At 34.4% G+C, this 54,910-nt stretch overlaps 1 protein-coding gene across 1 annotated transcript; it reads right to left on the bottom strand.

Moving 5' to 3' along the window:
* Nucleotides 1–976: 976 nt before the first annotated feature.
* Nucleotides 977–54,168, bottom strand: LOC149081737 (uncharacterized). Its single transcript, XM_089235749.1, has 28 exons — nucleotides 53,983–54,168; nucleotides 52,186–52,279; nucleotides 50,683–50,735; nucleotides 47,862–47,958; nucleotides 47,624–47,740; nucleotides 47,417–47,505; nucleotides 47,164–47,309; nucleotides 46,851–46,966; nucleotides 45,821–45,980; nucleotides 45,518–45,684; nucleotides 45,331–45,413; nucleotides 43,807–43,947; nucleotides 42,490–42,652; nucleotides 38,516–38,590; nucleotides 37,107–37,207; nucleotides 34,269–34,362; nucleotides 33,129–33,181; nucleotides 31,421–31,517; nucleotides 29,554–29,670; nucleotides 29,166–29,254; nucleotides 26,783–26,928; nucleotides 26,532–26,647; nucleotides 26,237–26,408; nucleotides 22,047–22,213; nucleotides 21,710–21,792; nucleotides 18,320–18,463; nucleotides 18,009–18,171; nucleotides 977–1,229 (listed from the first exon to the last, which is right to left on the bottom strand). Exons 1-28 carry the CDS (start codon nucleotides 54,045–54,047, stop codon nucleotides 1,143–1,145), a joined length of 3,195 nt encoding a protein of 1,064 aa, XP_089091875.1. The 5' UTR covers nucleotides 54,048–54,168; the 3' UTR covers nucleotides 977–1,142.
* Between the last annotated feature and the right edge of the window lie 742 nt (nucleotides 54,169–54,910).

The raw sequence follows: 54,910 nt of genomic DNA, 5'->3' as shown, positions 1-54,910 counted from the left end.
TAATCGGAAAAAACAGTGGAATTGATACCCTCAGAAAAGTTTCTACTGTCTTGACAGGAAAGTCAGGTAATTTCGAGATTGAAGAGAAACTAACTCAGTGAATTAGTTTTATTTATTTATTTTATTTTAAATATGCTCCTATACATCTCTGTTTATGTTGAGAGAAGTTTCAATCGGTATAAGACAACAGAAGATCTTTCAATTTTTAAAACATGAAAAAAACATCTATATTGCAAAATGTAGATGCATTTTGAATTAATCAATCCTTTAAAAAGGTGAGAAGTTTGAATATACATACATATTATTTTTTATTCATTGAGTGGATAAATACATCTTTGCTGTAGATATTTGTATATTTTCGCGTTTCAGATTGCATAACCCATTCAAAAATTACAAATTTTCTATTAGGAAAATTCTATTGGTAATTTTTGATGAAATGTAATGTTGAGAGGGGGCGGCGAAAAAAACGAAAGAAACGAAATCTTATTTTTATAATATTTTTTTATGATATATTTTTTCTTGAATCATTTTTCTTAGACTTTTGAACATAACTGATTTTCAAAAACTTCGTATTTCTTGTTATTCGGATGAATTTTTTGTCATTTTTACGAAATTCTTTTCGAGTTTTCGGGGCATTTTTTATGGTCATTTTTAAAATTTTTTTAGATCAACAACATGCCTGTCTTGGAAAATTGGTGAATCTGTGTACCTCCCCTCTCCTCCTCTATTTTCCCTTAAGGCACCGAAATGAAATTTACTTTTGATTACAACGAACTTGGAGGTGGCTGGAAGAAAAAATAGATAAATAAATAACAGAACATAAACGTTGATAGAATTGAGAGTTCGTAAAATAGAGCGGATCTTAACGCAAACTCTATGACTGCTGTTCGGGACAGAGGACCAGTTCGTAAAAAAGAACGTGATCTGTACGTAAATTTGAAGTTCGCAGACCACAGCTTGGGAAACACTGAAATTACATATGATGAAGGTATAATTTATTACTTATTATACAAATGAATTTCTATACAGTCATATAATTTCTGGTTTCAGTTCTTTTTCTTTCTTTCTTCCATTTCAATCATTCATATCTCACAGGTGGAATATATATCGTGATTTTGTGAAATATCTCCAAGAAATAAATCTCAAATCGCTAAATTTCGTTTCTGAACACGAAGAAAAATTTCAGGCGCTATCAGCTGCAGCTGAAGACCGGAAAATTTCAGAGGAACCTGGAAAAATAAAAAGTAAAAATCTTGAAATTAAATTATAGTTGAAAAGTTTCATTGATTGAATAAGTAGTGGTGTTTTGGGTCGTTCTGGCTGCACCGCACCAAAAATTGTCCCGTTCTGGCTGCACCCTCACAAAAATTGTCCCGTTCTGGCTTCAAATAAAACACGAAAATCCCCACACCCAAAAATCACAAGTCCGATTACTTAAAATCTCTCCCTCTCAAGGTTGTTTTTCCGTATCTCATTATAATATACCTGCTTTGTTGTTAACCTGAATAAAAGAAAACTTTTCTTTAAGATAACGCAATTGTAAGCTTGTCACACGGCATTCAAGGTTGCTATTTAAAACGATGCTCTCTTTTCAAAACCGGCATACAAGATTTATTTCTTTTTATGTAATAAGCATTATTTGCCTGCTATTTTTTTTCCTCTTGATATTGTTTACCACTAATCATGATAAAGAAGCTTTAACGCCCAATCTCACTAATTCATCTTGTTTTGAATCGGTTTATCTTGGAAGAAGTTACTTTTTTCATGTTTGCTTAAAGGATAATAAAAGTGTTTTTGATATCAGACATTTCTTTAAAAACAATCAAGGGAAGCTAGCTCCATATTTTGTCGGTGTGCAGTTGAATAGAGATGAATTCTCAAAACTTTGCCAGTCAAGATGTAGTGATGAATGATCTTTATCATTTTCGTTTCCCATCCACTACACTAGTTGTTGGACCCACATTAAGTGGCAAAACAACTTTAGTCAGAAAGTTATTAAAGTGTAATCTTTATGGGAGAGATATTAACAATATCTTATGGTGTTATTCAATGTTCCAGCCATGGTTTATAGAAGAATCAAAAATAGATTTTTACCAAGGCATACCTGAAGCATTTGATGATTTTTATGATGTCGTGGTTCTTGATGATTTATTAGAATCTTTAAATGATGAAGTATCACGTTTATTTACAGTAACATCTCATCACGGCAATAAAAGTGTTATACTTTTAACTCAAAATCTGTTTCCTAAAAATAAAATTTTTCGAAATATTTCCCTTAATACTCATTATCTTATTTTATTTGGGAACAACAGGGATTGCAGTCAAATTCAGTGTTTGGCTCGTCAGATGTTCCCGGGTCAGTCGAAATACTTCATCGATGCTTATAAAAAAAGCACTGAGAAACCGTATGCTTATTTGCTGGTTGATTGTCATCCGTTAAGCAACAAAGCGCTTCGTTTGAGAGATTCGTGTTTCTCGGACGCAGAAGGTGTCTACTGTGTTTTTGTTCCAACAAAATGAAGTCAATACGTAAAAATTACCATATGCTTGCTTTCTTACAAAAAGCAACCCCACTTCAACGTCGTGCTGTTCTGAAAAATGTTAGTCCATCCCAATTGCATTCTATATGTGAAGTATGCTATAATGCCCTACATAACAAGGACCTGAACTGTAATGTTTCTAAACTTAAGAAATATAAGACAGTGATTAGAAAGCTTGCTGACAAGAAGGTCTCAAACCACGTCAAGAAACGGATATTATCTAATCAAACAGGTGGAGCGTTTCTACCATATCTTATTCCTTCTGTGATCAGCGCAATAGGCAGTCTTTTCCAGCGTTAAAAATGGCTAAAAAAATGGCCTTAGTTCCAGAAGAATATTTGTTACCTCGGCGAATGAGAATATCTGAGGAGTCACAAACCGAAAATGAGATCGGAAATCTTTTGAATACCAACAACATGTCTGATGACGTCAAAGTGAAAATACTTAATAATCTCGTTTCTAAATACAAAAAACTGGTTCATACTCCGTACGACCCTGTCAGAGTTTCAATCCAAAAACCTGAGGAATCGATTGATGTAACTGAAACAGTTATCGAATCACCTAAAAAAGTGGACGAAGATCCGATAATTAAGCAGATATATCTTTCAATTCCACAAACAACAAGGAAGTATGTTCTTCCACTTATAGATAAAATGATGCAAGCTAACCTATCCTGGAATGAACAAGGACAATTATTAATAGACGGGAAATCTTTGCCAGGTACGCATATCATCGATATATTCAGTTTTATACTCAGAAATAGAAGATCAGCTGAAATCCCCAGTGCTTTTCCATTGTTTTTTATGAAATTGATTAAAACTGGAATACCATTCGAATGGATACAAAATGATATGGTTAAAAGAACTTTTGCACAAGACTCTCCTTCACTGGCCCAGGAAAGTCTGCTAACACCAAAGAAGAAAAGTTCTCCGGATGAACGCAATATAAGTTCGGTGAATTTACCTGAAGGCTACTTCACTCCAGTGCGAGTACCATTTAAAAAAAAAGAACCTAAGAGAAGTGCACGTAAACGAAGTAGAACGCACGAACCTGGTGCTCAATGGCTGAATTATTAGGGGATATTTACTACGATTTGGAAAATCCTGCTTCTTTTGGTGGTGTGAAGAAGTTAGCAAAAAAAGCGAATATTTCTGAGCGGTTAGCGAAAGATTGGCTAATGCGTCAGGACACTTATACGCTTCATAAACCTGTCAGATACAAATTTCCAACTCGACCCACAATAGCTTTAGGGCCTAATGAGTTGTGGCAAGCCGATTTGATGGACATGAAGAAATATTCACGATACAATAAAGGGGTAAAATATTTGTTAGTTGTTGTTGATGTGTTTCGAAGGAAACTTTTCGTTCACCCCCTCAAAAACAAATCACAGGACCAAGTTTTGCATGCTTTCAAAGCGCTTTTCAAACAAGAAAAGTGTAAAAAACTCCATACCGATCGCGGTTCCGAGTTTTTCAACAGAAAACTACAGACTTTCTTTCGGGATAATAATATCGAACATTACTCAACACAATCAGTTTTTAAAGCTGCGCTAGCTGAACGAAAAATCCGTCAAATTAAAGACAAGATATATAGGCTATTCACTCACACCTCGAAATATAAATACATTCACTTTTTACCTGCGCTAGTTAGATCAATCAACGATTCGGTTAACCGTAGTACTGGTTTTGCCCCATCAAAAATTAAGAAAATTCACCATTCAGAAATTTTTGAAAGACTATACGGCTCTAGCCACAATGTCAGATTCAAGTTCAAAATAAACGACCAAGTAAGAATTTCAAAAACCAGGAAAGTCTTCCATAAATCTTATCTACCTAATTGGACACAAGAAATTTTTCTCATCAAAGCACGGTATAAAACTCAACCACCAACTTATGATTTGATTGATTTGAAAAAAGAACCGCTTATTGGACGCTTTAACGAATTCGAATTACAAAAGGTTATAAAACCGCTTGATAGTGCATATTGGAAGATTGAAAAGATATTGAAAACCCGTAAAGTTGGTAAAAACAAAGAATTCTACGTGAAATTTTTAGGGTACAGCTCGAAATTTAATGAATGGATACGGGAACCGGATTTAAAAACATGAAGAATCAGTTTTTCGTAACGCTCGCGAGTAACGCTAATAATGATTTGTTTCCAGAAAATACGCAGAGTCATTTCATCACAAAATTATTCAATCCGTTGCTTCTTGAGGGAAATTGGAAATGCGCATTAACAGACATTATAATTCCTAAAACATGGTATAACATTACTGATGATAACTCCAAATATCAAGTAACATTTTTTGAACAGATTGATGATACAGGCATTAGAGAATATAAAATATTTTTATCCGGAGATGACACTGCTACACTTAGTGAGAATATTAATAAAAATATATTACACACCGCTAATACTAATATGATATCATTTAATGTGAAAAAGAAAAAAAAAGAAGTAACAATTATTATTCCTACTGAATACGAAATTAAATTTGATAGAAACGCATCTGAGTTGATGGCTATTTTGGGTTTACCTCAGGAGGATAAAGTTCTAACTTCGACAACACACAATACGTTTTCATGGTCACCTAGTAAAAGGGACTTAAGTAAACAATACTTTACACTAGTAGATAAACGAAGTTTTGATATCCCGAACTATATGATTCCAGTTAAACCAGTCAAAGATGAGTTTTCTCATTTATCATTTTTTTCGGGTTTAAATGAGAATATCAAGTTGATTACAGGTACAAATGCAGTTGAATTTTCACTCGATAAAACTGAGAAATACGTTCAAATTAGAGTCTCTGAAGGTTTTGAATTGATTATCAATAAAAAGGATGCTGCATCTTTTTCAGCTATGATGAATCTGAAAAGAGAAGTTACAAAATTTTCTCACGGTGTCACAGCAAGTGTTTATGATAAAAACTCTGTAAATGTCAATGATTCAGATTTTTTTGAAATAGCTGAAGTGGCATTCAAACGTAAAATAGATGTTCAAAAAACCGAAAATTTTTCTCTGCCTCCTGGTTTGTATGCGAAAGGTGAACAACTAACACCTCATTTTGAAAAAATTAATTTTCAAATGCTAAAAAAAGGTATGTCGAGAATAATTGTACCACAGAACCATGAGTTAAATCTTTCTAAGGAACTAGCAGATATTCTGGGGTATGAAAAACTAAACTATCCACATGGTATATATCATTCAAAACATGAAATCGAGTTGTTTGCTGGGGTTTCAGAAATATTTATCTATACAGACATCATTTCCAGTCAGTTAATTGGTAATACCATGGCCCCACTACTTAAAATTATACCTGTCTTAAAAGAAAAAGATAATGAACAGGTTATACTAAGCTTTCCAAGTCCATTATATTGCTCCGTATCGAGGAATTTTATCGAATCGATTGAGGTTGTTTTGCGTGATTCATCTGGTTCGAAAATTCGTTTCCACTCAGGAAAAGTTTTTTTAGTCTTATCTTTCATGGAGATATAAAAGAGACTACCTTTTTCTTCAGATTCTTATTATAGTGACAAGCATCTAGTATTGTCACTATGTTGTGCGCGCGAGCGTGTTGCAATTACTATATCAATCAGCAAACAGGAGGAGGCTTACCATATTTTCAAGGCAGGTTAATTCAACGAGGAAATGGTTTTTTTTCTAATATATTTAGATATGTTACTCCATTTCTAGCCAAAGGTGGTCGATATTTGGGTCGACAGATTTTGAAAACATCTGCTAACGTTGCAAATGATGTAATAAGTGGTCAGGATTTTAAAACAGCTGCTAAATCCAGATTGACGCAAATGCGTGATTCAATAACCAGTGATGTTATTGATAAGATCCAAAAAGGTTCAGGTCGAAAACGACGCAGAATCACAAAAAAAAAATTAACCAAGAAAAAGCGAAAAGATTTATTTTCTTAAGTTATAAAAATAGATGATTAAAACAAAATATCATCACATTTATTTCCAATATGGAACAAAAAGGTTGTCCGTGTTTGAAATCAGAATTAGATATTTTTGAAAAACCCTTCATTCAAGTGGCTGTGGATGATTCTACTTTTGTAGAAGTAAAACCAATCGCAAGTATCTCACAAAAAGGTCCAATCGAGTTTTTAGTTAGTGGGAGTAACACTGAGAAATACATAGACCCTTCGAATATTTATTTGCATTTGAAAGCTAAAATCGTGAAACAAGATGGGACAGATTTACCCGAAACTTCTAAATCTACACCAATAAATTATATTTTGAATACGTGTTTTTCTTCGTTGCAAGTATTTTTGAATGATAAACCAATAAGCAACTACGCTAATTATGCATACAAGGCATATATTGAATCACTTTTGTTCACCTCGAGTGCAGCACAAAAAACTCATTTGACTAGTTCGCTGTTTTACATTGACACTGCTGGCAAAATGGATGACCATGCCCCTCTGAACTCTTTAAACTCCGGTCTAAAACAACGTCATGAACGTTGCAAAGCCTCACGAGAGATGGATTTAATAGGTCCATTACATTTTGATTTAGCCAACCAATCAAAACTTTTATTGAATGGAGTTGACCTTACCATAAAGCTAGAACGCGCTAAAAATTCGTTTGTTCTAATGAGTGATGTAACAGACACACAGCTGCTAATCACAGAGGCTAGTTTGTACGTTCGAAAAGTACAAATAGCTCCATCTGTTCTTCTAGGACATGCTAAAGCATTGGAATTAGGGAATATACAGCTTCAGATTAAACACAGTGAGATTCGAAGCTTTACCCTTTCTGCAGGTTTGCAAAGCCATGTTATATCAAATGCTTTCTTGAGTGAAATTCCCAGTAGACTGATTCTCGGTCTAGTACCAAACAAAAATTTCAGTGGTGATGAAAGAAAAAATCCATTCAATTTCAGGCATTCGAACATAAATTATATATGTCTAAGAAAAGATGGCATGACGTATCCATCAAACCCATACACTCCTTCTGCAACATCCTACGTTAGAAATTATATGTCATTATTCACAGACCTGAACAAATTTTCCAGTTCTACTGATATCCCAATAAGCTACGAAGATTATCCTAACGGTTTTTACTTGATAGCATGGGATTTAACTCCAGACTTTTCAAGCGAAGGTGATTGGATTTCCACTCCTGAAACCTCCAATCTATCTATCGAAATTAAATTTTCAGAAGCTTTAACAGAGACGATGACATTGATTGTTTATTCTCAAGTCCCAAAAACGATACAAATCGATAAATCTAGAAGCATTTACACCGATTTCTAAATATGAATTCTAACGATCTATTTCAAATCGCTCACGGTGATAGTTTACTATCACCAGTGTTTGCAGGGGTTTTTGCTTGCGATCAACTTCCGCTAAAAAGGAAAAGGAAGCATAAAGCGTATATTGTAAATATAGACCCCAAAAATAAGCCCGGTTCTCATTGGATCGCTATTTTTTTTGATAAAGAAAAATGTTATTACTTTGATAGTTACGGAATGAAATGCAGAAACGTGTATATCTTACGATTTATTCGTAGAAATTCAAAAGTTACTGAATATAATGAAACTGTGTACCAATCACCGTTCTCAAAATCATGTGGCATTTTCTGTTTGTATTTCCTTACACATATCGTGCGAGGCAAGAGACTGAATGAATTGACGAACAATAAAGAAAAGAACGAGAAGTTAATGTGTTCTTTTGCTGCTAAACAAATGCTACAGTTTTCCCGTATCCCCCAAAATGATGTCATACAGTACTGCGTGAGCTTGCTTTAATACACCAATTAAAATTTTGTAAATGTGATTATATAAACGCTAGAACATCTCAATTTTCATCATTCTACGCTCTGAAGATGGACCAGAAATATGGTTACGTTTATGTTCGCTCGAACGAAAAACCATCTCACCCTACACCTTTATTATTCTCGGATATGATTCAAGCCATAAAAAGTGCGATGAGTGTATCCCTTGATTACCCCGATAGCTGTCCATTGGAACTAAAATATTTCAAAGTAATGAATAACAAGAAAATTCTGGCCAAACTTCACGATGAGTGCATTCCAACATCGTTGATGGATGATGAACTATATGGTTTTTGCATTTTAAAACTAGAAGCTGGACTATGGGTTCCACATATATTTTGCGATAATTTCTACAACAGCATTTCGGAATGCGTTAACTGTGTTTTAGAAACTGACTTTGATCTACCGTTGATAACTAATTCTGTTAAAATAGCATACTTTAAACTGTTATCGGTGGATTCCGTGGTGACAGAAATTCACAGTGTTTTTGTGAAAAAACAAAATCTTTTCATTAATTAAACAATCTGCTAGTATTCGTGTTTTACAACTCTCGAGTATATCTTTGTAAAAAAAAAATTACATATTGTCATTATAACATTGATATGTAAGATTATATTGATTGTGTATGCAGTGTGTATATGTTACAATGATATTGTATCTAACTTGTAAGAATAATAAAAAAAATATTTTAATTTAAGAATAAATATCTCGAGTTTTTGTTTGTTGGTTTTTTTTATTCATGGATATAAAAAATTCAAGGCTGTTAAACAAATTACACTGTAATTACCTTAACCTCGCGAAACGCTAAATAATAAATTAGAAACGTAAAAACCATCCCGGAAATAAAAAAAAGTTTTACAAATGTTAATACATTATAATGGTCACTTTTCATTTCTTGAAGGTCAAATCGTGAATGAAAATCAGAAACAATATGATTGTTTCCGTAACACATATTCGGTAATCATCTTCCTTTTTTCTTGAAGGTTACGATCAAATTATAATTCTTGGCTTAGCTATGAATAATTGCTTCCTCTACTCCCTTATCTTAAAACCGAAGTTAAATTATGGGGAAAACCATAACATTCCACCACCCCCTCTCTTCAGGTCTTTCACGCATCACAATGTCATATAAACCATGTTTATTTTTGTGGTATGCTATATCGTGTTTTAACAGGAATGATTAATCGCGTGAGTTGACCTTGAATCTAAAATAAAAACCAGTGCATCGCTTACCATTTCACATTACACAAACGAAAAGCTCGGAAGACGAGATGGCTACTCCTGGTAAGTTTTTACAAAGAAATTTTTTTTATTCTCGTGTAAAGAACAACTTAGCTCTTATTTTATTCGCGCTATGATTTTAAATAATAAAATTCAAGAACATTGATTTCTTAATAAGATTTTTATATCGCGTTTTTTTATATATTCACAGGGGGCGATTTCTTTTTTTTTGTTTTGTAGATAAAAAATTTAGAAATGAAGACTCATTAAAAACAAAAAAACGTAAAAGTGCAAACATTTCATCTGACGACGACGAGGACAATAATAGCCAATCAGAAACAGAACGTCGGATTAGCAAAACCAAAAAAAAATATGATCTCGTATTGGAGGATGATCACATAAAGAAGAGCAAAACCAGGACTTATTCTATTTATGTAGGTAATGGCATAGTTATTGAAAACAAAATATATAGGAACAACACTTACATAAACATATCGAGATCAATAGACGGCGAGATAAAAAATAGATTTAATGTTCCTGTAACGCAATTAGACTCTTTGCGAAAGGCTCTTGATTGCATGGCTGAGCATTTAAAGTAAAAATAATCTTCCTGTGTTGTTAGCCAAGATTCATATTTTTTAAATGAAGCGTTTTTTAGCTTCTAGAATAAAAAGACAATAAAAATATATAAAAAAACTATGAAATATATATATGAAATGTTAAAAAAAATATAAACTATCTATATAAAAATGTAAAAAAATTATAAAATATATACAAAAAAAAATGTTAAAAAATTATAAAATATATACAAAAAAAAATTTTAAAAAATTATAAAATATATACAAAAAAAATGTTAAAAAATTATAAAATATATACAAAAAAAATGTGAAAAAAAGGAAAAAAAAAGTATTTTATCGTATAAATATAAAAAAAGGGTGTATTAAATGTATATATAAGTATGTATGAAATAGGTTTTATCGTGGTGGTGGTGGTTTTTTAAAAAAGAAAGAATTAAAATTTTATATTGAATGATTGATTAGCAGATTTTACCCCCGTTGCCAAGAGATTAGATTTTTATACTTCTAAATAGTATTTTGGTATCAGAAATTCTATCATTTTTTTTAGCTTTTATGTGTCCAAACTCATTATAAAAAAAAATAAAAGAATACTAAATTTTTATATTATTAAATAATATTTTGCGTATAATATAATACTAATATTTAAAAAAAAATTATGTGGTCAAAATGTTTGCATTAAAACAAACAGCTTTCAATAACTTTATCAAAACATATCGAGCGGTAACAACCATACGTGATCCTTATAAATTATTATCAAAAACAAAGGGCCAGATTAAAAATTTGATTTTAAAATTTCATAAAACATATATTAAGATCATAATTTGCTTGGAAATATCCTTTTTTAAATACGATGAATATCGTAATATATCAAGAACCAAATTTTACTTCGCATCAAAAGTTCTTAAAATAATATGTTCAAATAATTTAGATGATATTTTGAATGATGCCTTAGTTAATATTCTCGATAGAATAGATAATTTTGTTAGAAATGGTAGTGGGTGGGTTATAGAAAACATTAATTTTATAGATCTAAGTTTAGGTCGATATAAACCTCTGACGGGTGGATGTGAATTTGTATCGTTACCAAAATATTTAAAAAATAAAAAATGTTTACTTGAAATTAAAAATATTAATGACCAGAAATGTTTTCTGTTTGCTGTATTAGCAGCTCTCTTCCCCCCCAAAAAAAATGTAAGAAGTAAAAAAACTTCTTATTTTAAATTTTTCAAATACTTGAAATTTAATGAACAAGATTTCCCTATGGATATTAATAATATACACATTTTCGAAAAATCAAACAATCTAATAATTAATGTTTTTAAATATAAAAAAAAATCTGTAACACCTCTTTACATAGGAAAAACAACAAGGGAACAAAAAAAAATAAATTTACTTTTATTTAAGGGTCATTATTTTTTAATCACAAATATCAACAGACTCATAAACAGTAACGGTAAACATCACTATTGCAGTTCATGCCTACTTGGCTTCAAAAGAAGAGAATCTCTCATAAGACACGAACAACTTTGCTATGACATTGTCCCCGTGAGTTTGCCTAAAAATTTAATGACAAGTTTCGAAGATTATATAAAAACAGTCAAACACCCTATCTGTATGTATGCGGATTTTGAAGCTATAACAAGAAAAAAAACTATAATTATAAGTGACAATTCTGTTGTTATAGAAAAACATGTACCGATTAGTTATGCTATCGCTGTTGTTAAAAAGAAACAAATAATATTTTTAAATTATTATTGCGGGTTAGATGCTGTTGAGGTTTTTTTAAAAACAATTAAAACATTAAAAAAACAGCTTATTAACGAGCTTCATGAAATAGAACCACTTGATAAACATAGTATAAATAATATTAACAAAGAGTTCTGCCACATTTGCAGACAGTGTTTCGGTGATAATGATACAGTCGTCAAGGATCATTGTCATGCAACAGGTGAGTTCATGGGTTTTGCCCACAACTCCTGCAATTTAAACAGAAAAAAAAAATTCTTTTTACCTTTATTTATCCACAATTTCACAGGATATGATTCTAATTTAATAATCAATGCTCTAACCAAGGAGTTTTTTAAAAATATAAGAATTATACCCAGTAGTTCGGAGCGATTCACGTCCATTCAGTTAGATGAGATTCTGATACTGGATTCGTATAAATTTCTTCAGAGCTCATTAGAACAACTAGCTGATATCAATACTGAATTTCCTCTCTTCAATTCAATTTTCACATCCAAAAATAAATTTTTACTAAGAAAAAAAGGAGTTTTTCCCTATTCTTTCTTCGATGATGAAAAAAAATTAAAATACTCGCGTTTACCCGATAAAAAATTTTTTTTCAATTTACTAACAAACTCTGAAATAAGTGACGATGAATATAGTCATGCTAAATTAATTTGGAATAATTTTAAATGTTCGACATTCAGTGATTACCTTAAGCTCTATCAAATCACGGATGTGCTACTTTTGAGTGATGTATTTGAGCATTTTAGAACGATTATATATCGATTTTACGGTCTAGAAGTAACGAAGTTCTTATCAACACCTCACCTCACATGGGTAGCTGGACTGAAATACACGATGGCTCGTATTGAACTTTTACCAGAAATACAGATGTACACTTTCATAGAAGATGCCATGAGAGGTGGGATGTGTTTTAATAACCATCGCCATGTAAAAGCTAATAACCCAGAAATATATGGTTTTGACCCGAGTAAGAAACAGAGATACATACTTTCTCTAGACGTAAATAATCTCTATGGTTACTGTCAAACTCAATGTTTACCAATAGGTAATTTCCGTTGGTTGAGTGATGAAGAAATTAACAAATTCAATATTTTAAATGTACCTGATAATAGTGAAACTGGATATATTTTACAAGTAGATTTGAAATATAGTAGAAAATTACATGATAAACACAATTCGTTCCCCCTAGCTCCTGAACATCTAGTTATTAACGAGGAAATGTTATCACCTTACCAAAAAGACTTACTGGCTAATCTAAATATAAAATACAATTCCAACGTAAAAAAATTAATAAACACTTTATATGATAAGCATCTATATACCTGTCATTATAGACTACTAAAATTTTATCTCAAAATGGGGCTTCAACTGATAAAAATACATAAAATACTGAGTTTTCGTCAGGAACCTTTTTTAGAACCCTATGTGCTTTTTAATAATTCACAAAGAAAATCAGCAACAAATGATTTTGATCGATTATTCTATAAACTAATGAATAATGCATTCTTTGGCAAAACTTGCCAAAACGTACGAAATAAAACGGACATTAAATGTGCTCTAACTAAAAGTCAAACCCAAAAACATTTAGCGAACCCAACTATGGAATATTTTGAAATTCTCAACGAAAACTTAGTTTTATTTAAAAATAGAAAAAAAAAAGTTGTTTTAAATAAACCAATTTTCATAGGTTTCACTATACTAGAATTAGCTAAAGAAAAAATGTTTGATCTTTATTATAATTTTCAATCATATTTCGGGGAGAACAAATGCACGCTTATTTACACAGACACTGATAACCTAGTCTTAAATATCCAAGCGTCGAATGTTTACGAAAAATTAAAAAAAGATTTCAGTCATGTTCTCGATTTCAGTAATTATTCTTCTGATAGCCGTTTCTACAATATCGATAATAAAAACAGATTAGGGTATCTAAAAGATGAAACATGTGGGGAGCCTATTAAAGAATTTTGCTCATTGAAGCCAAAACTTTATGCTTACACATTTGGGATGTCTTCTAAACTAGCCGGGAAAGGAATTAAAAAAAGTGTTCTCAACACTTATGATTTAACTACGTATAAAGAAGTTTTATACGATGAAAAACTATTAAAACATACACAACACTTTATTAAATCCAAGAAACATATTTTATACACACTGAAAGAAAATAAGATAACATTAAACCCATTTACTGATAAATCTTACTTTTTTAATAACTTAGAAAATTTTGCATTTGGACACATAAAAATAAAAAAATGAATTTTATTCTGTTTAGCGTGCTGATAACACTTCAAGCTAGTTTTTAGAGGAGGGTTTTTCTAGCTTCATAGCGTGTTATTAAGTGAACCCCTCCTAAATCTTAAATTAATGACAACAAAATTTAAAAAAAAACTTAAAATTTTAGGTATATTTTACCTTGTTTTCAAAAACCTGGTTGGTTAGGGTGCGGCTATTCGGGGAGGTTGGAGGCCGCAAAAAAAAAATATATATATAAATAGACAAAACACGAAAACCTAACGAAAATCAATTCAATGTGATTTTCACTGGATTGCTCAGCTACATATTATAAACATACTTGATAACTTGGAAAAAAGATGCTTAAACATTTAGGCGGTCCTTTAAACCAGTTAGGAAAGGAATTTAAAAAAATTATTCTCAAAACTTATGATTTAAACACATATAAAAAAGTTTTATACAATGAATAATTATTTAAACGTACACAGCACTTTATTAAAACCAAGAAGCATATTTTATACACACTGAAAGAAAATAAGATAACATATTATACCCATTCACTGATAAATCTTACTTTTTTTTAATATCTTAGAAAATTTTGCATTTGGACACATAAAAATAAAAAAATGAATTTTATTCTGTTTAGCGTGCTGATAACACTTCAAGCTAGTTTTTAGAGGAGGGTTTTTCTAGCTTCATAGCGTGTTATTAAGTGAACCCCTCCTAAATCTTAAATTAATGACAACAAAATTTAAAAAAAAACTTAAAATTTTAGGTATATTTTACCTTGTTTTCAAAAACCTGGTTGGTTAGGGTGCGGCTATTCGGGGAGGTTGGAGGCCGCAAAAAAAAAATATATATATAAATAGACAAAACACGAAAACCTAACGAAAATCAATTCAATGTGATTTTCACTGGATTGCTCAGCTACATATTATAAACTTGGAAAAAAGATGCTTAAACATTTAGGCGGTCCTTTAAACCAGTTAGGAAAGGAATTTAAAAAAATTATTCTCAAAACTTATGATTTAAACACATATAAAAAAGTTTTATACAATGAATAATTATTTAAACGTACACAGCACTTTATTAAAACCAAGAAGCATATTTTATACACACTGAAAGAAAATAAGATAACATATTATACCCATTCACTGATAAATCTTACTTTTTTTTAATATCTTAGAAAATTTTGCATTTGGACACATAAAAATAAAAAAATGAATTTTATTCTGTTTAGTGAACTGATAACACTTCAAGCTAGTTTTTAGAGGAGGGTTTTTCTAGCTCCGTAGAGTGTTATCAAGTGAACCCCTCCTAAATCTTAAATTAATGACAACAAAATTTTAAAAAATACAAAATTTTAGGTATATTTTACCTTGTTTTCAAAAACCTGGTTGGTTAGGGTGCGGCTATTCGGGGAGGTTGGAGGCCGCAAAAAAAAAAAATATATATATATATATAAATAGACAAAACACGAAAACCTAACGAAAATCAATTCAATGTGATTTTCACTGGATTGCTCAGCTACATATTATAAACTTGGAAAAAAGATGCTTAAACATTTAGGCGGTCCTTTAAACCAGTTAGGAAAGGAATTTAAAAAAAGTATTCTCAAAACTTATGATTTAAACACATATAAAAAAGTTTTATACAATGAATAATTATTTAAACGTACACAGCACTTTATTAAAACCAAGAAGCATATTTTATACACACTGAAAGAAAATAAGATAACATATTATACCCATTCACTGATAAATCTTACTTTTTTTTAATATCTTAGAAAATTTTGCATTTGGACACATAAAAATAAAAAAATGAATTTTATTCTGTTTAGTGAACTGATAACACTTCAAGCTAGTTTTTAGAGGAGGGTTTTTCTAGCTCCGTAGAGTGTTATCAAGTGAACCCCTCCTAAATCTTAAATTAATGACAACAAAATTTTAAAAAATACAAAATTTTAGGTATATTTTACCTTGTTTTCAAAAACCTGGTTGGTTAGGGTGCGGCTATTCGGGGAGGTTGGAGGCCGCAAAAAAAAAAAAAACCAGATTTAAAAAACGTAAGATCTAAAAACATGACAAAATTTGTTGAAATGAATTAATCGGCGTTTTTAAATCTAACAAAGCATTTAATTTTTCGGACAGTTTAGATTGAACAATTAGATTAAATAAAAATAATTTTTATGTAATCAATAGTTTGTGTTTTATAGCAACTTTTTCAGTACCTGGTATTTTTATTAGAAAAGCTAAAGAATAAATAAAGAAGATAAAATTATCACTTTTCATGTTAGTGCGCGCATAAAAAAGACATTGAATATTTTTATGCTCGTACTAGCATACATAGTGATAAAAATAAAATCACCTGAAAAAAGAAAACAATGGATAATAGAAACAATGAACAGTAAGTTTTTTTTTGTCTTTATACAATTTTTAGTCTTTAGAAATATTAAAATATTATTATCTAACAAATTTCATTATCTAATAATTTATAAAAATGCAAGCCTACTCGTTTACATATATAAAAAAATCAATGTTTTCTATCTTTAAAACTTGTAAAGTTGTGTTTAGTTGTGGTTTTCGTGTTTTATTTGAAGCCAGAACGGGACAATTTTTGTGAGGGTGCAGCCAGAACGGGACAATTTTTGTGAGGGTGCAGCCAGAACGGGACAATTTTTGGTGCGGTGCAGCCAGAACGACCCAAAACACCACTACTTGAATATTGATTAATTCATCGATTTTCAAAACATACTTTTATACAAAATGACATTTCAGTTCTTCATTGAGGTAACGCGCAGTTATATACAAGTAGTATATTTACAAGTAGTATATTCACTACAGTGTGAAAATTGAGGTCAGAGACCCCTGACACTACAGTACCCGTCGCTAATAAAACCAACTGCTTTAACAAATCACTAAAACGAAATCAAATCAATACCAATCACATTATAAAATTCCCGCTTAATAAAATAAAGCCGCTCCCACCGCTTTAAAAAATTAAAATTAAAATTAATTTTATTTGCTCAGAGAGAAACTGAGTGAAACCCGAAAGGAACTTGAAACTAGTAAATTAATTGGTCTCATTTAAAAGAGACTGATCCAAGGCTTCACGAAAATGTAAGCCATAATTTTCTTTAGAATCTTTTGTGTAAAACATTTTTACTGTCGAACCCCGTTATATCGCACTGACCCCTTTCCCCTAACGCAAAAAATTGTTCTGGATTATGTCTCACAAGTCTTTGAAATGAGCAGAGGATAAACAATTTGCAAGACATCACAGAAAACAGCTATTTACAAGCAGCGATCTTGATAAAACACGCTAACAGAGAGCGAACTACGAAAAAAGTTCTCGCATTGATGATAAAGTCCAAAAACTGACCACCTCTCTTTGTCCGTGGCATCGTTTTATGGACACTGCGAATTTTCGAGAAATAGAAAGTTCCAGCAAATTCTATTTCACAACTCATAGTACTGAATTTGTGGCACCACTTTCTGGTCAGAGAAGCCCGACAGAACGTTCCAGACCAATCGCGTGATTTCTCCTCTTTTCCTCTTGGCTTCGTTAACTTAAGGAGTTCTCACCAAATTGCGCTAAACATAATTTTCGTAACAATATTGTGAAATGATACATCATATGTGGGGGAAATAAGTCGCTAGTAATTGCATAGAAATAAAAGAAAGGTAAAGGTTTCCTAGGGTTACAACAAAGCCTTGCGGTGATGAGGAGAGAGAAAAGAAAACAGAGAGAGCTTGTTTAAGTTTATTCCACAGGCTTTCAGACGCAATATTACGTCCTTGATCGGAAAGTGGTTAACAAAATCAAAGTCGTCTGGATAAATGTGATTTTAATAAGCGACGAGCACTGTACATCAAATATATTCAATGTTGGTTTACCTGCGTTTTCTCGGACCTATGAAACGTAAAGCTGCGTAAGACATTAGCCAGACACAATTTAACTTCCATCAGAGCAAATCTCATGGCAATGCAGTTTCTCGGACCAGCACCAAATGGTAAATACACGTAAGGGTTCCTTGAGGATTTCTCTTCGGGAAGGAACCTGAAGGGGAACACGAGAAAAGATTGAAAAAAAGTTAATTATAAAATATTGCTTTAATACAGCGTCACATAAAGTGCCATTGTACATAGGTATGTTATTTATTGTCATTAGGTATATTATGCATATAGGTAAGTTATTACAACATTACCTGGAAGGAATAAATTTATCTGGATCTGGATAATATTCTGGATCATGATGCAGCGCATATACAGGTACACCTACCATGGTACCCTTAGGGATCTTGAAATTCGTGCCACCCAACATGTAGTCGCTTGTTGCCATTCGTGTAGTGCTGAAAATAAAATTGAATTGATTCTTCTTTTATTAAAAATAGTTTCAGTTTCACATTATGGTTCAAAATATAGATGGCAGCATTCTATAACAAGCACTACACAGAAACAAATTTCACTTTAGGCTCACGACACATACACGCACAGGTTCCAGCATGGGCCCTGGTCTTTTTCGACCATCTGCTTATATCTCTTGATTGAGACAGAGCAGCGGCCATGATCTGGTTGGGAGAAGGAATTTTAAATTATGTAGTACGGACTTTGTACACCACACACAAAAGGAGTCTTCAACGCATGGCTCGCAGGCCACATGTGACCCTAGAATCTTTTTACAGTAGCCCGCCGACGAAAAAAGCTAATATATTTACAGAATTTATAGACACGCTGAGAAAATCTCAATGAAAAACTATGTTAAAGGATTGGTGTGAAATAATGAATTTCAAATTTGCTTCATTCTTAAATGAGAAATAATTTAAGAATCAATGAGAAATAATTTCTTACTTATTGAAAGAAATCATTTCAAAATAAGTCGGAAATAATTTCACATGTCATGAAAATTCATAAGTTTAATGAAAGATATTTTAAAAAATTTGAAATGGATACATAGGCATATATTTTCAGAATTAATGAAAATGAATTATGAAATGTTTCTAGAATTAATGAAATATTTTAAACATAAAATGAAATATTTGCAGAACTAATTTAAGAAATGTTTCCGGAATGAATGATAATTAATGAAAAATATTTCCAAAATAAATGGGCAAGTTTTTTTTCCAGAATTTATTAGAAGAAATATTTCCAGAGGAAAAAAAATCCTAGAAAATATATATAATATATAAATAAAATTTTCACATAATATAGGTCCCTCTGTTGAACAGGAACCTTGTTCTCAAGTCCCAGGTTCGAACCGAGGGAAGAATATAGGTAACAAAATATTATCCCTAACGAGCTAGAGGCGACCCCCGATAGATGGCACCTTTATTTCAAACCCAACTCGTGAATGGCAATAAATTGCAATGTAGCGGTCGTACCGGAGTTGGTATTTGGTTATCCTTCTGAAATGATGGCTTTGTGACAAGAGGGAAAAAAATTAATAGTTTCTTCAAACTGAATAAAAATTCTGATCGATAGGTATATTCAAAACAGAGAACTTACACAGGTGCTTTGCCTAAGTCTTCTCTTTAAATTGGTTTTTCTCGTCTTACTCTTAAAAGTAAATTTAACGTCTTAAGTGCTATTTTTTTAATTATTTTCGGATAGTTCGAGTTTTTGGTGGTATGGTGCTTCCTCGGTCCACCTCGGATTATTGAGACTTACCTGTAAATTTTGTGATATTTGGTCAGAACATGATATCTCCAAAAAATGACTTTTTGATCTAAAAGTAAGTCTTGCTTATTATAACTAATTAGAAGTGAGATAAATGCACAAATACAGTACGTGCCTAGTGCTAAACAACATGCTTATGATATTTTCATTAGTATTTGGGACCAAACACCACCAAATTTACGGATGAAGAAATTTTAAGAATCACAAATCCAATTAACCCCTTTATGTGCTTTGTGAACAAATTTGGATGCTCTCTATTTAACGTATCAGCGATAAAATTGATAATCTTGTTCGTACATCAGGGAAAAAAGGAAGAAGGAGAAAGAAAAAAATAAATTAGAAGAGGAAAAACAGTATAGTAGATGAGAGAGAAAGAGATTACAGTTAACTCTTTCACACTCACACTAATTTTGCTCTTTCGCTTTTAAATGAAAAAAGAAAGATACATTAATATGTGGGAGGGAATTATTAACACGAGTATAGAAAGAACGGAGGAAAAAAACCAACTTCAGTTCATAGGATTACAATGAAGCTTCGTGATAATGAGGAGAAAGGAAAGAAAACAAAGAACTGGGTTGAATTTCTTTCACTGGCGTTTGGACGAAATATTTCGTCCGTAATCGTAAAGCGGTAAAATTTACCTCACGAAAACTGAACTTGGTCAGTTATGGCAAAAAGAGTAAATTACGGATGTATTAGGGGCATCTTGAACTGCTCACGTGATTAGCACTTCAAGTCTTCAGGGGGTTGGTGCACGAAAGTTTTCCAAAAAAAACGCATTTTCCAATTTTTTAATTTTTAAATACTATGAAATTTTCTGCGTCTAAATGTGTCTAAAAAGGTTTTGTTCTACCTGTAATAAAAATATATTTTTTAATATTTTACTATAAACTGCTTGCAGGCATTATACAATATCTATATACATATGTTTTCCACTGCAATGTTTTTTTCCAAAAAAGTTTTTTGTTAGATAAGGAACATTTTTTCGAACAACCGGGCGGGGCGCATGTGTGGTGTAGTAGTAGTAAGTAGGGCCTCCAAAAAATGGCTCGGGGATCCATGATGTTCTTAAGTCAGCCACCTCGTTGGGCAATTTGCCTGTTGTGGCGTTGTATTCGTATTTGTATTTGTATAAATTTCGCAGCGTTTAAAAATCGAAAAATGTGTTTTTTGGGAAATTTGCGTGCGCCAACCCCCTTAAGCAATAGAAGCTAATATAATTACAACAATAATATTTAAGTATATTTGAATTTTCAAGTTCCCATCCGGTATGTAGATGAGAAGTACTTTCAGATGCAAAATAAAATTCGGAAACTTTACTATAGGTAAAGATAGAATTAAAGATCATGTTTTTCTCAAATCAAAGTAATTGACCAATTGGAAAGGATTCTCGGCTGCCTCATCGCACATTCACTATTAATCAATATTCAACTAACATTCGTGGTCTACCCGCCCCCTGCATACACATACACACACAAAGAAGAGAATGGAACCTAAGCCTGGGATCTTTTTTTCTTCAATTTTTTGCACTATAAATTTATTAGAAAATTAACATAACGGGCAAAAATTTGAACCGGGGAAAGGGAGTGAGGGAATTGCTTTATTTTTAATATTTTACGAAAACTAAAAAAAGAATATGGTATCGGAAATTATCGAGAATTCTCGGGAATCGCGATTTACCGTTCCCGATTCCGGAAGGTTCCGAGGTGTCGGGAATTAGAAGCCCTACCAATGCGTTTGGTGCATCGTTTTTGCAAGCGTACAACGTCATATCAGGTGTCCGTTATCGAGAAGTTTCACTTTCTTTGGTAACATAATGTAGTTGATGGATGGGTCAATATTTTTTTAATTGAATTTCAAATAGAATGGTAGTGACGATAATGAACTCAACATCCGAGTGTTAAATATTGAAACGCAATCACCTTAATGCAGGTGGATATTTTCGCAATGTCTCAGACACTACGGCGTCCATATATTTCAGGCTCTGTATGTTTTCATAAGTCAGCTTTAATAAAAGAAAAGTTTTGTATCAGTCGATATAAAACAATAAAATCACTCAAATTATGTATCTAATAGTCCATATAATCTAATATATACTATTAAATATACATATACATTATTCACATCATAAAATGACAGTACAGTATCATTGATTTTATTTGCTTTGGGTAATTATAAAATATATGATAATAAAATGCGTCTATAAACTCCTAGAATGTTTTAATGAATAGTTTTAATCACACAAGCACACAGATTTACCTCCTCCTCGCGCATTAACAACTCATCGATTTCTGCTATGAGAGTTTTCTGATGTTCCTCGTTTACAGCGAGCTCGTATGCAGCGAATGCAAGCGTTGATGCCACAGTTTCATAGCCTCCAACAAAAAACATTACGCAGGTGGCCATGAATTCGTTCTCGGTCAAGCCTGATGAATGAAATAATTAAATAATAATGGTAATATATTAGCTCATATGGATATTACATTCGTATAATCGAACCATATGCTTTGCACTTGGTGTTTTGCTCTGTACTCTTTAATATTAATGTATATCTTTATAATCGAACCCCATTATATAACCATAAGTCAGTGGGCACTTTAGAGTTTTACAGAGAAATACATGATGAATTGTTCTGAAATTTTAATTATGTTAATTCTATGCTTGTGCTCACCATTTTCAGTGAAACTGTAGTCACGAGTGCATTTAAAAGACCGACAAAAATTAAATATGAAAAAATAAATGTTTTTGATCACCCCTTGTATCAGAGAAAACTCTAAATGATTTGTAACTTTTACAAAACATCTTACCTGCTATTTTCAATGCGTGTGCGTGTGCATTTTCATGAAAGTTTCACGTATTTTCACAGAGATATCTACTAAAACTCTCTACTAACTACTACTGACAGCAATATGTCTCTTGCATATATGATATTTCTCTCCAAAATACAAGAGTCAAAAACCATTCTTGCTGGTCTTGTCAAGAAATAAGAGACGTGTACCTTTGAGGTCATTTTGCTGGTAAGTGTAGAAACTTGATGAACAGCTCACAAGTAAACATCGAATAAAGTTGCTTAAAAGCATCAATGCCGAAGCGAGCTCAAAAAATATACATTGTCTAAAAAATGTAAGAAACTCATGTTGCTTGAGCATTGCCAAATAAAGGGTTAAAATGAAACTACAGTCGAATCCCGTTATAACGAACTCCAAGAGACCGAAGAAATCACTTAGTTATAACAAAATTTCGTTATAAAGGAATTTCCAATTTTTAACATGCGCAAAAAAAATCGCATCAGAATTTGATTCTAGGGGAAAAAAATAGTTATTTACGTTCTAGATAATAAAAAAAAAAGAATGAAGTTGAGCATTGCAGTTTTTTGCATAAGTTTTACTTAATTAGCATTTTAGAGGCAAATATTCCGCAATTATTATTTTGCACAAGTATTGTGGAAGCTAAGGAAACAACAAATTCCTCTAAAGCAGCGGTTCTCAACCTTTTTGACTCGCGGAGCCCATTTTAGTAAAAAAATTCTACGGCGGATCCCCGTAGGCCTATTTCTTAATTATTCATCAAAGTTATTGATTTACTTTTACTACTTAAAAGAATTTATAATTATTATTTTTTTAATTTTACTGTTTTTTTTATTTTTCTCGAGCAGCCGTGGAGCCCCTGGAGAGTGCACAAGGAGCCTCGAGGAGCACCAGTTGAGAACCGCTGCACTAAAGTATACGCATGCTCGAACAAATGGTCTGGAAGGTTCTCTTGATCTGATAAATATCGTTTTAGAGTTCCAAACTAGCTAAGGCTTCAGATGCTGTAGGTAGCAAAGCATACTCTAGTGCAGCGGTTCTCAACCTTTTTTTGACTCGCGGATCCCTTTCTGGTACATAATTTCTACGGTGGAGCCCTGTAGGCCAATTTTTTATTTACCCCTTTCGCTATTTCACCAGCTTTCCATTCATTCACGTTTTTCATATCAACTGAATTTGCTTCCCCGCAAATCTGTTTTGCTACCACACCACACCGTTCGTTCTTTTAAACGATCCAACCAGCCGACACTTTTGCTTGAAAATTTTCGCATTCAACAGCACGTGTGAACTCCAAAACCTTTTCTCCTATGAGTGGACCACCGGTAACTAGCACATTTCGGGAACGAATGTCCTGATACCAGGTAAAGACCGCTGCATCCACACATTTTGTGAATTCGAAAGTTAGATCTTTTTCATAGGAGATCCTATAACTACCGTTTGAATTTTCAATTTCAATTTCGTCCGATTTTTTCAAAAACTTTGAAAGAGTAGATGGAGATTGACTCTGTTGTTTTTCGGATTTTTGGTTTTAGAGTTCGTTATAACGGATTTTTCATTTCGTTATACCGGAATCGCGCAATACATTGTTACTATGTAAATTGATTTGAAGGATTGGAAAAGATTTCGTTATAACGAGATTTTCGCTATAACGGCATTCGTTATAACGGGATCCGACTGTATTTGATATTTCAGGAGATATGAGCACAGTATTTACGGTTAGTTGGAGTAAATGGAAACACGGGTATTTGCAAATGCGCGTTACGGACCAAAAATTCATTCGATATTTTTCACGATATGGGGCTGAATCGGGTGACAAGAGTCGTCAGGCAATAATCGTTATGAGGCGCCGCTGAAGCCTCATCATATGTTTACCTTGTTTTGTTTGTGAAGCTTCGTTTTAAGTCATTCATTGCATTTGTGTCAACCTCAAAACTTTCTATTTTAAGGGCATTTTTTGAAGTTAAAAATTTTAATGTTTTAGGTTTATCTGCTGTTATGTTTCAACATGAATTATATACACAGAACGTAAATGAAAAATTTTATAGGTTAACGTTTACATTTACCCTATATTTTGAAGTGAAACTTCCTTAGCCGGGGTAGTGACTTTTTGTGGGGGGAAGGAGATTAATCACAAAAGTGAAGCACTTTATTTTTCCTCAAAAACCCTTCCGTAGAATAACTGATTGTGTGATGAAATTCCGAGAAGCAGGTTGTGGTGGGGGGGGGGGGGGAACCAATAGAGATTCGGCCGTGTAAAAAAATAAAGTTTGATGAGGATGTTGGTTTAGACCAGTGATTCCCAACGTGGACGTTAACGCCCCCTCGGGGCGATGGAAAGTTCCGGGGGTGGGGCGGTAGAAGCTATGGGTATAACATAGGATCCTATGGTCTAAACCATAGTTTCCCAACCTTTTTTGTCCCATCGCCTCCTCCTTCAGAAATTTTTTCTCCCACCGCCCTCCAACGCAATCTAACCCATAGGATCCTATGTTATACCCGTAACTTCTACCGCCCCCCTGGAACATTCCATCGCCCCCAAGGGCGTTAACGCCCACGTTGGGAATCACTGGTTTAGACAGTTTTTCGGACAAAGACAGTTTATTACCTTTCCCTACCCCCCCCCCTCCCGTGACGCTGCAACCCCTGGCTACACGAGAGTATATCTCGCACGCGAACGCAAGTTTTGCGACGTCACAGTGCCAGCTCTTACTTGGCTGCACTGTCATAACGTAGAATACGTCCAGAGCTCTTCACTTTTTCTCTTTTCCTTCTTTTTTTCTTACTCTTTACTCCTGCACTAGACTTGCACCACTTTGTAATTGACTGTTTTTAGGAAACATGCAATAATGAGTACCATTTCAATTGACAGAAAAGCAGTTGTAGCATGCGTAGGAAAGACTGTGAGAGATCACTTTAATGATTACTTTCGCTCTCCTTATGGATCTGTGCCTTGGAAAACCCATTCTATGAACAATGAGAGAAAATTAGATCAAGTGGGTAAAGTTTGGGGGGGGGGGGGTTAAGACAAATAAGGGGTCAACATGATCAATCTTATTTAAAATTGAATTTAACATTTCCAAATTATATTTAAAATAATTAAATCCTTCGAAATACAATTTTAACAACGCTTAGTTGTTAAGTTCAGTGTAAATATCGTGGAATTCGGTTGTACACTCCACTTGTTATAATCTAAAAACGTGCGAGGGAAATTAGAATTTAAAGTTCATATTCATATTCTGTGATAATTTCATTCATATTTTTGTGATAATAAGTAAAACTTCAACAAAAACGCACACGAACATTGTAAACAGCAGGTAAAATGTTTCTCAAAACATTTTACCTGCATGTTACAAATCATTTGCAGCTTTTTCTGATACAAGATTGATCAATAAATATTTTTTCTTATTTAATTTTTTGTCAGTCCTTTAAATGCACTCAGGACTAAATTTTCACTGAAAATATTGTGAGTACAATCATACAGTTCACATGACCAAAATTTCAGAACAATTCGTCAAGCATTTGTTTAACAATGCCAAAAAATTTCAGTGTCCACTAACTTATGGCTATACCAATAAGTGTATGTCCATTGAATAGATCAGAAGAGATTTCATATACGCATACATAATACAATACTACCTTTACCTTTTTTCTGATGAGATATATCGACATTTTCCGAGTGACCATTGGCGTAGCTCGATTGAACGTCATCGTCCAATGTATCGATGTCAATATCACGTTCTTGTTTCGTCTCATCTTTTGATTCCCGATATTTCTCCCGGGCCTCTAATAGCATCTGAAGAAAGTCATTTCTGGTCTATGGATATTGAAACACATTTATTGTACTAGATTTAAAATTGAGCATTTGAGACTGCAAATATCGCAAATATGAATTGCGATATGCATGTACGATTTGCATTTATTTGAAACTTATATTTACCTCTCCCCTAGACTTTCGTTCTTCTATCAGTTTCACTGAAACTTTCCCAAAAAATTCAGATCCAAACAAATTAGATGCTTTTATTCTCAAAAGTTTCGTAATGCGGTTGAAGATAACTTGAATACAAAGAAAAAAATTAGTGTATGATAGTTTCTCTGAGATATACCCAAAAATTCAATATATTGAATGATTTATTTTTCCCCGGGATCCTTAGAAGATCACGGAAACATTAAAAAAAGCTTTATTCTTACGAAATAAAACCATCCGTAGCTGGCCTGATTTTCCGAAGACATTTTTCGCGGCTACGACGAAAGGATTATCGGGATCGTTATGGGAATCGATTTTAGATCCGAATGCTGTAGACGCAATCGCATCCATTGTGAAGGCACCAAAGAACCTATTAAAAATTATTTGTTTTAAAATTTGCAACTAAGAAAACATATTTCTTTGAACATTTAATGCATTCAAACTCAATTATAACGACATCGAAGATTCCGCGAAATTTTGTCGTTATAACCGAGCTTACAACCAAGTTTGACGTTTTCAAGATCTTTCAAGTATGAAAAGTATAATCAGATGCAATCAAAACTGTGTATGAAGTTGTGGGGGGGGGGGGAATGAACACGTCCAGGGCAGTCTTAATAGTATGAGAGGACCTTGGGCAAAGTGATTTTTCTGGGTGACCCCCTTGCCTAGATAGAAATACCTACTACACAATTTCCATATCGCCGATTCGTCAAACGGAGATCATCCGAATTTCTTGAAAATCGCTTAAAATGTTAAAATAATACTTCATACTGCTATATACAGTACTGTTACAAATCTATAGTAGGTACTCTTAAAAATAATATGATGACTTTCTATTAAATGTGTTTCTGTTAATTTCTTCATCTTTGACATAGTTGCTTTACGTCCCATGTGTACGAGACTCAGAACCGTCCGCATGAGAGACATGCATCGCATCAATGAATTCTTGGGGGGGGGGGGGGGGTGCTCTTATAAACTTTATTGGAGGGGAGGGGGCAAGCTTCCTGCGTCCCGGTGTCTATGCCCAACATGGTTATGTTAGTAAAATGAACTCATACAGATATACGTACATATACGATCTACCTTGCGATTATCGAATTTGTGACTAAAAAATGAAAACAATTCAGGACTCAAAACAGTGGCAAAGTGAACATTTTTTTCATGAAAATAAGAGGACAGCCGGACAATATTTTGCAGAAGAGAAAATGCTCAGTAAAACAGTAAATCCAGTAAAACGGGACGTATGGTCTTCGTGTTAAAATTTGTTGAAAGGTACGTGCATTGGAAAAAAAAATCCTCATTGTGGCATGGCTTGGAACCACCACCACTACCCCTGGCTAAGGATTTAAGTAGGCTTCGTTGAAAAGATAGAGCCTTTTCGAATAAAAAAAGTAAGGAAGGGAAAATGACGAAACAATTTCAACCTACGTTATAAGCACGGCTCATTAACTTTGCGACGGGGAGATACTCCAGATGAACTTGAATATGATTGCAGCATGGGCTAATGAATGGAGCGTGACCTTTAAGTTGTTGATAAGTGCATAGTCGCTCATTTTGTTTCGAACAACCCACGTTTCACTTACGACTTAAATGGTATTACTGTCCCGGATGCAACTAGGGTCACTAATTTGGAAATTCTCATTAACGAACGGCTTAGGTTTTCCTAAACATTGTTCACGGTGGTCAAAAAAGTGAACATGATAACTCGGTTTCACTCTTAAAAAGATCTCCGCGTTCTCCTAAAGTCATTCTTCCGCTTTTCCGAGACAGTTCGTCCTGAACTGGAGTATCTCATAAGGTTTTGGAGACCATACCTACAGAGGGACATAGACTTGGTTGAAGGGGTGCAGAGAAGAGCTAAGCGTGCTCTTGTTGGCACGCAAGGCTTGAGCTATGAAAAAACAGTTGATTTCCTGAGTATGTTCACATTGGAGGAACCCTGGTGTCGGGAGGGATATGATCGAAGTGTTTAAAATTTTCAACGGAATGGATCGGATGAGCCATGAGTTATTAATACACCGTCAATCAACTTCTTCGACTTGGAGACACCGCTGTCGTTTAGTAAGGGACAGTTCTAAGTTGTGGTTTCGCAGAGAGTTTTTCTCTAATAAGGTTGTTAATAAATGGAATAGCTTACCTCAGGAGGTCGTGAATTCTAACCAACTGATACGTGCAAAGAGAAGTATGATAGACATAGTGAAATAAATCGAGAAGCTATCCATACTTAGATGAGCCAGCCATAATCGTTTCTCATGGGGCGGTGTATTATATTTGCTTATTAGTTTTTTCTTCCGCTATATGCTTTAATGGTATTTTTTTTGTGTAGTTTATGTTTGACATCCACATTTTCATGGGAATCTTTTTTCAGTCACCTCGTTGGGCATTTTGCATGTTGTGGCCTTAGTATTTGTATTTATTTGTATTTATCCTCTATTACCGAAGCCACTAGTTATTGGCGTTATAACTGAGATATTGTTACAACGGAGGTTGTTATAACCGAGTGAAGCTGTAGTTTTTTCTTCTTCTCGGCCACCTACCTCGTTGGGCATTTTGCCTGTTGTGGCCTTCTCACATTTCTTATTAGTATAAATTCACTCTGAAACATACCTTTTAACGTCTACCAATTTTCCAGCTGATGCAAGGGTTTCGAGATTGTTTTTCAACGTTTCTGTGCAATCGAGAATGATGTCCGTCATCTGTGAAAATATATATTCATATCAGTACGTATAATGTTCGCAAATGGTTAAGAAGACTATTCCAAGCTCTAAAAGTAATGAATAGGGCTCGGATTTTTATGCCCCCTAAAGATGAAACGTCGTTGCTGATCGGTAAATTCAGGTTTTTTAACCTATCAGCAACGACGTTACATCTTTAAGGCATTAAAAATCCAACCCCATAATAATGAATTTTCATTTATAAATATCGCTAAAAATAAGAAACAGCCTGGACTCGGGGTTATTAATTTGAGTCTGTTAGTTAACGAAGTGAAACTTACTCTTCTAATTTTGCCGGTAGAGAAGCCCGGGCTCAGAACAGTCCTGGCTCTTTTCCAGTCTTCGCCTTTGAGGAATGAAATGTTATTGTCGAAATAAGGATCACCAGTGGCGACATCCTGTAATTTTTTGCGATAGGTGTACATTACAGTATTTATTACTTAGTCATGAATTCCGGAACTTTTTATTTAATATTACAGCCTTAATTAATCTTTTTTTTTTTATGTATGAAACTTACGTAAAGGGTGTTTCAACACCACGTTTTCAAATTTTAAGGAGATGTAGGGTACACCTAGACCGGGACTTGGATCTCATAGCAATGCAGGGTCGGAAATGGTTTCCTCGCTCTAGTGTACACAGAAAAACAACAGAAGTGAAAGAACACCACTAAGCCAAGGGTGCTCAAACTTTTGAAGAGTGCGAGTCACTTCATTGGTTTGAAAACTTGCCACGAGCCACATGAGCGATATGTAAATGTGCCGCGGATCACTGAAGTGATCTGGGAATGTGTTGCGTTTCACTTTAGTTGTCTCGGAATGTACCGCGGGTCACTTGACACTAGAATGACCGACGGAGTATGTGAGACCATGCACGCTATTTCTGCTCTCATATCGTAAGGAATAGATCCAAAGCTTTAGAATTTTTTGGTTTTTCCTGAGTTATCATGTTCTTATAATAAAGATTTTTTCCATTATCCTTCTTGGCAACATCCGTTGAAACAATTCAAAACTAAACCTAGGAGTGATGTAACACTTGAATCCTATTACTGGGGAAGAAATAAAAATCTTCCAATCCCGAATTCACTCAACACTCACGCACATCAAGGAATTTCGTTTGCACAAAATGCTTTAAACACTATAAATAGATTAATAAGTGAATGGTTTCAGCCCTTAATTGTTTGTGTTCCAACTTTTAAGGGCTGACCGACAAATTTATTGTCTTTAAAAAAATATTATACCTTGCTTTTGAAACATTAAAACCACCGAAAAAGCTATGGGGTCTCACAAACCCCCATCGTCTTTCTAGGTAAAGTCCATCGACCCATTTTTCTAATGTTATCTGTAAATATACCTATTGTCACTCAAGTGGTTCGGAAAGGTGCCACGAGCCACTTAAATGATCTACATAGAATAGTCCTCTATGTAGAATAGTGCTCTAAGTCACTTGATTGATCTGTAAATGTGCCGCGGGTCACTCAATTAGTCGGGGAAGGTGTCCCAGACACATCTGACCGATCTGTAAATGTGCGCAAGGCACTTATGTGGTCCAGAAATGTGCCGTGGGTCACTTAAGTGATCTGGGAATGTGCTGAGGGTCACAAAGAGTCTGTGCTGCTTAGTTAATTTTTACAAAATTATATTTAAGGTCGCAGGCCACATCTGGCCCGCGGGTGATGGGCTGAGCATGTATGGCGTAAGTGCACAGGCGTTTAAATAACAAATATGCATGAATAGAAGTGACGAAGGTCAAAAGTAGATCTTCAAAGGCAAAGTTTCACCCCCCAGCTTTAATGCAGGTCTCACATCTCAGAAGCATGAAATTTCAAAGATCCTGAAAGATCTGAGCATGCCTAGGACTACCCTGTGATTCGTACAACCAGTTCCTCAGCGCTGCCATACAACAGCGTTTGTCAACGGGGTGGTGTCATACAATAGTGTTTGATATGCCTCAGTATGAAGGGGAGCAGAAGCCAACAACAGTACAATGCCAAATACAGAGTGGGGGAAAGTATTTCCAACCCTCTGCATTGCTATGTAATTCCGACTCGCCTGGGTTTCACCATTGTGCTCCTGAAACATTGTAAACGTGTTGATGAGACCCTTTATTTAAATATGAATAAGAATACATGTAGTTTTCTTTAGGACTTACCATACGATCCACGAAGTATTGAAAATCTTTCACAAGAATTTGTTTTATTAGTTCCGGATCTCCGACATTCAATTGCGGACGTCCAAAAACATATAGCCTGAGTGGATAAGTACATACATCATGTATATAATATCCATGATCAAAAATTGTTACGTGAGAGTTATCCTGTGTATCAACAATCACAATATAATTTACAACAACGTCTTCTCAACGTCATGCGGAATAAAGACAGAATTACACAAGTTTCACGAAATCTCTTTTGTGCTAAATTTGCATTAAAAAATTATAGCTTAGGATAAACAAGAGCATTAAATAATAATTTCTTCATTAAATCAGTTATAAAGTATATTCTTATGACTTTTTTCTAATTTTTTAACTAAGGCTTAAGCTCTTAGTTAGAGCCATATGAAGAGCATCATAGGCTCTTTGGCAAGGGATCAGGGGCAGCTGTCCTAGCTGCACTGAAATTATCAGTCTGCCAATGCATATATATATGTATATATATATGTTTACTCTTAAAAACCACTACTATTGGCTTACGAGGTGCGTGTGCGGGAACTCCTTGGCGGGCAACGGACCAAATGCGGTCCTCGAAAGATGTTCTTGTAGAAAAGTATCAATACCTACCCAACATGACACATACATTGGTTGTTATATATTTCCTTCATACAAATATAAGAAATCATGCAAAACAATTGACAATTATCATTTATCAATTTATTGATTCTTAATGATAAGAATCAATAAAATGATAGTCCTACAAAATGATAATTTTGATTAAATAATCTCAAGTTAAATAATTGGTTATATTTTATATATCATTCAGTTATATTACTTCGCCACAAAGAACAACAAGCCTACAACGATACAATTATTCAATCTCATTATCACTTCACTCATAGTTAGAATAACTGATGGCAGATGGCGGCACTAAACACAACAAGCATTACACTATAGTTTCTCAACCTTTTTTCTCCCATCGCCCCCCCAATCGCAATCTAACTCATAGGATCCTATGTTACCCGTAGCTTCTACCACCCCTTTGGAACATTCCATTGCCCCCCCCCCCCCAAGGGGGCGTTAACGCCCACGTTGGGAATCACTGCATTTTACAGAGGAAAACTTAACGTCAGGTTCACAACACGCACATTCCAACATGTACGGATTCGATAGAAGTTCCGCAGAGATATGTGGACGAGTGCATGCGTGTTTCAGTAGTAGTAGTTATATTACTTAAATGTGACTTACGTATATTACTTAAATTTTGTATTTGATCGGTTATAATTGTCTCCGAGGATGTGACGTCACTCTCCGCTATCCATACAAATGTTTTTAACAGCTGGTTGATGCGAAGATATATTTAGGAAAGAGAGAAAATTCAACTGCCTGCGGGGAATCGAACCAACGCCATAGACCACTAGACTATAGAGGCCACGAATATCTCAATCTTTCCTTGGAGCTCGACAGTCCGTGTACTGTCCCGTTCAGTGCACACGAGCTCCAAGGAAAGATTGAGAAAATCGTTGCCTCTGTAGTCTAGCGCGTTCACCCGGAAAGTGAAAGGACGTAGGTTCCATTCCCCGCAGGGGCAGTTGAATTTTCCATTTCCGAAATATATCTTCGCATCAGCCAGCTGTTAAAAACTTTCATATATTTGTCTCATAAACACACAACAACAACAACATTAGATAAATTTGATTGTACAAACCCGAACAATTTCTTGTTCTTCATATAACCTTGAAGAATAGTTTCAGTCATTGGCTGTAGAACAAAAAAAAGTTATTGCCGGTTAATATTAATTAATTATTTTTCGTGCATAATAAATTGTTTTAAAGGAATTTATTGCATTCTTTAAAAAAGCGCATTTATAATCACAAACACTTCTTGATTGTACAGAGTGTCCTATAAATTCTCTAGTTTAAAAATTCAAAAAAATTGATTCGAACCGCAATATTTGAGAAAAAGTTATTCCCACGGAGGATTTCCCAGGATTTTTGGTACTAAAAAAGAATTTATTCGATATAGAGAGCGATGCAAGAAGCAGATCACTAGAAATATGCAAATCAGATTCCTACAAAATGCATTGTGTATGACTAACAGCTCATTTCTGACTTTTCTAGTTACTAGAGCCAACGAAGATTTTTATTGTGATACTGACGTTGGTGGATAAAACACTATTGGTTAAGTTGTTTTACTTCAGCCATGAATCATCGGCTGACGCTTTACGAACGTCTCGAACACGGAAGATATTGAAGAAAACTTCGTCCAATAACTCTTATCTTACTTTCTTACTTTCGTGCAACGCCCTCTATTGCAAAAACTTGAGTTAATTTTTTTTCTATACCAAAAAATTCCCCTTTTTCGTGAGAATAACTTTTTTGCACACCGCATTAAAATATATTAATCCTATCAATTTTAATGAATTTTTAAACTATTTACGAATTTATGGGACACCTTGCATATGAAAGGTTAAGAGAAGGATATTTTGCTATTCAACAATGTTTTCTGCAATTCTTTTTTTTCCCGGAAATTAAAAAACAATAGAAATAAGTACAAAAAAATTGAAATTCTGAGAATGAAAAATGAAATTAAAATCTAAAATAATTAAAAATTAATAGAATTTCCAACCATTAAATCATAAATTAAGTCATTCATTTCAATAACAACCTTCATAGTTCATCTAAAATTCCCCTACAGTTGTATTTTTTTTTAAGGGCTAACATTTTTATTTCAAGATAAAAAAATAACATCATGCAGGACATTTCAAGGAGTAAAACTAAAAGATTTTTTTAACAGATTTATTTTAAAATCCCCTACACAATTTTTTAAATAAAATCCATTAACTTACATAAAGGAAGATTTTTATTGTACCAATGAGAGAATTTAACTTGGAAGAGTGTGGTATCCCGGCATCTTTGAAGATATTTTCTGACAGGAATAGGCTTGAGATGATGAAGAAAGAAAATATTCATTTTTAACCTAAATATTTATACTCAGAATAGCATGTACAATCAATGTTAAGATACGGCATTTTTTATAGCAAAAAATCTTTTGTGAATGCAGCCTTTTTTTTTTTCAAAAAAAAAAAAAAAAAAACATGTAGAGGAAACATTTCTTAACCAAAGCAAACCTTGAAATGAAGTAGTTTTAATATTATCGCATTCTATCTATTTTGTGTGCAAGAGATTAGAAATACATAACCCTGCAACTGAATGTAGTTTCATCTCTATCTCTGTGACTTTGATAGAGATTATGCTAGTAGACACGTTTTAGAAACAAAATTATGCGCTTGGTTTTGCCGTGTTTCCTCTCAACCTCTCAACATTGCAAGTTTAGTGAACGATATTTAGTAACTAATGCAATCACCTGATGAAGAAATATCAAGTGCTCAAAATCATACCATCACTGTGAGTTATTAATATTTTTTATGGTGGAACATCGTGCAGACCTACCTTGAAACAATATAAAACTTGATATTTTCCTAGTTTACCTGGGAATACTCACACCAAATTTGGAACTTACACAATTTTTAACTCTTCTTTTACTTTTAAATACAATTTATGTTTCAAACTTAGTTCTAACTTCAGCAACCCCTATTTCTTCTCTTCCATCCATCTTTGGTTATTTTCTGGTTAAATTTTTCAACCAAAATAAGAAAAAAAGAAACCATAAAGTTTACAGTGTAGGATGTACTTAACACACTTTTACCAAGTGAATTTCTTTAGGAGGATAGGTGAGAAGATATTTTATTGTTCATCAGTGTAGCAAATATTGGCATCACGGATGTTGTATCTCTAATGCAATCACGTATTATCAAATGAACTGACTGGATTAAAGATTTTAAAAACATGTATAATTTTCTAATTTTTTTTTTTTTTTTTTTTTTTTTTAAATTTCGGAAGGAATTCGAAATGTGGTGCTCTTATGCTGTGTAACTATTTGTTTAGACAAATAACCTAATTTTTGTTGTTTGGGTGATGCGTAGTTTCGGGCCAGTTTGCCATATTGTGCTGAAAGCATCATTGAGAAAATTGCATTGTTATATGCTTATGATACATTTGTGTTTTTTCTCTGGTTCAGTTATTGCACAACTCAAGTTCGTTGACCGTTACATAGGTTGATCATTCGTTGACATCTTCGTAAAGAGTTTTTAACATCTTTACGATCACGGGTTAGCATTACGTCAAAACAACAGTGGAACAAATTCAAACAAGTTCTCTGTGTTTTTCTTTCCTCTCTCTTTACCATTGCGAAGCTTTATAGTAATCCAGTCTATGGAAATTGCTTTTTCTTTCCCTCTTTCCTTTCTATACTCCTGTCAATGATTTTTTTTTTTTCATTTATATAATGTATCTTTCTACTATATACATGTAGAAAGATGAGAGAAAGAAACACGAAAGAAGAGGGTGAAAAGAGGACTCTGAAAAAAACTCTCTTACACCTAACTTACAATTTTTACTTTTACATTCTTTTTTCTTTCCCCTTCTTCCTTTTTCTAACGTGCGGTTAGATTAGGATAAAGTTGCCAGATTTATCGCCGATTCGTCAAATAGAGATAATCCAAATTTCTTGCCAGAAGATTGTGCGTGAATGCTTTTTCAACTACAATCATTATCATTTCAATCTGCATAAACTTCTGTCTGTCATGTAGGTTTCTTTAGAATATTTGACAGGTTGGTTTTATGGCCACGTATGCCATATTTATTGCATATGCGCGAGTATCAAATTTCCCGAAATTTTGTGTAACCAGGTCCTTATGGGGTGGTCCCCAATTTCTATCCACTAAGAAGGAAGAAAAAACAATTAAGATCTGTTTGAAATAGGTCACTTGATAAAATTTGCAATTTTTGATTCGTTATTTTAATTTAGAAAGGCTTTACAAATTAAGCCATTTATAAATAAATGGCTTAATTTGTTCAGATATGTATGTTGAAAACTTCATTGGCAATATTATCTTCACCTGGTGGGAATAACTCCAAGAGGTAGACTCTCTGTGAAACAAAAAACTTTTTTACACTCCGTTGTGATATACTGGGTGGATCAGCGATGTAACTAGGATTTTCGCCCCCTTTAAAACTAATTTTGTAACGGTGTTCTTTGTTCCCACCTAAAACTGCCACCCGGGCAGTTTGGTTACATTCGCTCCAATGTAACCAATAGGTTTATTGGTTGTTATTGTTGTTATTGTTTTAAATTTTGCCGAAAGATCTTTTGTCAAATTTTTATAGTGCATAATTCCAGCCTTGGCATTTATATCCGTAAATAACTGAATTTCTTTAGTACAACCCGAATATGCGAATTCCACTAATTTTAGAAAAATCACATTTGAAATTCAATTCACCAATAATGAAATATTAAGGACTGGAACGGGTTTCTGTCGAACTTTTGTGGAAGTAAAAAGCCGATATTTTGACTTTCATCAATACGCTATCTCTATACATCATTAAAAAATTATTATTTACAAGTTATTTTTAAAAACATTTAAATTTCTGTTGCAAACTCTCGGAAAAATGACTGGAGAAACACAGCAGTATATAATATATACTGAGAAATTCCGATACTCTTTTAACGTATAAATAAACGGATTATACACAGGAAATTGTAGAAATAATTTTAGGCGTTTTTATTTTTAATTTACGCTACATTGTTCTTTATATTGTCTTTAAGTTTAAAAACATATAAATACCTGTGAAAAATCCATGCCATAAAGCAAACGAGCACGAACACTACAGAAGTGCTGACAGGATCCATCTTTGAACGAAGCGAGAGTTTGTGTGTTTGTTCTTCCTAAAACGTCGTAGCAACTGAAGTGCTGAAATGATTAATAAATGTGATGTGTTTGTGCTTTTTTTCAACGTGCGTTCTCAAATAAAGATAGAAAACGTTTGTGATATAGTTTCTAAAGGATAACAAGGAAGTCTAGTTTCATTGGAAGGAGAAATAAATAAAATTTGTGACGTCCGTTTTAATTGTTATACGTCAGACAAGAGAAGAAAAGGATACTATCAAAAAGAGAGAAAGAGAGCAGAGAGATATCATTTTCCACTGAGTGTAAAATACAAATACAAATACAACGCCACAACAGGCAAATTGCCCAACGAGGTGGCTGACTTGAGAACATCATGGATCCCCGAACCCTTTTTTCCCCTACCTACGAGCCCTACCTATGTGATAGTAATGTGTGGTAAATGTGATACCATTTGTGATAAATGTGATACCAAATGTGATAAACCATTTGTTAATGGTTTAAAAATTCATAAAAATTGAAGGAATTGGTATATTTCAATGCGGTTTGCGAAAAAGTTTTTCTTATACAAATAGAATTTTTTTTTTTGTTTTTTTGTTGTTTTTGGTACAGAAAAAAAAGTAGGATAAAATTTTTGTCGATTAGGGCATAATCTGAGTGATTGAACCTAAACTTTTCTGCAATTTCGTCTGCGTCCGAAACGTAAAGTTTCAGCCAACAATTCTTTTAATTTATCTACATTTTTGATTTCTTGGAGCGCATATTGCATTTGTTACTTTGGGCAATGACGTTGCACTTAATTCGTTCCCTCCCTATTTACTCTACACAAACACACACTTATGCTCTGCACATACATGCGCAAACTTGTCTTTCTTCTTCGCAACGGCCTAGAGGAGCTATTTTGTAATTCGCCAGACAGTAGACAGACTCAGTGGTCTTTGAAACGACGAGAAAAATTAAATTCTGTGTGTTTCTGTTCCATCCAAATGCAAAATGCCTTTCACACTGTTAATTTTTTCCCCTCTCCCTGATTAGATATTGATTGTGTAATTTTCTTCCTTCCCTCGTATGTGAATGTAAATATTCACATTCACATAGATGTGTTACATACTGATACTTTTATATTGAAGCGGTCGTAAAGCTCTTGTAGGCATAAAAGATGAAAATCTCTCTGAAAGTTTCTCTGCCGGGAATCGCATCCTGGTTCTAGCAAGCTCACTGACCGATATCCAACAAAAAAACTATTTCATCATTATAATACGCATATATAACAAGGAAAGAAATAATTGTGTTATTGTTGCATAAAAATAATGCTCGATGCGTATTCTGAGTAGAGACATAATAGTCACCTTCAACTCAGCCATAGGTCTCCAGGTGGCAAAAGCACCCACAACATTAGCATTATAGCCCATCAAAGAAAGAGGCTTTAGGAATATGAATGTGAAATGAATTTGCATAAAAAACGTTTGTTGTTTCCGTAAAGGTGAAAATTAATGGTCGGTCGCCACGTGCCACGTGACGACCAGAGATTTGTTAGTGGAGATCGAGATTTTTTGCTCTAATCGCCACCAATTTTCCACAGTGTCAAACTAAAAGAGAGAAAAGATCGAAGAAAAGAAAATCGAATGAGGGAAAATCAACAGTATAGGTTTTATGCCCCTTGACAATGAAAAAAAAATTATTTGGTCTCCCTGGAAGAAAGACCACATTCCGAGTAGAAAATGCTTATAGAAACATTATGTACACAAATTTCAAACCATCAAATATATTTTTAATCACTGTTGGAGAAGATGACTTCTCCAAAGTTCACTAAGTTTGAGACGATGCAAATTCTATTGACGATTCCACCAAGCAATGTTGATGTAGAAAGAGTATGGAGCGAAGTAAAAACCCATCACATTAACGATAGATCAAGCTCAATGAAAAAAAGCCATAGAAAACACGGTTTTCAGGATTTTAAAGTTGAAATATTATTAGAAGATTTTAATGCTGGAGAAAGCGTTCAGTTGTAGTTGCAGGATGCTTTTCGAAGCAGGCGTCCGGAACTTAGAGATTAATTACTGTGTGGTATATTTCAGCTGATATGTATGTACAGAAAAACCTCTCTTTTGCGGTCACCGACGGGACAAAAAAAATCATCCGTAAAAAGGGTGACTGTTAATGGAAGTTTGAAATGCATGCTTTCATTATACAAGGATAAGTTATTATTTGACCGTAAAAAAGGAGTGGCCGCATCTGAAAGATGTCCCTTAAGAGGGTTTTCACTGTACTTACTAAAACAAATAGTAGGTGAAAAATAAATAAGTGAAATTATTCTTTATTTGTACTTTGTTTGATGTGTTTAATATGAAAGAAAAAACTTTTATTTTTTTTTTTTTTCGCTCGCGTTCCTGAGCAGCCACTGGATTTAGCAGGTTGAGTCACCATTACTATTTAACCGAACATGCACGTCGTATACATTCCTCGACGGAATATCTGACGAATCGGCACACATGTGTGTTCTGATTGTATGCTTGGCCCTAATGTATTAATGTTGTTGAGTTGCGCTAGTTTCGTGTTTATCTGCCCATCTGGCTTCCAGTTACTGGAGTAAAGATGGAAATGCTTAAATTTTTATGTTTTGTCTTTATCGTATTGTAGGTCTGCCTTTCTTTCTTTCAAAACGAGCACAACTCAGGTCTATCACCATCTATGGGTGATTTACTACCTAGTGAGCTGTGCCGGAAGTGTAACTGTGCGTGTACATAACAATCTGAATGCGTATGTAGTGTTGTGATTGATTTTCAGGGCTGCCATCTACATTTCAGAAGTGAAGTAAGTGATGTGTTATGATTGAATTACATTTGTACTGTTTGCAGGTCTGTTGCTCTCTGTGGCGAGACTTTTTAAAGGGAATATCGGCTCACATTCGCGCCTTGAAGTTGGGAACCACAGGAAACCAACTTCAGCCGACCACCACTGTGGCAACGGTGGGGTTTGAACCCGTGACTTCGCGACGCGAGTCCGTCACTATGACCACGCGACCACCACAGTGGCTGTAGGCCTGCCTGCTCTCTGTGGAGAGGCTTTTTCAATTGGGAGGCTGACTCACATTCGTGCCTCAAAGCTGGAAAACCGCAAAAAAACAAACTTCAGCCGACCGCCACTGTACCGTCAACGGGGTTCGAACCTGGATCCTCAGGACGAGAGTCCAGCATGATGCCCACACGACCACACAGACGGGTTCGATTCCCGGTGGATACAACAAACTTTTCATTCCAAGTTTTAGTATCTCAGCATTCATAACCACAGTCTCTTTGATATGCTGTAGATCCCATTGTGTTTGAATCTCAAAAAATATGCAGGCAATAGAAGAGCATCATATATAGCAGAGGTTTCCAACGTAATAGCTTCCGCGGAATCCTTGATGGTTATGAAGCTGTTTCGTGGAACTCTTGTATCTTTTCCGCGAAACGAATTTTCAATATTTTTCTAACGTACGAGGTGTCTGTCCCGTAAAGTCCACATAAATTTTGCTGTTCAAGAAAATTCACACCCAGCAAATTAATTTTTTAATAAAAGAAACCTTTTTTTCTCCTTTTACACGAGAATGTCCCGTAAAATACGGATTATATGGTCACCCCGATGGTTTAGAAAATAAAACGAAAATAATAATTATATGGCATCTATATATTATTATCATTATTATTACTGTCACATGGAGGCGGCACCAGCTTCTCGTTTGAAAAATGCAATATTAAAAAACATTCACAACAGATTTTACATTTTGTTTCAACTAATTTTTAACAAAATATGAATTTTTCACAAAACCATGTGAATGCCCATTAATTCTGAGAAATTATTTTCTCTATTAAATATGGATTTCATTAATTTTCTGTATTTTTTCATCAAATACGAATTTCATCAAGTATGAGTTTCTATTGATTCTGAAATTATTTTCTCACTAAATATGAATCTTTATTTCTGGTGAAAATACATTTTATTAATTTTGAAAAAAATATCTTTCAATAATTCTGGATGTACGTTTCATTAATTATGAATTTCCATCAATTGCGAAATAACTTTTCCACCAATTCTAAAATTTTTTCCGAAAAGTAATTTTCAAATTCCTTCTTCAACCAATTTTGGAATGAATTTTTTCATTGAGGTTTTTATTCAGTATTTATGTAAATTCTGTAACTACGTAAGCCTCTTCGTCGGCGGGCTACTGCTAATAAGCTTCAAAGGCCAGATGTCATCCATGAAGTATAACTTTGAATACACTCATGTAATATACCATAATCTACGGACTGCATTCTTACAGTAGTGCTCAAAAGTCTTTTGACAGCCTTAATTTATGTCTACAAAATTTGTGATTGAATTTTTTAGTGAAATCCATCTTATGAAACGGAAACACTGAATCTCATTACAAAATATTGTGAGTGAAAAATTGCGTAGTATCTAAATTTTATAAGTTCCGAAAAAAAATTAAATCACTTGTACAAAAAAATTTGGGCCGAAATTCTTTTTTGACACAAATAAACTAATTGATACAGAAATCACTTATGCTGGTACCAGTACAATACAGTAAAATAAGTCAATACGTTGTTGGAAACCTTTGAATTGTGGAATTACTTGGCATGGACTCAATGAGCTTGACCCATGGTCAGTGGATAATTACTCTCATTAAAAAATGAAATTGAAATAACTATTCTCTGATTTGGGTAGGTTCTGGTTCCGACTTTTCCGTCAAGTTCAATCCATAAATGTTCATTACGATTCAAGTCAAGTGTAAAAAAATCGGCCACCCATAAAACACTCTAAATTTTGTTGCTTTTCAACAACAAATTTGAGCCATTCATATTTTTTTGCGGGCATCTCTTTAGTCATCTCGTTAAATAGTTTGCCTGTCGGGACCTTTGTTTTCGTATTCGCATTAGAGAAAAAAATCCAATATCATGAAAAAATAAAAACCATGACTAATGTGATAAGAATAAATTTATTTTAAATTTACATAAAAAAATTTTTATGTATATCATTGATTTGTTGCGCTATGTTCTTTACCTGTTCAAAATTAGCTATGGATATTGTAACGCTTTTGCAGATATTTACAATGTAAAATGACAATTATGTAAAATTCATGTCATTTGGAACGTGAATTCCGCATCTTGATGCGAAGAAGGATTTCCGGGGCCACAAGCTGTACTTGAAGATTTGGGAATTTTAATGGCACCTGAAAAAAAAATATATTCTCATTAAAAATGGAAGATACGCACAGAATTCATTATTATTCTAAAAATACATAGAGTATTTTAATCCTTTTATTTTTAAAATGGTAACTCACTTGTGTTTTGTCGGACCTGTGGAACGTGAAACTGCGTAATAAGTGTGCGAGGCACAATTTAACTTCGATCAGAGCAAATCGAGTGGCGATGCAATTCCTTTGACCGGCACCAAATGGTAAATACACGTATGGATTCCTTGAGGACTTCTCCTCTGGAAAAAATCTGTAAAAAAAAGAAGAGGATTTATTGCCAAATCAATTTTTTTATCAGTGCCCATTCTGTGGGTGAGGATCCAGACTCGAACCCCGTTGGCGGCTCAGAGCTGGTCGGCTGAAGCTGGTTTTCTGCGGTTTTTAACTTCGAGACGCGATGCGAAACATAGTGTCCCATGATCGACTGACTGTTTTCAAAATGGGATAGCAAGAAAACGGTAACAAATATTGAAGTCATTCTTGACGAACATGTGTGAAGTCAGGAATTCCAGATACGTCATTCATGTTTCAAGGAGATGTATAGTAATTCAAATAAAAAACAACATTAACTTTTTATACGGACACCCTGTGCTTAAAAACCAAATTAGATAGATAGACAGGATAGTCAAGGACAGTCAGGATAGACAGGATAGACCAAGATAGACAGGTTGTCCTGTCTATCTTGAGGCCAACAAAGAAAATTCCATGTTCCCGAATTCAATATTCGCTAAGATATCTGAATTCAAAAATAGGAGAAAAGTTGGGAAAGAAGCGTTAGCCATTAGTTTTTGTTGTTCTTTTCCAACTTTCCTCCGATTTTTTAATTCGAATATCTCTGCAAATATGGAAACGTGGAATTTCTTTGTTGGCATCAGGAGAGACAGGAAAATAACATTTTAATGGGGTTTTGGGCACGAGGTGTCCGTATAAAAAGTTTTTATATTTTAATAACTATCCAATCCCTTGCAATAAAAATGACGTAACTGAAATTCCTGACTTCGCACATTTATCTTTCGTGAGGATGACTTCAATATCTATCAGCGTTTTCTTGTCGTTCCATTTTAAAAACCGCCAGTCGATTGAGGAACACTCTGTACTTTCATAACATGAAAAATCAAGCATTTATCATCTTCACGTTGAAATGTGGAAGACAGGTAGCAGCACCACAAGAACACTAAACAAGCAAATTTCTTGCAAAATAAGTACGTTAAGGGCTACACATACACTCAGAACAGACGTTCCGCCATGCACCGATCCGTTAGAAATTCCGCAAATGAATATGTACGAGGTTCATGTAGGTTAAGTAGCAGTGGTAGTGCCTATGCTGTGCGTTAAATGAAACTATGTATGATGTTCACTTTATAGTAATTATTTGTAATTGTCTATAGTAAAACTACAACTTGCCTTGAAGGAAGGAATTTATCAGGATCGGGATAGTACTCCGGATCATGATGCAATGCGTACAACGGTATGGCTACCATCGTTCTTTTCGGTATTTTGATCCCGTCGCCCAACGTGCAGTCGGTATTAGCCACCCGCAGTAAACTGAAAATAAATTATGAAAATTATACAAGATACTTTACAAAGTTACTCGAGTAAAAATTGAAACACGGGGTGGCATGTAATGTATCTACTAGTTTGAAATTTTTATCTGTTTAGAATGATCGTGTGCACGCGTGATATACTGCACCTATATTCCGTTGGAGATGGAAGTTGGGTAATTCAAAAGAGTCGTTGGACGCTAAGATGAAGATTGATTGAAACAACTTCGAGTAACAGATTCTCCTAAATCATCTCATTCTTTTGCTTTGGTGATTTTATTTGAAAATTCTGTTTTTCATATTAAGCAGCTTTGGACCATTGTCTGGTGTTTCATAACTAAAGTGAAAAGTTTTTGCACATAGTTTGTTGATAATTTGTGTGTTTGTGTGTGTATGTGCGTGCGTGCGTGTGCGTGAATTGAATGGGACTCTATAGCCACTAGAATAAGGGTCTTTATCAAGTCGCCTTAAATAGGACTATCAATTTTTTAGACTTATAGACTGCCAAGTAAATGAAGAAAATACATGGCTTTCTCAGAAAATTTCAAAATGCATCATGAAATTTTCACCCACTTCATCTTCAACAGTGCATCCCGGCAAAAAAGAAGACATTCGTAAGACATTCTTTCTAGGTTCATTACATCAACTGCCTTGTGTATACTTTTATTTTATAAACACATAAAGTTGCTACAATCATTCGACGCCTTTCAGTTTTGATTTGAAGTTAGTATATACAATATATAAGCTATCCTGTGTAACAACAGAAAAGGTATAAAATATTTTTTATACTATTTAATTATTGAAGTACACAGAAAGAAAATTTCCATATTAGAGAAACTACATCTGCATCGCACAAAGCAATATTTTCCACGATAGTTAAACTTAAGTAGTGTGAACGAAAACAGGTCTCTTTCATTTTTGGAAATTTTTCATTTTTATGCTCTCTTCCTCTTTGCTGACAAGGAACGAATTCGTTGAAAAACTACGAATAAGGTGGTTACGCACAAAAATACTTATGCAAAGGCTTAAAGTCTTCTCTCAGAGGGGATTTGAAAATTCTCCTCATCAACCTTATTAAAATGTTCCTACAGTATCATCAATTTCATATGGGTAACTTAGGCTATAGATAACTCAGAGCGCGTCAACTGTAACTACACACACTGTATATTCAACACATCTTCATTGTTCTTGTAGTTTGAATTCACATTTGAGTGGATACATTTACTATTGAGCTATGTACGTAACGATGCAATTAAAAGACATGTGATTATAAACCTCCCTTATATCCACTTGGTTTAATTTGACTGCCGAGCTAATCACATCACATACGACCATATGATGAGTTTCAACCCCCGTGGTATACGAATATTGAAGGTAATAATCTCACCTTGATAGCGGCGGATATTTTCTCAGTGTCTCAGATACTACAGCATCCAAATATTTAAGGCTTTGTATGTTTTCATATGTCAGCTTCGTTGAACAAGGATGAAAGAAATTAATGATATAAAGATTAAATTAACAATAATCAAAATGTTTCAGTCATTGCGATTGTCTCGTAATCATAAACCACGAACCTTTTTCTCTCGTGTTACTAATTCATCGATTTCTTTTATGAGAGTTCTCTGACAATCTTCGTTTAAAGCGAGCTCGTAAACAGTGAACGCAAGAGTCGAGGCCACAGTTTCGTATCCAGCAATGAAGAACATTATACAAGTTGCCATCAACTCGTCCTCGGTTAACCCTGATTAGTGAAAAATCATTTATAAACTAAACAACTTTTGTAGCAAGCATACCATCAAATCATAAGTCCTTCCCAATGCCTAACACATATTCGGTGTCAGAGAGGATCATATGAATCAAGAAGAATGCTGTTTTACCTTTTTCACCGAGTGATACATGACCATTGACGTTACTTGACTGAACGTCATCGTGCAACTTATCGACGTCAATATCAAGTTCTTGTTTCGTGTCATCTGTCATATGTCGACGATTTTTCTCGCGAGCGTCCAATAACTGCTGGAGAAAGTCGTTCCTTTCCTACGGATCAGATACATATATTAGATATGCAGGGTGCATAGTTCGGACCGCAAATTACTGGCGTAAGGTGTAGACTTCAGATCCATCATTCACATTGCAAGAGGTTGTGTAGTTATTAAAATAAAAAAAATTAAATTATAACACGGACACACTGTTCTCAAAAATCCAATTAAAAATTCATTTCCCTGTCTCTCCTGAGGCCGACAAAAAAATTTCACGTTTCCAAATGAAATATTCCTTGAAATATTTGAATTCGAAAATATCGGAGAAAAGTTGGAAAAAACGGCTTAAACCAACGGACAACTCTTCTTTCTATAATTTATGCTGTTCTTTCAATTCTTTTCTCCGATTATTAAATTCAAATATCTCTACGAATATCGCACTTATGAACGAGAAATTTTATTTGTTCGAATCAGGAGAGACAGGGCAACAACTTTGTAATTGGGTTCTTGAGGACAGGGTGTCCGCATAAAAAGTTAGCATTTTTATTTTAATAACTATACAACCCCTTGCAACATGAATGACATATCTGAGTACTACATATGATTTGGATACATTTTCTAATTGGAAATATGCTTCTTAGATCAACGGTTCGCTTATTAAAATGAAAAGTCAACATTTTTATTTTAATAACTACACAACCTCTTGCAATATGAATGACTCATTCAAAGTGTACAGGTTATTTGATACTTTTCTAATTGAAAGTATGCCTCTAGGATTTACAGTACGCCAATAATTTGCGGTGCGAGGAGTGTTAGCTACGCTCCCTGTACCAGATATCAGATATATAAATATATTTATAACGCTATTACATCAGCTTATGCAGATTCAAGACGTGCGTGTGTGACAGCATAACAAACATATATCTACCTCAGCATTGCCCCTTCGATTTTCTATCATCTTCTTAGTAACTTTCCCGAAGAATTCTGAACCAAAGATATCGGAAGCCTTCATTCTCAAGATTTTCGTTAGATGGTTGAAGAAAACTGAAATTTTCAAATTGAAACGTCGAATTTTACGAGTCCAATGTGTGTTCAAATTGTGTACTACTCGATTATTAAATTACAACAATGTAAATCGATAGTCGATCACTCCGAAAACTAAGACATTACTCATATTTAAACGCATTTAAAAACTTTTGCAAATGCGTTAACAAAATCGAATGGAAAATAGATATTCTCACCGAACAGGATCACCCGTAACTGGGTCGATTTTCCGAAGACATTCCTCGCGGCTACGACTAATGGATTATCGGGATCGTTGTGGGAATCGATCTTTGATCCGAATGCCGTACTTACGATTGCGTCCATCGTGAATGTACCGAAAAACCTTGCAGAAAAAATTTATATATTTTTATATCTTTTTTTTCTTTTTAGTGCACTCTTTCAAGATGATTGTCTTTAGTTACAGTAATTCTCAAATGCATTCTGGAATACCTTTTTGCGTCTACCAGTTCACCAGCAGAAGCAATGGTTTCGAGGTTTTTTTCCAACGTTTCTGCACAATCTAAAATTGTGTCCGTCATCTGAAAATATTGTACATTAATTTGAGTAGAAAAAATCAGTTAAGCTCAAATGATGAATTTGATTTGTAAAAATTCTTCAATAATAAATGAACTTGGCTTCAGCCAGAATGAAACTTACTCTTCTAATTTTACCTGTTGAGAAGACCGGGCTTATTATAGTCCTGACTCTTTTCCAGTCTTCACCTTTGAGAATAGAAATGCTTTTGTCAAATAAAGGATCACCTGTGTCGATATCCTGTAATCCAACAAGTAAAAAAATGTATAGTTGATGTCATTTAGACATATAACTTGCATATAATGTATTCATAAAACTAATTATCATACATGCTGTCTGAGAAGAAACGTGGCCTCCTTACCGTGCGATCGACGAAAAATTGAAAATCTTTCACCAAGACCAGTCTTATCAAATCCGGATCTCCTACTGTCAACTGTGGGCGGCCAAAAACGTATTGCCTGTGCGTGTAGCAAGTAACATGAATACATAAAAGATAATTGTATCAACATTTAAAAGGACGAAGTCTATAATTACCGCTATATGTTTATACGTTATGGGAATGCGTAAGAAACTCAAAAGAGACCAAAGATATAGTTTTTATTTTCTCATTGATCACTTTTCCACGTTTATATTAGAAATATTCAAAATAGGCTTTTTTTAATCCTCAGAGTCCTCTCCATGCTATCTGTTGCAGATCTGAATTTTTCAACAGCAAAGAACCTTTTTCTCTCAAAAATGAATAAATATTTGAAGTCCTTTGTACAAGTCCATATTCATTTTATTAGCTATTAATTGATCAAAAGTCAATTTTTTTACCTGAATCGATGATTAATGGTCTTAAGATAATTTGGAATACACAGGGTGTCCCGTAAGAGCTGATGCGGCCTTTATCTTATCAACCGTCTGTCCTAATTTGGTTTCAATTTAAAAAATAATCATAAGGCGTTAAAAAAATGACCCTGCACCACTCTTGAGAGTGAAAATAGAATATCTCAAAATTAAAAAAATCTACATTTTTATACAGTCCCTTTGTTCTTTAACATCTAGTTAGAAGGTTGTTGCTTTCTCTTTCCTGAAGTCAACAGAAAAAACTCCATGCTTCTAAGTGCAATATTCGCTAAGATATTTGAATTCAAAAATCAGAGAAACGTTGGGAAAAGGGAGCAAAAATTAGGAATAGGAGCATTGTCCATTAGATTTTGCTGTTCTTTCCTAACTTTTCACCAATTTTTGAATTCTATAATGCCTCGGTAAATATTGCACTTAAAAACATATAGTTTTTCTGTTGGCCTCAGTAGATACAAGGGGACCGTATAAAAACAAATAAATTGTTTATTCTGTGACGCATTCTATTTTCACTCTCAAAACTGGTACAGAACATTATTAGTACATTTAAAGCATTTAGGCGACATTGGCACATACAGGACACCCTGTATATATATATATATATATGCACATATTTCTGCATTTTCAATGAGAAGTAATTTTCTCCCTATTTCCCACTGTAAGACTTCTACAAGGTTAATATAAAAAAAAGGAAGATCTTAGTGTTTATAGAACATCTTTACATTGATCCTTTTTAGTAACAATAACAATTTCCTCTTTCCCCCTTTTTTCAGCTGTAGACAGAATTTTTATAAAGTATGACATGAATGTCGCTCTACACTTGTTAACACAAGATATACGGAAGACTGGATGTTGTGAAGATATTTATTATTTGAGATGTTAATTTTTTAAGGAAGGAAAAAACTCATCTCTGCCTCTACCGGGAGACGAACCCGGGTCCCTCGATTGCCGGACGAGTGCTCTGACCACTAAGCTACAGAGGAGATAGAGATTTTCCTTCGCTAGAGCGTATATATGCCGAACGGAACCGTGCAATGGACGGTGAAACCAATCAGCTAATAGCTCATGGACGACGAGCCACCAGAGGGCTATATATATGACATGAATGTCGCTCTCCACTTGTTAACACAAGATATACGGAAGACTGGATGTTGTGAAGATATTTATTATTTGAGATGTTAATTTTTTTTTTTTTTAAGGAAGGAAAAAACTCATCTCTGCCTCTACCTTTTATAAAGTAGACCTGTTGGCACGCTAGTCTTATCTTCAAGGTTTCCTCGTGGTCCCTCAAATTCTCCTTCCACTGTCCTTTCGTTCTCAAGAATATCATAGCAGTAAATTGATTTACCATTTTCATTATAATCGATTGACCATAACAGTAAATTGATTTGTCATTTTTGTTGATTAAATTGATTTATCTTTCATATTATGTGTTCAAGAAGCGTTGCATTTGTCTTAGAATTCAGAAGCAACAATTCATGTGACTCGATTTCCCCCTTAAAATGTCTCACCACAGAGAGCAAAAAACCTACACAAGTACAAATATTCAAATATCACACTTCTATCAGAATTTTTAGTATAGATGGCACCCCAAAAAGTTCACAAACAACACTATATACGCATTCAGACCGTTAGGTACACATACTCATATGTCCGGCACAACTGAATCGGTAGTAAATCGCCCATCACGATAGGCCGGAGTTGTGCTCGGTTTGAAAGAAAGAAAGAAAGAATCAACAATTAAGTAGGTTGTTTTTTGTCTGTATGAATTATCACATCAATGTAGAAAAACAAGACGAAATACACTCGAAATTTTTTTTTTTTGTTTTATAGAGAGAACTAGCTATAATACCCGGCGCTGCCCGAGTTTTCTACAATGAGGCTTTTTGGATCACGTGATATCTCCCTCTTTCTTTGAGGAACATAACAAGCCGTGTGTAAGTTAACCAATATGGCGACTTCCTGCGCGACTCATGAAAGAAACAAATCTAGATTTAAAGAAACGTAGAAATGGTTATTTTTCCCCCTTTTTAAGGGGCGCTGGGTATTTCAATTCCCCCTTCCCCTGAACTTCAAGTTATTCATCTGCCTGTTTCAGCTTCAAAACATGCTTGGTTAAAGCTGTGGAATTCTTTTGGTTTTTTTTTTTTTTTTTGGGCATAAATGCATTTTTATAGAGCATTTCCAAGCAGTTTTTAGATCATAAAAAACTGAGCCCTACTCATCCTCATTAATTGACTTTCAAAGGATGAAAGTGGTTTATCGAAAAAAAAAAAAAGAAACTATTAATATTTAGTAAGTATTTTGAGTGATAAATATATACAAACTGTACAAACCCGAATAGCTTTCCATCCTTCTGGTAGCTTTGAAGAACGATTTCAGTAAACGGCTGCAAAGTGAAGAAAGCAACCAGTTATCACAAAAAAACGTCTGTATCATGCAGGATATATTTTAACGACCCTGTAAATAACTTATCAACAGATATAGCTTTGAAAAACTGAATTTTCTGGATGTTATGCCGAGATGAATATTTGGACAGAAAAGTGATGTCTCCTCCTGGAATCGAAGTCGGGTTCCCTTGCTTACCGGGCAAGCGCGCTAACCAATATAAAAATACAACGCCACAACAGGCAAATTGCCCAACGAGGTGGCTGACTTAAGAACATCATGGATCCCCGAGCCATTTTTTTTTTTTTTTTGGAGGCCCTACCTACTACTGCTACACCACACATGCACCTCGCCCACAACCCCTCCCCCCTCCCTCCCGCGGAACCCCCAACGAATGGGTACATGCGGGAATGTGCGTGTACGCGTAGTGAAACCTGACGTGAAGTTTTTTGTTTCTCTGTAATGCTTGTTATGTGTAGTGCTGCCATCTGCCACCAGTTTTTCTAACTATGAGTGAAGTGTTATGATTGAATGATTTATCGTTGTAGGACAGTTGCTTTCTGTGGCGAGACTTTTTAACGGGGAGATCGGCTCGCATTTGCGCCTTGAAGTTGGGAACCACAGAAAACCAACTTCAGCCGACCACCACTGTGGGGTTCGAACCCGGATCCTCGCATCGCGAGTCCGTCACTACAACCACTCGACCACCACAGCGGCATACCAGAGACACACTTTTCAATTCCTTAAAACACGTGACACTGGTGTATTGGTTAGCACTTGCCCGGTATGCAAGGGGGTCCGGGTTCGATTCCCGGACGAAACAGATCGCTTTTCTTTCCAAATATTCCTTTCGGCTAACATCCAGAAAATTCAATTTCTCATTATATTTCGCTCCGGAAAAATACCATCTCTTAAGATATAGCTTTATTAATGCTAATGCACATTTAGAAGAGCGTATTCTATATACTTTTCAATCACTAATGTTTCTTGAGAAATTCAACCTCTTGCAATTGAATCGATAATTTCATAAAGATTGAAAATGGTAAATTTTCCATAAAATTCACTTTCGAAAATACCCCCGAAATTTACCTCCATTGTATAATTACAATTTTAAAATTATACAAACATGTTGACCGATCGTATACAAAATCATACGGTGCTTGGAATGCTATCACAATTTCAAGATAAATGGTTTCAAATATAATTATGATCATAAATAATGAAAATTAATATATTAAAAAGGAAAATTATAGTAAGATGTAAAAAAATTGTAGTAAAAATTATAAAAATGAAAGAAATAAAACAAACATTGCAACAAAAATAAAAGATAAAATACAATTTTAATAAAAATGAGAAAAAAAATTATAAGAAGAAATAGCCACTGTTATGCTATTAATAACCAATAATTATGTAACTGGTAAAAAATTAATTAATAAAATCTATGAACTCACTTGTGTGAAGATCTTTGTCATACGAATGATAGAAGCTAACTTAGAAGCATGGGGTACCCCTGCATCTCTGAAGACGTTTCCCGTCAGAAATAAGCTACAAGATACGCAAAAAGAAATATTCATCATTTTGTCTTTAAATTCTCATGCAAGAATCACACAACCAATTGGAACATATTCAAATTTAAAGCATTTCAAGGAAGGCCACCAATGATCAACCGCTGTTTTGTCAAAATATTTCATTGCTTTTTATTCACTCTCAGAAGAATAGAATACTAACTCATTTCACACCCGACATTTCGCCCCTTGTGTAAATGTTAGGTGAGTATGCAACAAAAATTTGCACATAGCATATAATTTCTATTGCTGTCACAAATTCATTGGCATACATACAGTAGGAAGCGTGAGGGGGGTTGGGAGAAGGTACCTTGGGGATTTTAATATTTTTCTTCAGGACTGTTATACTTTCGCTTATGTTGAAAAATTTCGCAGCAACATGAATTTGGAAAAAAATTATTTTATGCTTCACTGCAAATTCCAAATTCTTAGGGCCCATTGAAGTATTTGAACTTGAACTACCAGACAGATACCCACGTTAATATTACTTATGGAACCTCTAACGTAAAGGGTATCTGTTGGAAAAGTAGCAACATCTTCCCCAGCCCATCAAATCCATCCACCCCACCTGATCAAAAATGAGAACACTTTTTCAAAGTTTATGGGGGGGGGGGGGGAATTAAAATATATAGTAACCACAAAATAATGTAAAAATTAAACATTAAAACATTAAAATCTTCTCAAATAGATATTATAATAAAAGCCGACAAAACAATATGATAATCTCACCAAAATCCACTTAAAATACAAAAAACACACCGCACTCACCCACCATCATCCTCTGCCTATGGGAGCACCCCCTTGGCAGGAAAAATCTTATTTCATTCCATTTTATTTCATTTTAAACTGGATTTGAAAGCAACACAGGTCAGTCCGGCCGGAAAGAGCCGGAACAAATTGAACCCTAAAGGTTATCGGTATATGAGCTACGAAAGGCTTTTGCCAAAGATAAGAAGTAAAAGCAGGCCTCAGCCAAAAGAGAGCAAAGAAACAAGAAGTGTTCATTTCTATGATTCATTAAAAGAAAATAGAAATACTGTACTCTCTCTTGTAGGAAAGTGCTCTCACGACAACTATATGGGGAGTCACATTTTATCCGAGGATGATGTCACTCTCCGCTATCCATACAAAGGCTTTTAACAGCTATCTGATGCGAAGATACATTTTGGAAAGAGAGAAAATTCAGCTGCACCTGCGGGGAATCGAACCCACGTCCTTTCACTGAGCTTTGTCTTAAGTCAGGTCCGACCGTCTATGGACGGTCCCGTTCAGTGCACACGGTAGGATTAAGGCTTTCGTTGTAGTGGTGTAGAGCAATGGTTCTCAACCTTTGGAAGCCCGCGGCCCGGTTGAGTACTTTTTTCGAGTGGAAGACCCGGTCTTAAACACGACGGTGGGAAATAAAGGGGGAAGAATTTCAAAGATGAATCACTCATGGCAAGGTTTTACTGATGCCAGGGCCCAACGATTAAGAAACACTGATCTAGGGCATTCATCCGAAAAGTGAAAGGACGTGGGTTTGATTCCCCGCACAGGGGCAGTTGTATTTTCTCTCTTTCCAAAATATAACTTCGCATCAGCCAGCTGTTAAAAACCTTTTTAGTTGCGTTTCAGTAAATACATGACAGTTGTTATTATTTGAACACCCGGTACATGTACAAATACGGTTTTGAAAATTCCCACCTGTGAAAAATCCATGAGATGAAGCAAACAAATAAGAACAACATCGAAGCACTGAGAGTATCCATTTTTTCAGTTAGTACGATGAGATGCGGCCTTCTACTGTCAGAAACTACTCAACTCTGATCACGGCATTTATAAACAACACGACAAAGGCGTCGAGACGTCGCAATCACGAATGAAGATTAAAAAAAAATGATATGGTTATTTTTTTGAGAGAAACCCAGAAGGCAAAACTTATAATGATGGGCTATTTTGGCAGGAAGCCATATTGCGTAAGTGCGTGTGTGTGTGTGTGTGCGAGCGCAATAGTTATTTCTCTCTTCAACGTAACACAATAGATTGTGGCAGTCAATTGGCGCAGTTTGGCCAAATTGGTCTTTGCGCCAATAAATTGAAAATCCAATACAATAGATGTCCACATTTATAGGCAAAATCGCGCAACAGGTGTCTATAGACAATGTTCCGCGATTGTCAATAGCAGTGATTCCCAATTAGGTATGCCTGGACCCCCAGGGTTCCACGGCTCAATAAATAAATAGAATAATAAAAAAAATTAATAATTTAAATGAATGAGAGAGAGAAAAATAAAAAAAAATAATAATAAATAGAAGGAATAAAAATGAAAATATATATAAAAGGAAATTTTTGATTAAATTTACGCAAAAATCCCCGCTACGACGTTGGCAGACTGCAGATGTTGTTATGATTAAACAAAAATTGTACTTGTGGTAATATCTCTCGATAGGAGTATGGCACGTTGTTTTAGTTCTTTTGCAGTCCAGTATATGGTAACTGCCATTGCATCACATTTACTAGTACTGAATAAAATGTCCTCTATTGTTCGAGAACATTTTCGTTTTAGTGTCTGCTGCTTTAGATGGGGGAGGGGGCCATAGCAGATACAAATATTTTAGAGGGTCCATAACTG

The sequence above is a fragment of the Pholcus phalangioides genome, unplaced genomic scaffold, assembly GCF_987345545.1.
Source record: "Pholcus phalangioides strain wild (caught in Gottingen) unplaced genomic scaffold, Ppha-v1.0 ptg000009l_1, whole genome shotgun sequence".
Classification (NCBI taxonomy): Eukaryota; Metazoa; Arthropoda; class Arachnida; order Araneae; family Pholcidae; genus Pholcus; species Pholcus phalangioides.
The sequence above is the reverse complement of the archived record's forward strand: the minus strand, read 5'-3'. Positions and strand labels throughout refer to the sequence as shown.

Bases quoted from the DNA above. Each gene is read 5' to 3' on its own strand.
- LOC149081737 (XM_089235749.1), bottom strand. From the start codon at position 54,047: ATGGATACTCTCAGTGCTTCGATGTTGTTCTTATTTGTTTGCTTCATC. The intron at 52,280-53,982 runs GTGGGAATTTTC...CGTATCTTGTAG, and splicing joins ATCTCATGGATTTTTCACAG to CTTATTTCTGACGGGAAACG. The intron at 29,255-29,553 runs GTAAGTTTCACT...ATATTTTCACAG, and splicing joins CTACCGGCAAAATTAGAAGA to ATGACGGACATCATTCTCGA.